This window comes from Bombus fervidus, chromosome 1 (genome assembly GCF_041682495.2).
Source record: "Bombus fervidus isolate BK054 chromosome 1, iyBomFerv1, whole genome shotgun sequence".
Taxonomy (NCBI): domain Eukaryota; kingdom Metazoa; phylum Arthropoda; class Insecta; order Hymenoptera; family Apidae; genus Bombus; species Bombus fervidus.
Window position 1 is genome coordinate 148,435 of NC_091517.1, and position 72,089 is coordinate 220,523.

Genomic DNA, 72,089 nt, shown 5'->3' on the forward strand with positions numbered 1-72,089 from the left:
GAAATACGTTATAACGTAATGCTACATAACGTTATACGTTATAAGGTAAGCGTATATAACGTTATACGTTATGGCGTAATCCTACATAACATTATACGTTATAAGGTAATAGTATTTAACGTTACACGTTATAACGTAGAGCTACATAATGTTATACGTTATAACGTAATAGTATAAAACGTTATACGTTATAAGGTAATAGTATACAACGTTACACGTTATAACGTAGTGCTACATAACGTTATACGTTATAACGTAATAGTATACAACGTTATACGTTATAACGTAATGCTACATAACGTTATACGTTATAACGTAATAGTATACAACGTTATACGTTATAACGTAATGCTACATAACGTTATACGTTATAACGTAATAGTATACAACGTTACACGTTATAACGTAATGCTACATAACGTTATACGTTATAACGTCGTGCTACGTAACGTTATACGTTATAACGTAATAGTATACAACGTTATAACGTAATAGTATACAACGTTATACGTTATAACGTAATGCTACATAACGTTATACGTTATAAGGTAATAGTATTTAACGTTACACGTTATAACGTAGAGCTACATAATGTTATACGTTATAACGTAATAGTATAAAACGTTATACGTTATAAGGTAATAGTATTTAACGTTACACGTTATAACGTAGAGCTACATAATGTTATACGTTATAACGTAATGCTATCTAACGTTATACGTTATAACGTAGTAGTATACAACGTTATACGTTATAACGTAATGCTACATATCGTTATACGTTATAACGTAATAGTATACAACGTTATACGTTATAACGTAATGCTACATAACGTTATACGTTATAACGTAATAGTATACAACGTTATACGTTATAACGTAATGCTACATAACATTATACGTTATAAGGTTATAGTATACAACGTTATATGTTATAGCATAATGCTACATAACGTTATACGTTATAACGTAATATTATATAACGTTATACGATATAACGTAGTGCAACATTACGTTATACGTTATAACGTAATGCTACATAACGATATACGTTATAAGGTAATAGTATATAACGTTATACGTTATAACGTAATAGTATACAACGTTATACGTTATAACGTAATGCTACATAACGTTATACGTTATAACGTAATAGTATACAACGTTATACGTTATAACGTAATGCTATCTAACGTTATACGTTATAACGTAGTAGTATACAACGTTATACGTTATAACGTAATGCTACATATCGTTATACGTTATAACGTAATAGTATACAACGTTATACGTTATAACGTAATGCTACATAACGTTATACGTTATAACGTAATAGTATACAACGTTATACGTTATAACGTAATGCTACATAACATTATACGTTATAAGGTTATAGTATACAACGTTATATGTTATAGCATAATGCTACATAACGATATACGTTATAACGTAATGCTACATTACGTTATACGTTATAAGGTAGTAGTATACAACGTTATACGTTATACCGTAATGCTACATAACGTTATACGTTATAACGTACTAGTATACAACGTTATACGTTATAACGTCGTGCTACATAACGTTATACGTTATAACGTAATAGTATACAACGTTATACGTTATAACGTAATGCTACATAACGTTATACGTTATAACGTAATAGTATACAACGTTATACGTTATAACGTAATGCTACATATCGTTATACGTTATAACGTAATAGTATACAACGTTATACGTTATAACGTAATGCTACATAACGTTATACGTTATAACGTAATAGTATACAACGTTATACGTTATAACGTAATGATACATATAGTTATACGTTATAACGTAATAGTATACAACGTTATACGTTATAACGTAATGCTACATAACGTTATACGTTATAACGTAATAGTATACAACGTTATACGTTATAACGTAATGCTACATAACGTTATACGTTATAAGGTACTAGTATACAACGTTATACGTTATAACGTAATGCTACATAACGTTATACGTTATAACGTAATAGTATACAACGTTATACGTTATAACGTAATGCTACATAACGTTATACGTTATAAGGTAATAGTATACAACGTTATATGTTATAGCATGATGCTACATAACGTTATACGTTATAACGTAATGCTACATAACGTTATACGTTATAAGGTAGTAGTATACAACGTTATACGTTATAACGTAATGCTACATAACGTTATACGTTATAAGGTACTAGTATACAACGTTATACGTTATAACGTCGTGCTACATAACGTTATACGTTATAACGTAATAGTATACAACGTTATACGTTATAACGTAATGCTACATAACGTTATACGTTATAACGTAATAGTATACAACGTTATACGTTATAACGTAATGCTACATAACGTTATACGTTATAACGTAATAGTATACAACGTTATACGTTATAACGTAATGCTACATAACGTTATACGTTATAAGGTAATAGTATATAACGTTATACGTTATAGCGTAATGCTACATAACGTTATACGTTATAAGGTTATAGTATACAACGTTATATGTTATAGCATAATGCTACATTACGTTATACGTTATAAGGTTATAGTATACAACGTTATATGTTATAGCATAATGCTACATAACGATATACGTTATAACGTAATGCTACATTACGTTATACGTTATAAGGTAGTAGTATACAACGTTATACGTTATAACGTAATGCTACATAACGTTATACGTTATAACGTACTAGTATACAACGTTATACGTTATAACGTCGTGCTACATAACGTTATACGTTATAACGTAATAGTATACAACGTTATACGTTATAACGTAATGCTACATAACGTTATACGTTATAACGTAATAGTATACAACGTTATACGTTATAACGTAATGCTACATATCGTTATACATTATAACGTAATAGTATACAACGTTATACGTTATAACGTAATGCTACATAACGTTATACGTTATAACGTAATAGTATACAACGTTATACGTTATAACGTAATGATACATATAGTTAGACGTTATAACGTAATAGTATACAACGTTATACGTTATAACGTAATGCTACATAACGTTATACGTTATAACGTAATATTATATAACGTTATACGATATAACGTAGTGCAACATTACGTTATACGCTATAACGTAGTGCTACATAACGTTATACGTCATAACGTAATAGTATACAACGTTATACGTTATAACGTAATGCTACATAACGATATACGTTATAAGGTAATAGTATATAACGTTATACGATATAACGTAGTGCAACATAACGTTATACGTTATAACGTGGTGCTACATAACGTTATACGTTATAACGTAATAGTATACAACGTTATACGTTATTACGTAATGCTACATAACGTTATACGTTATAACGTAATATTATATAACGTTATACGATATAACGTAGTGCAACATTACGTTATACGTTATAACGTAGTGCTACATAACGTTATACGTCATAACGTAATAGTATACAACGTTATACGTTATAACGTAATGCTACATAACGATATACGTTATAAGGTAATAGTATATAACGTTATACGTTATAACGTAATGCTACATAACGTTATACGTTATAACGTAATGATCCATAACGTTATACGTTATAACGTAATAGTATACGACGTTATATGTTACAGCGTAATGCTACATAACGTTATACGCTATAGCGTAATGCTACATAACGTTATACGTTATAAGGTAATAGTATATAACGGTATACGTTATAACGTAATGCTACATAACGTTATACGTTATAAGGTAATAGTATATAACGTTGTACGTTATAACGTAGTGCTACATAACGTTATACGTTATAACGTAATAGAATACAACGTTATACGTTATAACGTAATGCTACATAACGTTATACGTTATAAGGTAATAGTATATAACGTATAACGTTATAAGGTAACAATATATAACGAAATACGTTATAACGTAATGCTACATAACGTTATACGTTATAAGGTAAGCGTATATAACGTTATACGTTATGGCGTAATGCTACATAACATTATACGTTATAAGGTAATAGTATACAACGTTACACGTTATAACGTAGTGCTACATAACGTTATACGTTATAACGTAATAGTATACAACGTTATACGTTATAACGTAATGCTACATAACGTTATACGTTATAAGGTAATAGTATATAACGTATACCGTTATAAGGTAACAATATATAACGAAATACGTTATAACGTAATGCTACATAACGTTATACGTTATAACGTAATAGTATACAACGTTATACGTTATTACGTAATGCTACATAACGTTATACGTTATAACGTAATATTATATAACGTTATACGATATAACGTAGTGCAACATTACGTTATACGTTATAACGTAGTGCTACATAACGTTATACGTCATAACGTAATAGTATACAACGTTATACGTTATAACGTAATGCTACATAACGATATACGTTATAAGGTAATAGTATATAACGTTATACGTTATAACGTAATGCTACATAACGTTATACGTTATAACGTAATGATCCATAACGTTATACGTTATAACGTAATAGTATACGACGTTATATGTTACAGCGTAATGCTACATAACGTTATACGCTATAGCGTAATGCTACATAACGTTATACGTTATAAGGTAATAGTATATAACGGTATACGTTATAACGTAATGCTACATAACGTTATACGTTATAAGGTAATAGTATATAACGTTGTACGTTATAACGTAGTGCTACATAACGTTATACGTTATAACGTAATAGAATACAACGTTATACGTTATAACGTAATGCTACATAACGTTATACGTTATAAGGTAATAGTATATAACGTATAACGTTATAAGGTAACAATATATAACGAAATACGTTATAACGTAATGCTACATAACGTTATACGTTATAAGGTAAGCGTATATAACGTTATACGTTATGGCGTAATGCTACATAACATTATACGTTATAAGGTAATAGTATACAACGTTACACGTTATAACGTAGTGCTACATAACGTTATACGTTATAACGTAATAGTATACAACGTTATACGTTATAACGTAATGCTACATAACGTTATACGTTATAAGGTAATAGTATATAACGTATACCGTTATAAGGTAACAATATATAACGAAATACGTTATAACGTAATGCTACATAACGTTATACGTTATAAGGTAAGCGTATATAACGTTATACGTTATGGCGTAATGCTACATAACATTATACGTTATAAGGTAATAGTATATAACGTTACACGTTATAACGTAGTGCTACATATCGTTATACGTTATAACGTAATAGTATACAACGTTATACGTTATAACGTAATGCTACATAACGTTATACGTTATAACGTAATAGTATACAACGTTACACGTTATAACGTAATGCTACATAACGTTATACGTTATAACGTCGTGCTACGTAACGTTATACGTTATAACGTAATAGTATACAACGTTATAACGTAATAGTATACAACGTTATACGTTATAACGTAATGCTACATAACGTTATACGTTATAACGTAATATTATATAACGTTATACGATATAACGTAGTGCAACATTACGTTATACGTTATAACGTAATGCTACATAACGATATACGTTATAAGGTAATAGTATATAACGTTATACGTTATAACGTAATAGTATACAACGTTATACGTTATAACGTAATGCTACATAACGTTATACGTTATAACGTAATAGTATACAACGTTATACGTTATAACGTAATGCTATCTAACGTTATACGTTATAACGTAGTAGTATACAACGTTATACGTTATAACGTAATGCTACATATCGTTATACGTTATAACGTAATAGTATACAACGTTATACGTTACAACGTAATGCTACATAACGTTATACGTTATAACGTAATAGTATACAACGTTATACGTTATAACGTAATGCTACATAACATTATACGTTATAAGGTTATAGTATACAACGTTATATGTTATAGCATAATGCTACATAACGATATACGTTATAACGTAATGCTACATTACGTTATACGTTATAAGGTAGTAGTATACAACGTTATACGTTATAACGTAATGCTACATAACGTTATACGTTATAACGTACTAGTATACAACGTTATACGTTATAACGTCGTGCTACATAACGTTATACGTTATAACGTAATAGTATACAACGTTATACGTTATAACGTAATGCTACATAACGTTATACGTTATAACGTAATAGTATACAACGTTATACGTTATAACGTAATGATACATATAGTTAGACGTTATAACGTAATAGTATACAACGTTATACGTTATAACGTAATGCTACATAACGTTATACGTTATAACGTAATAGTATACAACGTTATACGTTATAACGTAATGCTACATAACGTTATACGTTATAAGGTACTAGTATTCAACGTTATACCTTATAACGTAATGCTACATAACGTTATACGTTATAACGTAATAGTATACAACGTTATACGTTATAACGTAATGCTCCATAACGTTATACGTTATAACGTAATAGTATACGACGTTATATATTATAGCGTAATGCTACATAACGTTATACGCTATAGCGTAATGCTACATAACGTTATACGTTATAAGGTAATAGTATATAACGTTATACGTTATAACCTAATGCTACATAACGTTATACGTTATAAGGTAAGAGTATATAACGTTATACGTTATTACGTAATGCTACATAACGTTGTACGTTATAAGGTAATAGTATATAATGTTATACGTTATAACGTAGTGCTACATAACGTGATACGTTATAAGGTAAGAGTATATAACGTTATACGTTATTACGTAATGCTACATAACGTTGTACGTTATAAGGTAATAGTATATAACGTTATACGTTATAACGTAGTGCTACATAACGTTATACGTTATAACGTAATAGTATAGAACGTTATACGTTATAACGTAATGCTACATAACGTTATACGTTATAACGTAATAGTATACAACGTTATACGTTATAACGTAATGCTACATAACGTTATACGTTATAACGTAATAGTATACAACGTTACACGTTATAACGTAATGCTACATAACGTTATACGTTATAACATCGTGCTACGTAACGTTATACGTTATAACGTAATAGTATACAACGTCATACGTTATAACGTAATGCTACATAACGTTATACGTTATAACGTAATAGTATACAACGTTATACGTTATAACGTAATGCTATCTAACGTTATACGTTATAACGTAATGCTCCATAACGTTATACGTTATAACGTAATAGTATACGACGTTATATGTTATAGCGTAATGCTACATAACGTTATACGCTATAGCGTAATGCTACATAACGTTATACGTTATAAGGTAATAGTATATAACGTTATACGTTATAACCTAATGCTACATAACGTTATACGTTATAAGGTAAGAGTATATAACGTTATACGTTATTACGTAATGCTACATAACGTTGTACGTTATAAGGTAATAGTATATAACGTTATACGTTATAACGTAGTGCTACATAACGTTATACGTTATGAGGTAATAGTATATAACGTATCCCGTTATAAGGTAACAATATATAACGAAATACGTTATAACGTAATGCTACATAACGTTATACGTTATAAGGTAAGCGTATATAACGTTATACGTTATGGCGTAATGCTACATAACGTTATACGTTATAACGTAATAGTATACGACGTTATATGCTATAGCGTAATGCTACATAACGTTATACGCTATAGCGTAATGCTACATAACGTTATACGTTATAAGGTAATAGTATATAACGGTATACGTTATAACGTAATGCTACATAACGTTATACGTTATAAGGTAATAGTATATAACGTTGTACGTTATAACGTAGTGCTACATAACGTTATACCTTATAACGTAATAGAATACAACGTTATACGTTATAACGTAATGCTACATAACGTTATACGTTATAACGTATTATTATATAACGTTATACGTTATAACGTAGTGCAACATTACGTTATACGTTATAACGTAGTGCTACATAACGTTATACGTCATAACGTAATAGTATACAACGTTATACGTTATAACGTAATGCTACATAACGATATACGTTATAAGGTAGTAGTATATAACGTTATACGATATAACGTAGTGCAACATAACGTTATACGTTATAACGTGGTGCTACATAACGTTATACGTTATAACGTAATAGTATACAACGTTATACGTTATAACGTAATGCTACATAACGTTATACGTTATAACGTAATATTATATAACGTTATACGATATAACGTAGTGCAACATTACGTTATACGTTATAACGTAGTGCTACATAACGTTATACGTCATAACGTAATAGTATACAACGTTATACGTTATAACGTAATGCTACATAACGATATACGTTATAAGGTAATAGTATATAACGTTATACGTTATAACGTAATGCTACATAACGTTATACGTTATAACGTAATGATCCATAACGTTATACGTTATAACGTAATGGTATACGACGTTATATGTTACAGCGTAATGCTACATAACGTTATACGCTATAGCGTAATGCTACATAACGTTATACGTTATAAGGTAATAGTATATAACGGTATACGTAATAACGTAATGCTACATAACGTTATACGTTATAAGGTAATAGTATATAACGTTGTACGTTATAACGTAGTGCTACATAACGTTATACGTTATAACGTAATAGAATACAACGTTATACGTTATAACGTAATGCTACATTACGTTATACGTTATAAGGTAATAGTATATAACGTATAACGTTATAAGGTAACAATATATAACGAAATACGTTATAACGTAATGCTACATAACGTTATACGTTATAAGGTAAGCGTATATAACGTTATACGTTATGGCGTAATGCTACATAACATTATACGTTATAAGGTAATAGTATACAACGTTACACGGTATAACGTAGTGCTACATAACGTTATACGTTATAACGTAATAGTATACAACGTTATACGTTATAACGTAATGCTACATAACGTTATACGTTATAACGTAATAGTATACAACGTTACACGTTATAACGTAATGCTACATAACGTTATACGTTATAACGTCGTGCTACGTAACGTTATACGTTATAACGTAATAGTATACAACGTCATACGTTATAACGTAATGCTACATAACGTTATACGTTATAACGTAATAGTATACAACGTTATACGTTATAACGTAATGCTATCTAACGTTATACGTTATAACGTAATGCTCCATAACGTTATACGTTATAACGTAATAGTATACGACGTTATATGTTATAGCGTAATGCTACATAACGTTATACGCTATAGCGTAATGCTACATAACGTTATACGTTATAAGGTAAGAGTATATAACGTTATACGTTATTACGTAATGCTACATAACGTTGTACGTTATAAGGTAATAGTATATAACGTTATACGTTATAACGTAGTGCTACATAACGTGATACGTTATAAGGTAAGAGTATATAACGTTATACGTTATTACGTAATGCTACATAACGTTGTACGTTATAAGGTAATAGTATATAACGTTATACGTTATAACGTAGTGCTACATAACGTTATACGTTATAACGTAATAGTATAGAACGTTATACGTTATAACGTAATGCTACTTAACGTTATACGTTATAACGTAATAGTATACAACGTTATACGTTATAACGTAATGCTACATAACGTTATACGTTATAACGTAATAGTATACAACGTTACACGTTATAACGTAATGCTACATAACGTTATACGTTATAACGTCGTGCTACGTAACGTTATACATTAGAACGTAATAGTATACAACGTCATACGTTATAACGTAATGCTACATAACGTTATACGTTATAACGTAATAGTATACAACGTTATACGTTATAACGTAATGCTATCTAACGTTATACGTTATAACGTAATGCTCCATAACGTTATACGTTATAACGTAATAGTATACGACGTTATATGTTATAGCGTAATGCTACATAACGTTATACGCTATAGCGTAATGCTACATAACGTTATACGTTATAAGGTAATAGTATATAACGTTATACGTTATAACCTAATGCTACATAACGTTATACGTTATAAGGTAAGAGTATATAACGTTATACGTTATTACGTAATGCTACATAACGTTGTACGTTATAAGGTAATAGTATATAACGTTATACGTTATAACGTAGTGCTACATAACGTTAGACGTTATAAGGTAATAGTATATAACGTATCCCGTTATAAGGTAACAATATATAACGAAATACGTTATAACGTAATGCTACATAACGTTATACGTTATAAGGTAAGCGTATATAACGTTATACGTTATGGCGTAATGCTACATAACGTTATACGTTATAACGTAATAGTATACGACGTTATATGTTATAGCGTAATGCTACCTAACGTTATACGCTATAGCGTAATGCTACATAACGTTATACGTTATAAGGTAATAGTATATAACGGTATACGTTATAACGTAATGCTACATAACGTTATACGTTATAAGGTAATAGTATATAACGTTGTACGTTATAACGTAGTGCTACATAACGTTATACCTTATAACGTAATAGAATACAACGTTATACGTTATAACGTAATGCTACATAACGTTATACGTTATAACGTAATATTATATAACGTTATACGATATAACGTAGTGCAACATTACGTTATACGTTATAACGTAGTGCTACATAACGTTATACGTCATAACGTAATAGTATACAACGTCATACGTTATAACGTAATGCTACATAACGATATACGTTATAACGTAATAGTATACAACGTTATACGTTATAACGTAATGCTATCTAACGTTATACGTTATAACGTAGTAGTATACAACGTTATACGTTATAACGTAATGCTACATATCGTTATACGTTATAACGTAATAGTATACAACGTTATACGTTATAACGTAATGCTACATAACGTTATACGTTATAACGTAATAGTATACAACGTTATACGTTATAACGTAGTGCTACATAACGTTATACGTTATAACGTAATAGTATACAACGTTATACGTTATAACGTAATGCTATCTAACGTTATACGTTATAACGTAATGCTCCATAACGTTATACGTTATAACGTAATAGTATACGACGTTATATATTATAGCGTAATGCTACATAACGTTATACGCTATAGCGTAATGCTACATAACGTTATACGTTATAAGGTAATAGTATATAACGTTATACGTTATAACCTAATGCTACATAACGTTATACGTTATAAGGTAAGAGTATATAACGTTATACGTTATTACGTAATGCTACATAACGTTGTACGTTATAAGGTAATAGTATATAATGTTATACGTTATAACGTAGTGCTACATAACGTGATACGTTATAAGGTAAGAGTATATAACGTTATACGTTATTACGTAATGCTACATAACGTTGTACGTTATAAGGTAATAGTATATAACGTTATACGTTATAACGTAGTGCTACATAACGTTATACGTTATAACGTAATAGTATAGAACGTTATACGTTATAACGTAATGCTACATAACGTTATACGTTATAACGTAATAGTATACAACGTTATACGTTATAACGTAATGCTACATAACGTTATACGTTATAACGTAATAGTATACAACGTTACACGTTATAACGTAATGCTACATAACGTTATACGTTATAACGTCGTGCTACGTAACGTTATACGTTATAACGTAATAGTATACAACGTCATACGTTATAACGTAATGCTACATAACGTTATACGTTATAACGTAATAGTATACAACGTTATACGTTATAACGTAATGCTATCTAACGTTATACGTTATAACGTAATGCTCCATAACGTTATACGTTATAACGTAATAGTATACGACGTTATATGTTATAGCGTAATGCTACATAACGTTATACGCTATAGCGTAATGCTACATAACGTTATACGTTATAAGGTAATAGTATATAACGTTATACGTTATAACCTAATGCTACATAACGTTATACGTTATAAGGTAAGAGTATATAACGTTATACGTTATTACGTAATGCTACATAACGTTGTACGTTATAAGGTAATAGTATATAACGTTATACGTTATAACGTAGTGCTACATAACGTTATACGTTATGAGGTAATAGTATATAACGTATCCCGTTATAAGGTAACAATATATAACGAAATACGTTATAACGTAATGCTACATAACGTTATACGTTATAAGGTAAGCGTATATAACGTTATACGTTATGGCGTAATGCTACATAACGTTATACGTTATAACGTAATAGTATACGACGTTATATGTTATAGCGTAATGCTACATAACGTTATACGCTATAGCGTAATGCTACATAACGTTATACGTTATAAGGTAATAGTATATAACGGTATACGTTATAACGTAATGCTACATAACGTTATACGTTATAAGGTAATAGTATATAACGTTGTACGTTATAACGTAGTGCTACATAACGTTATACCTTATAACGTAATAGAATACAACGTTATACGTTATAACGTAATGCTACATAACGTTATACGTTATAACGTAATATTATATAACGTTATACGATATAACGTAGTGCAACATTACGTTATACGTTATAACGTAGTGCTACATAACGTTATACGTCATAACGTAATAGTATACAACGTTATACGTTATAACGTAATGCTACATAACGATATACGTTATAAGGTAGTAGTATATAACGTTATACGATATAACGTAGTGCAACATAACGTTATACGTTATAACGTGGTGCTACATAACGTTATACGTTATAACGTAATAGTATACAACGTTATACGTTATAACGTAATGCTACATAACGTTATACGTTATAACGTAATATTATATAACGTTATACGATATAACGTAGTGCAACATTACGTTATACGTTATAACGTAGTGCTACATAACGTTATACGTCATAACGTAATAGTATACAACGTTATACGTTATAACGTAATGCTACATAACGATATACGTTATAAGGTAATAGTATATAACGTTATACGTTATAACGTAATGCTACATAACGTTATACGTTATAACGTAATGATCCATAACGTTATACGTTATAACGTAATAGTATACGACGTTATATGTTACAGCGTAATGCTACATAACGTTATACGCTATAGCGTAATGCTACATAACGTTATACGTTATAAGGTAATAGTATATAACGGTATACGTAATAACGTAATGCTACATAACGTTATACGTTATAAGGTAATAGTATATAACGTTGTACGTTATAACGTAGTGCTACATAACGTTATACGTTATAACGTAATAGAATACAACGTTATACGTTATAACGTAATGCTACATTACGTTATACGTTATAAGGTAATAGTATATAACGTATAACGTTATAAGGTAACAATATATAACGAAATACGTTATAACGTAATGCTACATAACGTTATACGTTATAAGGTAAGCGTATATAACGTTATACGTTATGGCGTAATGCTACATAACATTATACGTTATAAGGTAATAGTATACAACGTTACACGTTATAACGTAGTGCTACATAACGTTATACGTTATAACGTAATAGTATACAACGTTATACGTTATAACGTAATGCTACATAACGTTATACGTTATAACGTAATAGTATACAACGTTACACGTTATAACGTAATGCGACATAACGTTATACGTTATAACGTCGTGCTACGTAACGTTATACGTTATAACGTAATAGTATACAACGTCATACGTTATAACGTAATGCTACATAACGTTATACGTTATAACGTAATAGTATACAACGTTATACGTTATAACGTAATGCTATCTAACGTTATACGTTATAACGTAATGCTCCATAACGTTATACGTTATAACGTAATAGTATACGACGTTATATGTTATAGCGTAATGCTACATAACGTTATACGTTATAACGTAGTGCTACATAACGTGATACGTTATAAGGTAAGAGTATATAACGTTATACGTTATTACGTAATGCTACATAACGTTGTACGTTATAAGGTAATAGTATATAACGTTATACGTTATAACGTAGTGCTACATAACGTTATACGTTATAACGTAATAGTATAGAACGTTATACGTTATAACGTAATGCTACTTAACGTTATACGTTATAACGTAATAGTATACAACGTTATACGTTATAACGTAATGCTACATAACGTTATACGTTATAACGTAATAGTATACAACGTTACACGTTATAACGTAATGCTACATAACGTTATACGTTATAACGTCGTGCTACGTAACGTTATACGTTAGAACGTAATAGTATACAACGTCATACGTTATAACGTAATGCTACATAACGTTATACGTTATAACGTAATAGTATACAACGTTATACGTTATAACGTAATGCTATCTAACGTTATACGTTATAACGTAATGCTCCATAACGTTATACGTTATAACGTAATAGTATACGACGTTATATGTTATAGCGTAATGCTACATAACGTTATACGCTATAGCGTAATGCTACATAACGTTATACGTTATAAGGTAATAGTATATAACGTTATACGTTATAACCTAATGCTACATAACGTTATACGTTATAAGGTAAGAGTATATAACGTTATACGTTATTACGTAATGCTACATAACGTTGTACGTTATAAGGTAATAGTATATAACGTTATACGTTATAACGTAGTGCTACATAACGTTATACGTTATAAGGTAATAGTATATAACGTATCCCGTTATAAGGTAACAATATATAACGAAATACGTTATAACGTAATGCTACATAACGTTATACGTTATAAGGTAAGCGTATATAACGTTATACGTTATGGCGTAATGCTACATAACGTTATACGTTATAACGTAATAGTATACGACGTTATATGTTATAGCGTAATGCTACATAACGTTATACGCTATAGCGTAATGCTACATAACGTTATACGTTATAAGGTAATAGTATATAACGGTATACGTTATAACGTAATGCTACATAACGTTATACGTTATAAGGTAATAGTATATAACGTTGTACGTTATAACGTAGTGCTACATAACGTTATACCTTATAACGTAATAGAATACAACGTTATACGTTATAACGTAATGCTACATAACGTTATACGTTATAACGTAATATTATATAACGTTATACGATATAACGTAGTGCAACATTACGTTATACGTTATAACGTAGTACTACATAACGTTATACGTCATAACGTAATAGTATACAACGTTATACGTTATAACGTAATGCTACATAACGATATACGTTATAAGGTAGTAGTATATAACGTTATACGATATAACGTAGTGCAACATAATGTTATACGTTATAACGTGGTGCTACATAACGTTATACGTTATAACGTAATAGTATACAACGTTATACGTTATAACGTAATGCTACATAACGTTATACGTTATAACGTAATATTATATAACGTTATACGATATAACGTAGTGCAACATTACGTTATACGTTATAACGTAGTGCTACATAACGTTATACGTCATAACGTAATAGTATACAACGTTATACGTTATAACGTAATGCTACATAACGATATACGTTATAAGGTAATAGTATATAACGTTATACGTTATAACGTAATGCTACATAACGTTATACGTTATAACGTAATGATCCATAACGTTATACGTTATAACGTAATAGTATACGACGTTATATGTTACAGCGTAATGCTACATAACGTTATACGCTATAGCGTAATGCTACATAACGTTATACGTTATAAGGTAATAGTATATAACGGTATACGTTATAACGTAATGCTACATAACGTTATACGGTATAAGGTAATAGTATATAACGTTGTACGTTATAACGTAGTGCTACATAACGTTATACGTTATAACGTAATAGAATACAACGTTATACGTTATAACGTAATGCTACATAACGTTATACGTTATAAGGTAATAGTATATAACGTATAACGTTATAAGGTAACAATATATAACGAAATACGTTATAACGTAATGCTACATAACGTTATACGTTATAAGGTAAGCGTATATAACGTTATACGTTATGGCGTAATGCTACATAACATTATACGTTATAAGGTAATAGTATACAACGTTACACGTTATAACGTAGTGCTACATAACGTTATACGTTATAACGTAATAGTATACAACGTTATACGTTATAACGTAATGCTACATAACGTTATACGTTATAAGGTAATAGTATATAACGTATACCGTTATAAGGTAACAATATATAACGAAATACGTTATAACGTAATGCTACATAACGTTATACGTTATAAGGTAAGCGTATATAACGTTATACGTTATGGCGTAATGCTACATAACATTATACGTTATAAGGTAAAAGTATATAACGTTACACGTTATAACGTAGTGCTACATAATGTTATACGTTATAACGTAATAGTATAAAACGTTATACGTTATAAGGTAATAGTATATAACGTATCCCGTTATAAGGTAACAATATATAACGAAATACGTTATAACGTAATGCTACATAACGTTATACGTTATAAGGTAAGCGTATATAACGTTATACGTTATGGCGTAATGCTACATAACGTTATACGTTATAACGTAATAGTATACGACGTTATATGTTATAGCGTAATGCTACATAACGTTATACGCTATAGCGTAATGCTACATAACGTTATACGTTATAAGGTAATAGTATATAACGGTATACGTTATAACGTAATGCTACATAACGTTATACGTTATAAGGTAATAGTATATAACGTTGTACGTTATAACGTAGTGCTACATAACGTTATACCTTATAACGTAATAGAATACAACGTTATACGTTATAACGTAATGCTACATAACGTTATACGTTATAACGTAATATTATATAACGTTATACGATATAACGTAGTGCAACATTACGTTATACGTTATAACGTAGTGCTACATAACGTTATACGTCATAACGTAATAGTATACAACGTTATACGTTATAACGTAATGCTACATAACGATATACGTTAGAAGGTAGTAGTATATAACGTTATACGATATAACGTAGTGCAACATAACGTTATACGTTATAACGTGGTGCTACATAACGTTATACGTTATAACGTAATAGTATACAACGTTATACGTTATAACGTAATGCTACATAACGTTATACGTTATAACGTAATATTATATAACGTTATACGATATAACGTAGTGCAACATTACGTTATACGTTATAACGTAGTGCTACATAACGTTATACGTCATAACGTAATAGTATACAACGTTATACGTTATAACGTAATGCTACATAACGATATACGTTATAAGGTAATAGTATATAACGTTATACGTTATAACGTAATGCTACATAACGTTATACGTTATAACGTAATGATCCATAACGTTATACGTTATAACGTAATAGTATACGACGTTATATGTTACAGCGTAATGCTACATAACGTTATACGCTATAGCGTAATGCTACATAACGTTATACGTTATAAGGTAATAGTATATAACGGTATACGTTATAACGTAATGCTACATAACGTTATACGTTATAAGGTAATAGTATATAACGTTGTACGTTATAACGTAGTGCTACATAACGTTATACGTTATAACGTAATAGAATACAACGTTATACGTTATAACGTAATGCTACATAACGTTATACGTTATAAGGTAATAGTATATAACGTATAACGTTATAAGGTAACAATATATAACGAAATACGTTATAACGTAATGCTACATAACGTTATACGTTATAAGGTAAGCGTATATAACGTTATACGTTATGGCGTAATGCTACATAACATTATACGTTATAAGGTAATAGTATACAACGTTACACGTTATAACGTAGTGCTACATAACGTTATACGTTATAACGTAATAGTATACAACGTTATACGTTATAACGTAATGCTACATAACGTTATACGTTATAAGGTAATAGTATATAACGTATACCGTTATAAGGTAACAATATATAACGAAATACGTTATAACGTAATGCTACATAACGTTATACGTTATAAGGTAAGCGTATATAACGTTATACGTTATGGCGTAATGCTACATAACATTATACGTTATAAGGTAAAAGTATATAACGTTACACGTTATAACGTAGTGCTACATAATGTTATACGTTATAACGTAATAGTATAAAACGTTATACGTTATAAGGTAATAGCATATAACGTTATACGTTATAACGTAGTGCTACATAACGTTATACGTTATAACGTAATAGTATAGAACGTTATACGTTATAACGTAATGCTACATAACGTTATACGTTATAACGTAATAGTATACAACGTTATACGTTATAACGTAATGCTACATAACGTTATACGTTATAACGTAATAGTATACAACGTTACACGTTATAACGTAATGCTACATAACGTTATACGTTATAACGTCGTGCTACGTAACGTTATACGTTATAACGTAATAGTATACAACGTTATAACGTAATAGTATACAACGTTATACGTTATAACGTAATGCTACATAACGTTATACGTTATAACGTAATATTATATAACGTTATACGATATAACGTAGTGCAACATTACGTTATACGTTATAACGTAGTGCTACATAACGTTATACGTCATAACGTAATAGTATACAACGTTATACGTTATAACGTAATGCTACGTAACGATATACGTTATAAGGTAATAGTATATAACGTTATACGTTATAACGTAATAGTATACAACGTTATACGTTATAACGTAATGCTACATAACGTTATACGTTATAACGTAATAGTATACAACGTTATACGTTATAACGTAATGCTATCTAACGTTCTACGTTATAACGTAGTAGTATACAACGTTATACGTTATAACGTAATGCTACATATCGTTATACGTTATAACGTAATAGTATACAACGTTATACGTTATAACGTAATGCTACATAACGTTATACGTTATAAGGTAATAGTATATAACGTTGTACGTTATAACGTAGTGCTACATAACGTTATACGTTATAACGTAATATTATATAACGTTATACGATATAACGTAGTGCAACATTACGTTATACGTTATAACGTAGTGCTACATAACGTTATACGTCATAACGTAATAGTATACAACGTTATACGTTATAACGTAATGCTACATAACGATATACGTTATAAGGTAGTAGTATATAACGTTATACGATATAACGTAGTGCAACATAACGTTATACGTTATAACGTGGTGCTACATAACGTTATACGTTATAACGTAATAGTATACAACGTTATACGTTATAACGTAATGCTACATAACGTTATACGTTACAACGTAATATTATATAACGTTATACGATATAACGTAGTGCAACATTACGTTATACGTTATAAGGTAGTGCTACATAACGTTATACGTCATAACGTAATAGTATACAACGTTATACGTTATAACGTAATGCTACATAACGATATACGTTATAAGGTAATAGTATATAACGTTATACGTTATAACGTAATGCTACATAACGTTATACGTTATAACGTAATGATCCATAACGTTATACGCTATAACGTAATAGTATACGACGTTATATGTTACAGCGTAATGCTACATAACGTTATACGCTATAGCGTAATGCTATATAACGTTATACGTTATAAGGTAATAGTATATAACGGTATACGTTATAACGTAATGCTACATAACGTTATACGTTATAAGGTAATAGTATATAACGTTGTACGTTATAACGTAGTGCTACATAACGTTATACGTTATAACGTAATAGAATACAACGTTATACGTTATAACTTAATGCTACATAACGTTATACGTTATAAGGTAATAGTATATAACGTATAACGTTATAAGGTAACAATATATAACGAAATACGTTATAACGTAATGCTACATAACGTTATACGTTATAAGGTAAGCGTATATAACGTTATACGTTATGGCGTAATGCTACATAACATTATACGTTATAAGGTAATAGTATACAACGTTACACGTTATAACGTAGTGCTACATAACGTTATACGTTATAACGTAATAGTATACAACGTTATACGTTATAACGTAATGCTACATAACGTTATACGTTATAAGGTAATAGTATATAACGTATACCGTTATAAGGTAACAATATATAACGAAATACGTTATAACGTAATGCTACATAACGTTATACGTTATAAGGTAAGCGTATATAACGTTATACGTTATGGCGTAATGCTACATAACATTATACGTTATAAGGTAAAAGTATATAACGTTACACGTTATAACGTAGTGCTACATAATGTTATACGTTATAACGTAATAGTATAAAACGTTATACGTTATAAGGTAATAGTATATAACGTTATACGTTATAACGTAGTGCTACATAACGTTATACGTTATAACGTAATAGTATAGAACGTTATACGTTATAACGTAATGCTACATAACGTTATACGTTATAACGTAATAGTATACAACGTTATACGTTATAACGTAATGCTACATAACGTTATACGTTATAACGTAATAGTATACAACGTTACACGTTATAACGTAATGCTACATAACGTTATACGTTATAACGTCGTGCTACGTAACGTTATACGTTATAACGTAATAGTATACAACGTTATAACGTAATAGTATACAACGTTATACGTTATAACGTAATGCTACATAACGTTATACGTTATAACGTAATATTATATAACGTTATACGATATAACGTCGTGCAACATTACGTTATACGTTATAACGTAGTGCTACATAACGTTATACGTCATAACGTAATAGTATACAACGTTATACGTTATAACGTAATGCTACATAACGATATACGTTATAAGGTAATAGTATATAACGTTATACGTTATAACGTAATAGTATACAACGATATACGTTATAACGCAATGCTACATAACGTTATACGTTATAACGTAATAGTATACAACGTTATACGTTATAACGTAATGCTATCTAACGTTCTACGTTATAACGTAGTAGTATACAACGTTATACGTTATAACGTAATGCTACATATCGTTATACGTTATAACGTAATAGTATACAACGTTATACGTTATAACGTAATGCTACATAACGTTATACGTTATAACGTAATAGTATACAACGTTATACGTTATAACGTAATGCTACATAACATTATACGTTATAAGGTTATAGTATACAACGTTATATGTTATAGCATAATGCTACATAACGATATACGTTATAACGTAATGCTACATAACGTTATACGTTATAAGGTAGTAGTATACAACGTAATACGTTATAACGTAATGCTACATAACGTTATACGTTATAACGTACTTGTATACAACGTTATACGTTATAACGTCGTGCTACATAACGTTATACGTTATAACGTAATAGTATACAACGTTATACGTTATAACGTAATGCTACATAACGTTATACGTTATAACGTAATAGTATACAACGTTATACGTTATAACGTAATGCTACATATCGTTATACGTTATAACGTAATAGTATACAACGTTATACGTTATAACGTAATGCTACATTACGTTATACGTTATAACGTAATAGTATACAACGTTATACGTTATAACGTAATGCTACATATAGTTATACGTTATAACGTAATAGTATACAACGTTATACGTTATAACGTAATGCTACATAACGTTATACGTTATAACGTAATAGTATACAACGTTATACGTTATAACGTAATGCTACATAACGTTATACGTTATAAGGTACTAGTATACAACGTTATACGTTATAACGTCGTGCTACATAACGTTATACGTTATAACGTAATAGTATACAACGTTATACGTTATAACGTAATGCTACATAACGTTATACGTTATAACATAATAGTATACAACGTTATACGTTATAACGTAATGCTACATAACGTTATACGTTATAAGGTACTAGTATACAACGTTATACGTTATAACGTAATGCTACATAACGTTATACGTTATAACGTAATAGTATACAACGTTATACGTTATAACGTAATGCTACATAACGTTATACGTTATAAGGTACTAGTATACAACGTTATACGTTATAACGTAGTGCTACATAACGTGATACGTTATAAGGTAAGAGTATATAACGTTATACGTTATTACGTAATGCTACATAACGTTGTACGTTATAAGGTAATAGTATATAACGTTATACGTTATAACGTAGTGCTACATAACGTTATACGTTATAACGTAATAGTATAGAACGTTATACGTTATAACGTAATGCTACTTAACGTTATACGTTATAACGTAATAGTATACAACGTTATACGTTATAACGTAATGCTACATAACGTTATACGTTATAACGTAATAGTATACAACGTTACACGTTATAACGTAATGCTACATAACGTTATACGTTATAACGTCGTGCTACGTAACGTTATACGTTATAACGTAATAGTATACAACGTCATACGTTATAACGTAATGCTACATAACGTTATACGTTATAACGTAATAGTATACAACGTTATACGTTATAACGTAATGCTATCTAACGTTATACGTTATAACGTAATGCTCCATAACGTTATACGTTATAACGTAATAGTATACGACGTTATATGTTATAGCGTAATGCTACATAACGTTATACGCTATAGCGTAATGCTACATAACGTTATACGTTATAAGGTAATAGTATATAACGTTATACGTTATAACCTAATGCTACATAACGTTATACGTTATAAGGTAAGAGTATATAACGTTATACGTTATTACGTAATGCTACATAACGTTGTACGTTATAAGGTAATAGTATATAACGTTATACGTTATAACGTAGTGCTACATAACGTTATACGTTATAAGGTAATAGTATATAACGTATCCCGTTATAAGGTAACAATATATAACGAAATACGTTATAACGTAATGCTACATAACGTTATACGTTATAAGGTAAGCGTATATAACGTTATACGTTATGGCGTAATGCTACATAACGTTATACGTTATAACGTAATAGTATACGACGTTATATGTTATAGCGTAATGCTACATAACGTTATACGCTATAGCGTAATGCTACATAACGTTATACGTTATAAGGTAATAGTATATAACGGTATACGTTATAGCGTAATGCTACATAACGTTATACGTTATAAGGTAATAGTATATAACGTTGTACGTTATAACGTAGTGCTACATAACGTTATACCTTATAACGTAATAGAATACAACGTTATACGTTATAACGTAATGCTACATAACGTTATACGTTATAACGTAATATTATATAACGTTATACGATATAACGTAGTGCAACATTACGTTATACGTTATAACGTAGTGCTACATAACGTTATACGTCATAACGTAATAGTATACAACGTTATACGTTATAACGTAATGCTACATAACGATATACGTTATAAGGTAGTAGTATATAACGTTATACGATATAACGTAGTGCAACATAACGTTATACGTTATAACGTGGTGCTACATAACGTTATACGTTATAACGTAATAGTATACAACGTTATACGTTATAACGTAATGCTACATAACGTTATACGTTATAACGTAATATTATATAACGTTATACGATATAACGTAGTGCAACATTACGTTATACGTTATAACGTAGTGCTACATAACGTTATACGTCATAACGTAATAGTATACAACGTTATACGTTATAACGTAATGCTACATAACGATATACGTTATAAGGTAATAGTATATAACGTTATACGTTATAACGTAATGCTACATAACGTTATACGTTATAACGTAATGATCCATAACGTTATACGTTATAACGTAATAGTATACGACGTTATATGTTACAGCGTAATGCTACATAACGTTATACGCTATAGCGTAATGCTACATAACGTTATACGTTATAAGGTAATAGTATATAACGGTATACGTTATAACGTAATGCTACATAACGTTATACGTTATAAGGTAATAGTATACGACGTTATATGTTATAGCGTAATGCTACATAACGTTATACGCTATAGCGTAATGCTACATAACGTTATACGTTATAAGGTAATAGTATATAACGTTATACGTTATAACGTAATGCTACATAACGATATACGTTATAAGGTAATAGTATATAACGTTATACGTTATAGCGTAATAGTATACAACGTTATACGTTATAACGTAATGCTACATAACGTTATACGTTATAACGTAATAGTATACAACGTTATACGTTATAACGTAATGCTATCTAACGTTCTACGTTATAACGTAGTAGTATACAACGTTATACGTTATAACGTAATGCTACATATCGTTATACGTTATAACGTAATAGTATACAACGTTATACGTTATAACGTAATGCTACATAACGTTATACGTTATAACGTAATAGTATACAACGTTATACGTTATAACGTAATGCTACATAACATTATACGTTATAAGGTTATAGTATACAACGTTATATGTTATAGCATAATGCTACATAACGATATACGTTATAACGTAATGCTACATAACGTTATACGTTATAAGGTAGTAGTATACAACGTAATACGTTATAACGTAATGCTACATAACGTTATACGTTATAACGTACTTGTATACAACGTTATACGTTATAACGTCGTGCTACATAACGTTATACGTTATAACGTAATAGTATACAACGTTATACGTTATAACGTAATGCTACATAACGTTATACGTTATAACGTAATAGTATACAACGTTATACGTTATAACGTAATGCTACATATCGTTATACGTTATAACGTAATAGTATACAACGTTATACGTTATAACGTAATGCTACATTACGTTATACGTTATAACGTAATAGTATACAACGTTATACGTTATAACGTAATGCTACATATAGTTATACGTTATAACGTAATAGTATACAACGTTATACGTTATAACGTAATGCTACATAACGTTATACGTTATAACGTAATAGTATACAACGTTATACGTTATAACGTAATGCTACATAACGTTATACGTTATAAGGTACTAGTATACAACGTTATACGTTATAACGTAATGCTACATAACGTTATACGTTATAACGTAATAGTATACAACGTTATACGTTATAACGTAATGCTACATAACGTTATACGTTATAAGGTAATAGTATACAACGTTATATGTTATAGCATGATGCTACATAACGTTATACGTTATAACGTAATGCTACATAACGTTATACGTTATAAGGTACTAGTATACAACGTTATACGTTATAACGTCGTGCTACATAACGTTATACGTTATAACGTAATAGTATACAACGTTATACGTTATAACGTAATGCTACATAACGTTATACGTTATAACATAATAGTATACAACGTTATACGTTATAACGTAATGCTACATAACGTTATACGTTATAAGGTACTAGTATACAACGTTATACGTTATAACGTAATGCTACATAACGTTATACGTTATAACGTAATAGTATACAACGTTATACGTTATAACGTAATGCTACATAACGTTATACGTTATAAGGTACTAGTATACAACGTTATACGTTATAACGTAATGCTACATAACGTTATACGTTATAACGTAATAGTATACAACGTTATACGTTATAACGTAATGCTACATAACGTTATACGTTATAAGGTAAGAGTATACAACGTTATATGTTATAGCATGATGCTACATAACGTTATACGTTATAACGTAATGCTACATAACGTTATACGTTATAAGGTAGTAGTATACAACGTTATACGTTATAACGTAATGCTACATAACGTTATACGTTATAGGGTACTAGTATACAACGTTATACGTTATAACGTCGTGCTACATAACGTTATACGTTATAACGTAATAGTATACAACGTTATACGTTATAACGTAATGCTACATAACGTTATACGTTATAACGTAATAGTATACAACGTTATACGTTATAACGTAATGCTACATAACGTTATACGTTATAAGGTACTAGTATACAACGTTATACGTTATAACGTAATGCTACATAACGTTATACTTTATAACGTAATAGTATACAACGTTATACGTTGTAACGTAATGCTACATAACGTTATACGTTATAAGGTAATAGTATACAACGTTATATGTTATAGCATGATGCTACATAACGTTATACGTTCTAACGTAATGCTACATAACGTTATACGTTATAAGGTAGTAGTATACAACGTTATACGTTATAACGTAATGCTACATAACGTTATACGTTATAACGTAATAGTATACAACGTTATACGTTATAACGTAATGCTACATAACGTTATACGTTATAACGTAATGCTCCATAACGTTATACGTTATAACGTAATAGTATACGACGTTATATGTTATAGCGTAATGCTACATAACGTTATACGCTATAGCGTAATGCTACATAACGTTATACGTTATAAGGTAATAGTATATAACGTTATACGTTATAACGTAATGCTACATAACGTTATACGTTATAACGTAATGCTACATAACGGTATACGTTATAACGTAATGCTACATAACGTTATACGTTATAAGGTAATAGTATATAACGTTGTACGTTATAACGTAGTGCTACATAACGTTATACCTTATAACGTAATAGAATACAACGTTATACGTTATAACGTAATGCTACATAACGTTATACGTTATAACGTAATATTATATAACGTTATACGATATAACGTAGTGCAACATTACGTTATACGTTATAACGTAGTGCTACATAACGTTATACGTCATAACGTAATAGTATACAACGTTATACGTTATAACGTAATGCTACATAACGATATACGTTATAAGGTAATAGTATACAACGTTACACGTTATAACGTAATGCTACATAACGTTATACCTTATAACGTAATAGAATACAACGTTATACGTTATAACGTAATGCTACATAACGTTATACGTTATAACGTAATATTATATAGCGTTATACGATATAACGTAGTGCAACATTACGTTATACGTTATAACGTAGTGCTACATAACGTTATACGTCATAACGTAATAGTATACAACGTTATACGTTATAACGTAATGCTACATAACGATATACGTTATAAGGTAGTAGTATATAACGTTATACGATATAACGTAGTGCAACATAACGTTATACGTTATAACGTGGTGCTACATAACGTTATATGTTATAACGTAATAGTATACAACGTTATACGTTATAACGTAATGCTACATAACGTTATACGTTATAACGTGATATTATATAACGTTATACGATATAACGTAGTGCAACATTACGTTATACGTTATAACGTAGTGCTACATAACGTTATACGTCATAACGTAATAGTATACAACGTTATACGTTATAACGTAATGCTACATAACGATATACGTTATAAGGTAATAGTATATAACGTTATACGTTATAACGTAATGCTACATAACGTTATACGTTATAACGTAATGATCCATAACGTTATACGTTATAACGTAATAGAATACGACGTTATATGTTACAGCGTAATGCTACATAACGTTATACGCTATAGCGTAATGCTACATAACGTTATACGTTATAAGGTAATAGTATATAACGGTATACGTAATAACGTAATGCTACATAACGTTATACGTTATAAGGTAATAGTATATAATGTTGTACGTTATAACGTAGTGCTACATAACGTTATACGTTATAACGTAATAGAATACAACGTTATACGTTATAACGTAATGCTACATTACGTTATACGTTATAAGGTAATAGTATATAACGTATAACGTTATAAGGTAACAATATATAACGAAATACGTTATAACGTAATGCTACATAACGTTATACGTTATAAGGTAAGCGTATATAACGTTATACGTTATGGCGTAATGCTACATAACATTATACGTTATAAGGTAATAGTATACAACGTTACACGTTATAACGTAGTGCTACATAACGTTATACGTTATAACGTAATAGTATACAACGTTATACGTTATAACGTAATGCTACATAACGTTATACGTTATAACGTAATAGTATACAACGTTACACGTTATAACGTAATGCTACATAACGTTATACGTTATAACGTCGTGCTACGTAACGTTATACGTTATAACGTAATAGTATACAACGTCATACGTTATAACGTAATGCTACATAACGTTATACGTTATAACGTAATAGTATACAACGTTATACGTTATAACGTAATGCTATCTAACGTTATACGTTATAACGTAATGCTCCATAACGTTATACGTTATAACGTAATAGTATACGACGTTATATGTTATAGCGTAATGCTACATAACGTTATACGCTATAGCGTAATGCTACATAACGTTATACGTTATAAGGTAAGAGTATATAACGTTATACGTTATTACGTAATGCTACATAACGTTGTACGTTATAAGGTAATAGTATATAACGTTATACGTTATAACGTAGTGCTACATAACGTGATACGTTATAAGGTAAGAGTATATAACGTTATACGTTATTACGTAATGCTACATAACGTTGTACGTTATAAGGTAATAGTATATAACGTTATACGTTATAACGTAGTGCTACATAACGTTATACGTTATAACGTAATAGTATAGAACGTTATACGTTATAACGTAATGCTACTTAACGTTATACGTTATAACGTAATAGTATACAACGTTATACGTTATAACGTAATGCTACATAACGTTATACGTTATAACGTAATAGTATACAACGTTACACGTTATAACGTAATGCTACATAACGTTATACGTTATAACGTCGTGCTACGTAACGTTATACGTTATAACGTAATAGTATACAACGTCATACGTTATAACGTAATGCTACATAACGTTATACGTTATAACGTAATAGTATACAACGTTATACGTTATAACGTAATGCTATCTAACGTTATACGTTATAACGTAATGCTCCATAACGTTATACGTTATAACGTAATAGTATACGACGTTATATGTTATAGCGTAATGCTACATAACGTTATACGCTATAGCGTAATGCTACATAACGTTATACGTTATAAGGTAATAGTATATAACGTTATACGTTATAACCTAATGCTACATAACGTTATACGTTATAAGGTAAGAGTATATAACGTTATACGTTATTACGTAATGCTACATAACGTTGTACGTTATAAGGTAATAGTATATAACGTTATACGTTATAACGTAGTGCTACATAACGTTATACGTTATAAGGTAATAGTATATAACGTATCCCGTTATAAGGTAACAATATATAACGAAATACGTTATAACGTAATGCTACATAACGTTATACGTTATAAGGTAAGCGTATATAACGTTATACGTTATGGCGTAATGCTACATAACGTTATACGTTATAACGTAATAGTATACGACGTTATATGTTATAGCGTAATGCTACATAACGTTATACGCTATAGCGTAATGCTACATAACGTTATACGTTATAAGGTAATAGTATATAACGGTATACGTTATAACGTAATGCTACATAACGTTATACGTTATAAGGTAATAGTATATAACGTTGTACGTTATAACGTAGTGCTACATAACGTTATACCTTATAACGTAATAGAATACAACGTTATACGTTATAACGTAATGCTACATAACGTTATACGTTATAACGTAATATTATATAACGTTATACGATATAACGTAGTGCAACATTACGTTATACGTTATAACGTAGTGCTACATAACGTTATACGTCATAACGTAATAGTATACAACGTTATACGTTATAACGTAATGCTACATAACGATATACGTTATAAGGTAGTAGTATATAACGTTATACGATATAACGTAGTGCAACATAACGTTATACGTTATAACGTGGTGCTACATAACGTTATACGTTATAACGTAATAGTATACAACGTTATACGTTATAACGTAATGCTACATAACGTTATACGTTATAACGTAATATTATATAACGTTATACGATATAACGTAGTGCAACATTACGTTATACGTTATAACGTAGTGCTACATAACGTTATACGTCATAACGTAATAGTATACAACGTTATACGTTATAACGTAATGCTACATAACGATATACGTTATAAGGTAATAGTATATAACGTTATACGTTATAACGTAATGCTACATAACGTTATACGTTATAAGGTAAGCGTATATAACGTTATACGTTATGGCGTAATGCTACATAACATTATACGTTATAAGGTAATAGTATACAACGTTACACGTTATAACGTAGTGCTACATAACGTTATACGTTATAACGTAATAGTATACAACGTTATACGTTATAACGTAATGCTACATAACGTTATACGTTATAACGTAATAGTATACAACGTTACACGTTATAACGTAATGCTACATAACGTTATACGTTATAACGTCGTGCTACGTAACGTTATACGTTATAACGTAATAGTATACAACGTCATACGTTATAACGTAATGCTACATAACGTTATACGTTATAACGTAATAGTATACAACGTTATACGTTATAACGTAATGCTATCTAACGTTATACGTTATAACGTAATGCTCCATAACGTTATACGTTATAACGTAATAGTATACGACGTTATATGTTATAGCGTAATGCTACATAACGTTATACGCTATAGCGTAATGCTACATAACGTTATACGTTATAAGGTAAGAGTATATAACGTTATACGTTATTACGTAATGCTACATAACGTTGTACGTTATAAGGTAATAGTATATAACGTTATACGTTATAACGTAGTGCTACATAACGTGATACGTTATAAGGTAAGAGTATATAACGTTATACGTTATTACGTAATGCTACATAACGTTGTACGTTATAAGGTAATAGTATATAACGTTATACGTTATAACGTAGTGCTACATAACGTTATACGTTATAACGTAATAGTATAGAACGTTATACGTTATAACGTAATGCTACTTAACGTTATACGTTATAACGTAATAGTATACAACGTTATACGTTATAACGTAATGCTACATAACGTTATACGTTATAACGTAATAGTATACAACGTTACACGTTATAACGTAATGCTACATAACGTTATACGTTATAACGTCGTGCTACGTAACGTTATACGTTATAACGTAATAGTATACAACGTCATACGTTATAACGTAATGCTACATAACGTTATACGTTATAACGTAATAGTATACAACGTTATACGTTATAACGTAATGCTATCTAACGTTATACGTTATAACGTAATGCTCCATAACGTTATACGTTATAACGTAATAGTATACGACGTTATATGTTATAGCGTAATGCTACATAACGTTATACGCTATAGCGTAATGCTACATAACGTTATACGTTATAAGGTAATAGTATATAACGTTATACGTTATAACCTAATGCTACATAACGTTATACGTTATAAGGTAAGAGTATATAACGTTATACGTTATTACGTAATGCTACATAACGTTGTACGTTATAAGGTAATAGTATATAACGTTATACGTTATAACGTAGTGCTACATAACGTTATACGTTATAAGGTAATAGTATATAACGTATCCCGTTATAAGGTAACAATATATAACGAAATACGTTATAACGTAATGCTACATAACGTTATACGTTATAAGGTAAGCGTATATAACGTTATACGTTATGGCGTAATGCTACATAACGTTATACGTTATAACGTAATAGTATACGACGTTATATGTTATAGCGTAATGCTACATAACGTTATACGCTATAGCGTAATGCTACATAACGTTATACGTTATAAGGTAATAGTATATAACGGTATACGTTATAACGTAATGCTACATAACGTTATACGTTATAAGGTAATAGTATATAACGTTGTACGTTATAACGTAGTGCTACATAACGTTATACCTTATAACGTAATAGAATACAACGTTATACGTTATAACGTAATGCTACATAACGTTATACGTTATAACGTAATATTATATAACGTTATACGATATAACGTAGTGCAACATTATGTTATACGTTATAACGTAGTGCTACATAACGTTATACGTCATAACGTAATAGTATACAACGTTATACGTTATAACGTAATGCTACATAACGATATACGTTATAAGGTAGTAGTATATAACGTTATACGATATAACGTAGTGCAACATAACGTTATACGTTATAACGTGGTGCTACATAACGTTATACGTTATAACGTAATAGTATACAACGTTATACGTTATAACGTAATGCTACATAACGTTATACGTTATAACGTAATATTATATAACGTTATACGATATAACGTAGTGCAACATTACGTTATACGTTATAACGTAGTGCTACATAACGTTATACGTCATAACGTAATAGTATACAACGTTATACGTTATAACGTAATGCTACATAACGATATACGTTATAAGGTAATAGTATATAACGTTATACGTTATAACGTAATGCTACATAACGTTATACGTTATAACGTAATGATCCATAACGTTATACGTTATAACGTAATAGTATACGACGTTATATGTTACAGCGTAATGCTACATAACGTTATACGCTATAGCGTAATGCTACATAACGTTATACGTTATAAGGTAATAGTATATAACGGTATACGTTATAACGTAATGCTACATAACGTTATACGTTATAAGGTAATAGTATATAACGTTGTACGTTATAACGTAGTGCTACATAACGTTATACGTTATAACGTAATAGAATACAACGTTATACGTTATAACGTAATGCTACATAACGTTATACGTTATAAGGTAATAGTATATAACGTATAACGTTATAAGGTAACAATATATAACGAAATACGTTATAACGTAATGCTACATAACGTTATACGTTATAAGGTAAGCGTATATAACGTTATACGTTATGGCGTAATGCTACATAACATTATACGTTATAAGGTAATAGTATACAACGTTACACGTTATAACGTAGTGCTACATAACGTTATACGTTATAACGTAATAGTATACAACGTTATACGTTATAACGTAATGCTACATAACGTTATACGTTATAAGGTAATAGTATATAACGTATACCGTTATAAGGTAACAATATATAACGAAATACGTTATAACGTAATGCTACATAACGTTATACGTTATAAGGTAAGCGTATATAACGTTATACGTTATGGCGTAATGCTACATAACATTATACGTTATAAGGTAAAAGTATATAACGTTACACGTTATAACGTAGTGCTACATAATGTTATACGTTATAACGTAATAGTATAAAACGTTATACGTTATAAGGTAATAGTATATAACGTTATACGTTATAACGTAGTGCTACATAACGTTATACGTTATAACGTAATAGTATAGAACGTTATACGTTATAACGTAATGCTACATAACGTTATACGTTATAACGTAATAGTATACAACGTTATACGTTATAACGTAATGCTACATAACGTTATACGTTATAACGTAATAGTATACAACGTTACACGTTATAACGTAATGCTACATAACGTTATACGTTATAACGTCGTGCTACGTAACGTTATACGTTATAACGTAATAGTATACAACGTTATAACGTAATAGTATACAACGTTATACGTTATAACGTAATGCTACATAACGATATACGTTATAAGGTAATAGTATATAACGTTATACGTTATAACGTAATAGTATACAACGTTATACGTTATAACGTAATGCTACATAACGTTATACGTTATAACGTAATAGTATACAACGTTATACGTTATAACGTAATGCTATCTAACGTTCTACGTTATAACGTAGTAGTATACAACGTTATACGTTATAACGTAATGCTACATATCGTTATACGTTATAACGTAATAGTATACAACGTTATACGTTATAACGTAATGCTACATAACGTTATACGTTATAACGTAATAGTATACAACGTTATACGTTATAACGTAATGCTACATAACATTATACGTTATAAGGTTATAGTATACAACGTTATATGTTATAGCATAATGCTACATAACGATATACGTTATAACGTAATGCTACATAACGTTATACGTTATAAGGTAGTAGTATACAACGTTATACGTTATAACGTAATGCTACATAACGTTATACGTTATAACGTACTTGTATACAACGTTATACGTTATAACGTCGTGCTACATAACGTTATACGTTATAACGTAATAGTATACAACGTTATACGTTATAACGTAATGCTACATAACGTTATACGTTATAACGTAATAGTATACAACGTTATACGTTATAACGTAATGCTACATATCGTTATACGTTATAACGTAATAGTATACAACGTTATACGTTATAACGTAATGCTACATTACGTTATACGTTATAACGTAATAGTATACAACGTTATACGTTATAACGTAATGCTACATATAGTTATACGTTATAACGTAATAGTATACAACGTTATACGTTATAACGTAATGCTACATAACGTTATACGTTATAACGTAATAGTATACAACGTTATACGTTATAACGTAATGCTACATAACGTTATACGTTATAAGGTACTAGTATACAACGTTATACGTTATAACGTAATGCTACATAACGTTATACGTTATAACGTAATAGTATACAACGTTATACGTTATAACGTAATGCTACATAACGTTATACGTTATAACGTAATATTATATAACGTTATACGATATAACGTAGTGCAACATTACGTTATACGTTATAACGTAGTGCTACATAACGTTATACGTCATAACGTAATAGTATACAACGTTATACGTTATAACGTAATGCTACATAACGATATACGTTATAAGGTAATAGTATATAACGTTATACGTTATAACGTAATGCTACATAACGATATACGTTATAACGTAATGATCCATAACGTTATACGTTATAACGTAATAGTATACGACGTTATATGTTACAGCGTAATGCTACATAACGTTATACGCTATAGCGTAATGCTACATAACGTTATACGTTATAAGGTAATAGTATATAACGGTATACGTTATAACGTAATGCTACATAACGTTATACGTTATAAGGTAATAGTATATAACGTTGTACGTTATAACGTAGTGCTACATAACGTTATACGTTATAACGTAATAGAATACAACGTTATACGTTATAACGTAATGCTACATAACGTTATACGTTATAAGGTAATAGTATATAACGTATAACGTTATAAGGTAACAATATATAACGAAATACGTTATAACGTAATGCTACATAACGTTATACGTTATAAGGTAAGCGTATATAACGTTATACGTTATGGCGTAATGCTACATAACATTATACGTTATAAGGTAATAGTATACAACGTTACACGTTATAACGTAGTGCTACATAACGTTATACGTTATAACGTAATAGTATACAACGTTATACGTTATAACGTAATGCTACATAACGTTATACGTTATAAGGTAATAGTATATAACGTATACCGTTATAAGGTAACAATATATAACGAAATACGTTATAACGTAATGCTTCATAACGTTATACGTTATAAGGTAAGCGTATATAACGTTATACGTTATGGCGTAATGCTACATAACATTATACGTTATAAGGTAAAAGTATATAACGTTACACGTTATAACGTAGTGCTACATAATGTTATACGTTATAACGTAATAGTATAAAACGTTATACGTTATAAGGTAATAGTATATAACGTATCCCGTTATAAGGTAACAATATATAACGAAATACGTTATAACGTAATGCTACATAACGTTATACGTTATAAGGTAAGCGTATATAACGTTATACGTTATGGCGTAATGCTACATAACGTTATACGTTATAACGTAATAGTATACGACGTTATATGTTATAGCGTAATGCTACATAACGTTATACGCTATAGCGTAATGCTACATAACGTTATACGTTATAAGGTAATAGTATATAACGGTATACGTTATAACGTAATGCTACATAACGTTATACGTTATGAGGTAATAGTATATAACGTTGTACGTTATAACGTAGTGCTACATAACGTTATACCTTATAACGTAATAGAATACAACGTTATACGTTATAACGTAATGCTACATAACGTTATACGTTATAACGTAATATTATATAACGTTATACGATATAACGTAGTGCAACATTACGTTATACGTTACAACGTAGTGCTACATAACGTTATACGTCATAACGTAATAGTATACAACGTTATACGTTATAACGTAATGCTACATAACGATATACGTTATAAGGTAGTAGTATATAACGTTATACGATATAACGTAGTGCAACATAACGTTATACGTTATAACGTGGTGCTACATAACGTTATACGTTATAACGTAATAGTATACAACGTTATACGTTATAACGTAATGCTACATAACGTTATACGTTATAACGTAATATTATATAACGTTATACGATATAACGTAGTGCAACATTACGTTATACGTTATAACGTAGTGCTACATAACGTTATACGTCATAACGTAATAGTATACAACGTTATACGTTATAACGTAATGCTACATAACGATATACGTTATAAGGTAATAGTATATAACGTTATACGTTATAACGTAATGCTACATAACGTTATACGTTATAACGTAATAGTATACAACGTTATACGTTATAACGTAATGCTACATTACGTTATACGTTATAACGTAATAGTATACAACGTTATACGTTATAACGTAATGCTACATATAGTTATACGTTATAACGTAATAGTATACAACGTTATACGTTATAACGTAATGATCCATAACGTTATACGTTATAACGTAATTTTATACGACGTTATATGTTACAGCGTAATGCTACATAACGTTATACGCTATAGCGTAATGCTACATAACGTTATACGTTATAAGATAATAGTATATAACGTTGTACGTTATAACGTAGTGCTACATAACGTTATACGTTATAACGTAATAGAATACAACGTTATACGTTATAACGTAATGCTACATAACGTTATACGTTATAAGGTAATAGTATATAACGTATAACGTTATAAGGTAACAATATATAACGAAATACGTTATAACGTAATGCTACATAACGTTATACGTTATAAGGTAAGCGTATATAACGTTATACGTTATGGCGTAATGCTACATAACATTATACGTTATAAGGTAATAGTATACAACGTTACACGTTATAACGTAGTGCTACATAACGTTATACGTTATAACGTAATAGTATACAACGTTATACGTTATAACGTAATGCTACATAACGTTATACGTTATAAGGTAATAGTATATAACGTATACCGTTATAAGGTAACAATATATAACGAAATACGTTATAACGTAATGCTACATAACGTTATACGTTATAAGGTAAGCGTATATAACGTTATACGTTATGGCGTAATGCTACATAACATTATACGTTATAAGGTAAAAGTATATAACGTTACACGTTATAACGTAGTGCTACATAATGTTATACGTTATAACGTAATAGTATAAAACGTTATACGTTATAAGGTAATAGTATATAACGTTATAAGTTATAACGTAGTGCTACATAACGTTATACGTTATAACGTAATAGTATAGAACGTTATACGTTATAACGTAATGCTACATAACGTTATACGTTATAACGTAATAGTATACAACGTTATACGTTATAACGTAATGCTACATAACGTTATACGTTATAACGTAATAGTATACAACGTTACACGTTATAACGTAATGCTACATAACGTTATACGTTATAACGTCGTGCTACGTAACGTTATACGTTATAACGTAATAGTATACAACGTTATAACGTAATAGTATACAACGTTATACGTTATAACGTAATGCTACATAACGTTATACGTTATAACGTAATATTATATAACGTTATACGATATAACGTAGTGCAACATTACGTTATACGTTATAACGTAGTGCTACATAACGTTATACGTCATAACGTAATAGTATACAACGTTATACGTTATAACGTAATGCTACATAACGATATACGTTATAAGGTAATAGTATATAACGTTATACGTTATAACGTAATAGTATACAACGTTATACGTTATAACGTAATGCTACATAACGTTATACGTTATAACGTAATAGTATACAACGTTATACGTTATAACGTAATGCTACATAACATTATACGTTATAAGGTTATAGTATACAACGTTATATGTTATAGCATAATGCTACATAACGATATACGTTATAACGTAATGCTACATAACGTTATACGTTATAAGGTAGTAGTATAAAACGTTATACGTTATAAGGTAATAGTATATAACGTTATACGTTATAACGTAATAGTATACAACGTTATACGTTATAACGTAATGCTACATTACGTTATACGTTATAACGTAATAGTATACAACGTTATACGTTATAACGTAATGCTACATAACGTTATACGTTATAACGTAATAGTATACAACGTTATACGTTATAACGTAATGCTACATATCGTTATACGTTATAACGTAATAGTATACAACGTTATAACGTAATAGTATACAACGTTATACGTTATAACGTAATGCTACATAACGATATACGTTATAAGGTAATAGTATATAACGTTATACGTTATAACGTAATAGTATACAACGTTATACGTTATAACGTAATGCTACATAACGTTATACGTTATAACGTAATAGTATACAACGTTATACGTTATAACGTAATGCTATCTAACGTTCTACGTTATAACGTAGTAGTATACAACGTTATACGTTATAACGTAATGCTACATATCGTTATACGTTATAACGTAATAGTATACAACGTTATACGTTATAACGTAATGCTACATAACGTTATACGTTATAACGTAATAGTATACAACGTTATACGTTATAACGTAATGCTACATAACATTATACGTTATAAGGTTATAGTATACAACGTTATATGTTATAGCATAATGCTACATAACGATATACGTTATAACGTAATGCTACATAACGTTATACGTTATAAGGTAGTAGTATACAACGTTATACGTTATAACGTAATGCTACATAACGTTATACGTTATAACGTACTTGTATACAACGTTATACGTTATAACGTCGTGCTACATAACGTTATACGTTATAACGTAATAGTATACAACGTTATACGTTATAACGTAATGCTACATAACGTTATACGTTATAACGTAATAGTATACAACGTTATACGTTATAACGTAATGCTACATATCGTTATACGTTATAACGTAATAGTATACAACGTTATACGTTATAACGTAATGCTACATTACGTTATACGTTATAACGTAATAGTATACAACGTTATACGTTATAACGTAATGCTACATATAGTTATACGTTATAACGTAATAGTATACAACGTTATACGTTATAACGTAATGCTACATAACGTTATACGTTATAACGTAATAGTATACAACGTTATACGTTATAACGTAATGCTACATAACGTTATACGTTATAAGGTACTAGTATACAACGTTATACGTTATAACGTAATGCTACATAACGTTATACGTTATAACGTAATAGTATACAACGTTATACGTTATAACGTAATGCTACATAACGTTATACGTTATAACGTAATATTATATAACGTTATACGATATAACGTAGTGCAACATTACGTTATACGTTATAACGTAGTGCTACATAACGTTATACGTCATAACGTAATAGTATACAACGTTATACGTTATAACGTAATGCTACATAACGATATACGTTATAAGGTAATAGTATATAACGTTATACGTTATAACGTAATGCTACATAACGTTATACGTTATAACGTAATGATCCATAACGTTATACGTTATAACGTAATAGTATACGATGTTATATGTTACAGCGTAATGCTACATAACGTTATACGCTATAGCGTAATGCTACATAACGTTATACGTTATAAGGTAATAGTATATAACGGTATACGTTATAACGTAATGCTACATAACGTTATACGTTATAAGGTAATAGTATATAACGTTGTACGTTATAACGTAGTGCTACATAACGTTATACGTTATAACGTAATAGAATACAACGTTATACGTTATAACGTAATGCTACATAACGTTATACGTTATAAGGTAATAGTATATAACGTATAACGTTATAAGGTAACAATATATAACGAAATACGTTATAACGTAATGCTACATAACGTTATACGTTATAAGGTAAGCGTATATAACGTTATACGTTATGGCGTAATGCTACATAACATTATACGTTATAAGGTAATAGTATACAACGTTACACGTTATAACGTAGTGCTACATAACGTTATACGTTATAACGTAATAGTATACAACGTTATACGTTATAACGTAATGCTACATAACGTTATACGTTATAAGGTAATAGTATATAACGTATACCGTTATAAGGTAACAATATATAACGAAATTCGTTATAACGTAATGCTACATAACGTTATACGTTATAAGGTAAGCGTATATAACGTTATACGTTATGGCGTAATGCTACATAACATTATACGTTATAAGGTAAAAGTATATAACGTTACACGTTATAACGTAGTGCTACATAATGTTATACGTTATAACGTAATAGTATAAAACGTTATACGTTATAAGGTAATAGTATATAACGTATCCCGTTATAAGGTAACAATATATAACGAAATACGTTATAACGTAATGCTACATAACGTTATACGTTATAAGGTAAGCGTATATAACGTTATACGTTATGGCGTAATGCTACATAACGTTATACGTTATAACGTAATAGTATACGACGTTATATGTTATAGCGTAATGCTACATAACGTTATACGCTATAGCGTAATGCTACATAACGTTATACGTTATAAGGTAATAGTATATAACGGTATACGTTATAACGTAATGCTACATAACGTTATACGTTATGAGGTAATAGTATATAACGTTGTACGTTATAACGTAGTGCTACATAACGTTATACCTTATAACGTAATAGAATACAACGTTATACGTTATAACGTAATGCTACATAACGTTATACGTTATAACGTAATATTATATAACGTTATACGATATAACGTAGTGCAACATTACGTTATACGTTATAACGTAGTGCTACATAACGTTATACGTCATAACGTAATAGTATACAACGTTATACGTTATAACGTAATGCTACATAACGATATACGTTATAAGGTAGTAGTATATAACGTTATACGATATAACGTAGTGCAACATAACGTTATACGTTATAACGTGGTGCTACATAACGTTATACGTTATAACGTAATAGTATACAACGTTATACGTTATAACGTAATGCTACATAACGTTATACGTTATAACGTAATATTATATAACGTTATACGATATAACGTAGTGCAACATTACGTTATACGTTATATCGTAGTGCTACATAACGTTATACGTCATAACGTAATAGTATACAACGTTATACGTTATAACGTAATGCTACATAACGATATACGTTATAAGGTAATAGTATATAACGTTATACGTTATAACGTAATGCTACATAACGTTATACGTTATAACGTAATGATCCATAACGTTATACGTTATAACGTAATAGTATACGACGTTATATGTTACAGCGTAATGCTACATAACGTTATACGCTATAGCGTAATGCTACATAACGTTATACGTTATAAGGTAATAGTATATAACGGTATACGTTATAACGTAATGCTACATAACGTTATACGTTATAAGATAATAGTATATAACGTTGTACGTTATAACGTAGTGCTACATAACGTTATACGTTATAACGTAATAGAATACAACGTTATACGTTATAACGTAATGCTACATAACGTTATACGTTATAAGGTAATAGTATATAACGTATAACGTTATAAGGTAACAATATATAACGAAATACGTTATAACGTAATGCTACATAACGTTATACGTTATAAGGTAAGCGTATATAACGTTATACGTTATGGCGTAATGCTACATAACATTATACGTTATAAGGTAATAGTATACAACGTTACACGTTATAACGTAGTGCTACATAACGTTATACGTTATAACGTAATAGTATACAACGTTATACGTTATAACGTAATGCTACATAACGTTATACGTTATAAGGTAATAGTATATAACGTATACCGTTATAAGGTAACAATATATAACGAAATACGTTATAACGTAATGCTACATAACGTTATACGTTATAAGGTAAGCGTATATAACGTTATACGTTATGGCGTAATGCTACATAACATTATACGTTATAAGGTAAAAGTATATAACGTTACACGTTATAACGTAGTGCTACATAATGTTATACGTTATAACGTAATAGTATAAAACGTTATACGTTATAAGGTAATAGTATATAACGTTATACGTTATAACGTAGTGCTACATAACGTTATACGTTATAACGTAATAGTATAGAACGTTATACGTTATAACGTAATGCTACATAACGTTATACGTTATAACGTAATAGTATACAACGTTATACGTTATAACGTAATGCTACATAACGTTATACGTTATAACGTAATAGTATACAACGTTATACGTTATAACGTAATGCTACATAACGATATACGTTATAACGTAATGCTACATAACGTTATACGTTATAAGGTAGTAGTATACAACGTTATACGTTATAACGTAATGCTACATAACGTTATACGTTATAACGTACTTGTATACAACGTTATACGTTATAACGTCGTGCTACATAACGTTATACGTTATAACGTAATAGTATACAACGTTATACGTTATAACGTAATGCTACATAACGTTATACGTTATAAGGTAATAGTATATAACGTATACCGTTATAAGGTAACAATATATAACGAAATACGTTATAACGTAATGCTACATAACGTTATACGTTATAAGGTAAGCGTATATAACGTTATACGTTATGGCGTAATGCTACATAACATTATACGTTATAAGGTAAAAGTATATAACGTTACACGTTATAACGTAGTGCTACATAATGTTATACGTTATAACGTAATAGTATAAAACGTTATACGTTATAAGGTAATAGTATATAACGTTATACGTTATAACGTCGTGCTACGTAACGTTATACGTTATAACGTAATAGTATACAACGTTATAACGTAATAGTATACAACGTTATACGTTATAACGTAATGCTACATAACGTTATACGTTATAACGTAATATTATATAACGTTATACGATATAACGTAGTGCAACATTACGTTATACGTTATAACGTAGTGCTACATAACGTTATACGTCATAACGTAATAGTATACAACGTTATACGTTATAACGTAATGCTACATAACGATATACGTTATAAGGTAATAGTATATAACGTTATACGTTATAACGTAATAGTATACAACGTTATACGTTATAACGTAATGCTACATAACGTTATACGTTATAACGTAATAGTATACAACGTTATACGTTATAACGTAATGCTATCTAACGTTCTACGTTATAACGTAGTAGTATACAACGTTATACGTTATAACGTAATGCTACATATCGTTATACGTTATAACGTAATAGTATACAACGTTATACGTTATAACGTAATGCTACATAACGTTATACGTTATAACGTAATAGTATACAACGTTATACGTTATAACGTAATGCTACATAACATTATACGTTATAAGGTTATAGTATACAACGTTATATGTTATAGCATAATGCTACATAACGATATACGTTATAACGTAATGCTACATAACGTTATACGTTATAAGGTAGTAGTATACAACGTTATACGTTATAACGTAATGCTACATAACGTTATACGTTATAACGTACTTGTATACAACGTTATACGTTATAACGTCGTGCTACATAACGTTATACGTTATAACGTAATAGTATACAACGTTATACGTTATAACGTAATGCTACATAACGTTATACGTTATAACGTAATAGTATACAACGTTATACGTTATAACGTAATGCTACATATCGTTATACGTTATAACGTAATAGTATACAACGTTATACGTTATAACGTAATGCTACATTACGTTATACGTTATAACGTAATAGTATACAACGTTATACGTTATAACGTAATGCTACATATAGTTATACGTTATAACGTAATAGTATACAACGTTATACGTTATAACGTAATGCTACATAACGTTATACGTTATAACGTAATAGTATACAACGTTATACGTTATAACGTAATGCTACATAACGTTATACGTTATAAGGTACTAGTATACAACGTTATACGTTATAACGTAATGCTACATAACGTTATACGTTATAACGTAATAGTATACAACGTTATACGTTATAACGTAATGCTACATAACGTTATACGTTATAAGGTAATAGTATACAACGTTATATGTTATAGCATGATGCTACATAACGTTATACGTTATAACGTAATGCTACATAACGTTATACGTTATAAGGTAGTAGTATACAACGTTATACGTTATAACGTAATGCTACATAACGTTATACGTTATAAGGTACTAGTATACAACGTTATACGTTATAACGTCGTGCTACATAACGTTATACGTTATAACGTAATAGTATACAACGTTATACGTTATAACGTAATGCTACATAACGTTATACGTTATAACGTAATAGTATACAACGTTATACGTTATAACGTAATGCTACATAACGTTATACGTTATAACGTAATGCTCCATAACGTTATACGTTATAACGTAATAGTATACGACGTTATATGTTATAGCGTAATGCTACATAACGTTATACGCTATAGCGTAATGCTACATAACGTTATACGTTATAAGGTAATAGTATATAACGTATACCGTTATAAGGTAACAATATATAACGAAATACGTTATAACGTAATGCTACATAACGTTATACGTTATAAGGTAAGCGTATATAACGTTATACGTTATGGCGTAATGCTACATAACGTTATACGTTATAAGGTAATAGTATACAACGCTACACGTTATAACGTAGTGCTACATAACGTTATACGTTATAACGTAATAGTATACAACGTTATACGTTATAACGTAATGCTACATAACGTTATACGTTATAAGGTAATAGTATATAACGTATACCGTTATAAGGTAACAATATATAACGAAATACGTTATAACGTAATGCTACATAACGTTATACGTTATAAGGTAAGCGTATATAACGTTATACGTTATGGCGTAATGCTACATAACATTATACGTTATAAGGTAAAAGTATATAACGTTACACGTTATAACGTAGTGCTACATAATGTTATACGTTATAACGTAATAGTATAAAACGTTATACGTTATAAGGTAATAGTATATAACGTATCCCGTTATAAGGTAACAATATATAACGAAATACGTTATAACGTAATGCTACATAACGTTATACGTTATAAGGTAAGCGTATATAACGTTATACGTTATGGCGTAATGCTACATAACGTTATACGTTATAACGTAATAGTATACGACGTTATATGTTATAGCGTAATGCTACATAACGTTATGCGCTATAGCGTAATGCTACATAACGTTATACGTTATAAGGTAATAGTATATAACGGTATACGTTATAACGTAATGCTACATAACGTTATACGTTATGAGGTAATAGTATATAACGTTGTACGTTATAACGTAGTGCTACATAACGTTATACCTTATAACGTAATAGAATACAACGTTATACGTTATAACGTAATGCAACATAACGTTATACGTTATAACGTAATATTATATAACGTTATACGATATAACGTAGTGCAACATTACGTTATACGTTAAAACGTAGTGCTACATAACGTTATACGTCATAACGTAATAGTATACAACGTTATACGTTATAACGTAATGCTACATAACGTTATACGTTATAAGGTAATAGTATATAACGTATACCGTTATAAGGTAACAATATATAACGAAATACGTTATAACGTAATGCTACATAACGTTATACGTTATAAGGTAAGCGTATATAACGTTATACGTTATGGCGTAATGCTACATAACATTATACGTTATAAGGTAATAGTATATAACGTTACACGTTATAACGTAGTGCTACATAATGGTATACGTTATAACGTAATAGTATAAAACGTTATACGTTATAAGGTAATAGTATATAACGTTATACGTTATAACGTAGTGCTACATAACGTTATACGTTATAACGTAATAGTATAGAACGTTATACGTTATAACGTAATGCTACATAACGTTATACGTTATAACGTAATAGTATACGACGTTATATGTTACAGCGTAATGCTACATAACGTTATACGCTATAGCGTAATGCTACATAACATTATGCGTTATAACGTAATAGTATAGAACGTTATACGTTATAACGTAATGCTACATAACGTTATACGTTATAACGTAATAGTATACAACGTTATAGGTTATAACGTAATGCTACATAACGTTATACGTTATAACGTAATAGTATACAACGTTACACGTTATAACGTAATGCTACATAACGTTATACGTTATAACGTCGTGCTACGTAACGTTATACGTTATAACGTAATAGTATACAACGTTATAACGTAATAGTATACAACGTTATACGTTATAACGTAATGCTACATAACGTTATACGTTATAACGTAATATTATATAACGTTATACGATATAACGTAGTGCAACATTACGTTATACGTTATAACGTAGTGCTACATAACGTTATACGTCATAACGTAATAGTATACAACGTTATACGTTATAACGTAATGCTACATAACGATATACGTTATAAGGTAATAGTATATAACGTTATACGTTATAACGTAATAGTATACAACGTTATACGTTATAACGTAATGCTACATAACGTTATACGTTATAACGTAATAGTATACAACGTTATACGTTATAACGTAATGCTATCTAACGTTCTACGTTATAACGTAGTAGTATACAACGTTATACGTTATAACGTAATGCTACATATCGTTATACGTTATAACGTAATAGTATACAACGTTATACGTTATAACGTAATGCTACATAACGTTATACGTTATAACGTAATAGTATACAACGTTATACGTTATAACGTAATGCTACATAACATTATACGTTATAAGGTTATAGTATACAACGTTATATGTTATAGCATAATGCTACATAACGATATACGTTATAACGTAATGCTACATAACGTTATACGTTATAAGGTAGTAGTATACAACGTTATACGTTATAACGTAATGCTACATAACGTTATACGTTATAACGTACTTGTATACAACGTTATACGTTATAACGTCGTGCTACATAACGTTATACGTTATAACGTAATAGTATACAACGTTATACGTTATAACGTAATGCTACATAACGTTATACGTTATAACGTAATAGTATACAACGTTATACGTTATAACGTAATGCTACATATCGTTATACGTTATAACGTAATAGTATACAACGTTATACGTTATAACGTAATGCTACATTACGTTATACGTTATAACGTAATAGTATACAACGTTATACGTTATAACGTAATGCTACATATAGTTATACGTTATAACGTAATAGTATACAACGTTATACGTTATAACGTAATGCTACATAACGTTATACGTTATAACGTAATAGTATACAACGTTATACGTTATAACGTAATGCTACATAACGTTATACGTTATAAGGTACTAGTATACAACGTTATACGTTATAACGTAATGCTACATAACGTTATACGTTATAACGTAATAGTATACAACGTTATACGTTATAACGTAATGCTACATAACGTTATACGTTATAAGGTAATAGTATACAACGTTATATGTTATAGCATGATGCTACATAACGTTATACGTTATAACGTAATGCTACATAACGTTATACGTTATAAGGTAGTAGTATACAACGTTATACGTTATAACGTAATGCTACATAACGTTATACGTTATAAGGTACTAGTATACAACGTTATACGTTATAACGTCGTGCTACATAACGTTATACGTTATAACGTAATAGTATACAACGTTATACGTTATAACGTAATGCTACATAACGTTATACGTTATAACGTAATAGTATACAACGTTATACGTTATAACGTAATGCTACATAACGTTATACGTTATAACGTAATGCTCCATAACGTTATACGTTATAACGTAATAGTATACGACGTTATATGTTATAGCGTAATGCTACATAACGTTATACGCTATAGCGTAATGCTACATAACGTTATACGTTATAAGGTAATAGTATATAACGTTATACGTTATAACGTAATGCTACATAACGTTATACGTTATAACGTAATGCTACATAACGGTATACGTTATAACGTAATGCTACATAACGTTATACGTTATAAGGTAATAGTATATAACGTTGTACGTTATAACGTAGTGCTACATAACGTTATACCTTATAACGTAATAGAATACAACGTTATACGTTATAACGTAATGCTACATAACGTTATACGTTATAACGTAATATTATATAACGTTATACGATATAACGTAGTGCAACATTACGTTATACGTTATAACGTAGTGCTACATAACGTTATACGTCATAACGTAATAGTATACAACGTTATACGTTATAACGTAATGCTACATAACGATATACGTTATAAGGTAATAGTATACAACGTTACACGTTATAACGTAATGCTACATAACGTTATACCTTATAACGTAATAGAATACAACGTTATACGTTATAACGTAATGCTACATAACGTTATACGTTATAACGTAATATTATATAACGTTATACGATATAACGTAGTGCAACATTACGTTATACGTTATAACGTAGTGCTACATAACGTTATACGTCATAACGTAATAGTATACAACGTTATACGTTATAACGTAATGCTACATAACGATATACGTTATAAGGTAGTAGTATATAACGTTATACGATATAACGTAGTGCAACATAACGTTATACGTTATAACGTGGTGCTACATAACGTTATACGTTATAACGTAATAGTATACAACGTTATACGTTATAACGTAATGCTACATAACGTTATACGTTATAACGTAATATTATATAACGTTATACGATATAACGTAGTGCAACATTACGTTATACGTTATAACGTAGTGCTACATAACGTTATACGTCATAACGTAATAGTATACAACGTTATACGTTATAACGTAATGCTACATAACGATATACGTTATAAGGTAATAGTATATAACGTTATACGTTATAACGTAATGCTACATAACGTTATACGTTATAACGTAATGATCCATAACGTTATACGTTATAACGTAATAGAATACGACGTTATATGTTACAGCGTAATGCTGCATAACGTTATACGCTATAGCGTAATGCTACATAACGTTATACGTTATAAGGTAATAGTATATAACGGTATACGTAATAACGTAATGCTACATAACGTTATACGTTATAAGGTAATAGTATATAATGTTGTACGTTATAACGTAGTGCTACATAACGTTATACGTTATAACGTAATAGAATACAACGTTATACGTTATAACGTAATGCTACATTACGTTATACGTTATAAGGTAATAGTATATAACGTATAACGTTATTAGGTAACAATATATAACGAAATACGTTATAACGTAATGCTACATAACGTTATACGTTATAAGGTAAGCGTATATAACGTTATACGTTATGGCGTAATGCTACATAACATTATACGTTATAAGGTAATAGTATACAACGTTACACGTTATAACGTAGTGCTACATAACGTTATACGTTATAACGTAATAGTATACAACGTTATACGTTATAACGTAATGCTACATAACGTTATACGTTATAACGTAATAGTATACAACGTTACACGTTATAACGTAATGCTACATAACGTTATACGTTATAACGTCGTGCTACGTAACGTTATACGTTATAACGTAATAGTATACAACGTCATACGTTATAACGTAATGCTACATAACGTTATACGTTATAACGTAATAGTATACAACGTTATACGTTATAACGTAATGCTATCTAACGTTATACGTTATAACGTAATGCTCCATAACGTTATACGTTATAACGTAATAGTATACGACGTTATATGTTATAGCGTAATGCTACATAACGTTATACGCTATAGCGTAATGCTACATAACGTTATACGTTATAAGGTAATAGTATATAACGGTATACGTTATAACGTAATGCTACATAACGTTATACGTTATAAGGTAATAGTATATAACGTTGTACGTTATAACGTAGTGCTACATAACGTTATACGTTATAACGTAATAGAATACAACGTTATACGTTATAACGTAATGCTACATATCGTTATAAGTTATAAGGTTATAGTATATAACGTATAACGTTATAAGGTAACAATATATAACGAAATACGTTATAACGTAATGCTACATAACGTTATACGTTATAAGGTAAGCGTATATAACGTTATACGTTATGGCGTAATGCTACATAACATTATACGTTATAAGGTAATAGTATACAACGTTACACGTTATAACGTAGTGCTTCATAACGTTATACGTCATAACGTAATAGTATACAACGTTATACGTTATAACGTAATGCTACATAACGATATACGTTATAAGGTAGTAGTATATAACGTTATACGATATAACGTAGTGCAACATAACGTTATACGTTATAACGTGGTGCTACATAACGTTATACGTTATAACGTAATAGTATACAACGTTATAGGTTATAACGTAATGCTACATAACGTTATACGTTATAACGTAATATTATATAACGTTATACGATATAACGTAGTGCAACATTACGTTATACGTTATAACGTAGTGCTACATAACGTTATACGTCATAACGTAATAGTATACAACGTTATACGTTATAACGTAATGCTACATAACGATATACGTTATAAGGTAATAGTATATAACGTCATACGTTATAACGTAATGCTACATAACGTTATACGTTATAACGTAATGATCCATAACGTTATACGTTATAACGTAATAGTATACGACGTTATATGTTACAGCGTAATGCTACATAACGTTATACGCTATAGCGTAATGCTACATAACGTTATACGTTATAAGGTAATAGTATATAACGGTATACGTTATAACGTAATGCTACATAACGTTATACGTTATAAGATAATAGTATATAACGTTGTACGTTATAACGTAGTGCTACATAACGTTATACGTTATAAGGTAATAGTATATAACGTATAACGTTATAAGGTAACAATATATAACGAAATACGTTATAACGTAATGCTACATAACGATATACGTTATAAGGTAAGCGTATATAACGTTATACGTTATGGCGTAATGCTACATAACATTATACGTTATAAGGTAATAGTATACAACGTTACACGTTATAACGTAGTGCTACATAACGTTATACGTTATAACGTAATAGTATACAACGTTATACGTTATAACGTAATGCTACATAACGTTATACGTTATAAGGTAATAGTATATAACGTATACCGTTATAAGGTAACAATATATAACGAAATACGTTATAACGTAATGCTACATAACGTTATACGTTATAAGGTAAGCGTATATAACGTTATACGTTATGGCGTAATGCTACATAACATTATACGTTATAAGGTAAAAGTATATAACGTTACACGTTATAACGTAGTGCTACATAATGTTATACGTTATAACGTAATAGTATAAAACGTTATACGTTATAAGGTAATAGTATATAACGTTATACGTTATAACGTAGTGCTACATAACGTTATACGTTATAACGTAATAGTATAGAACGTTATACGTTATAACGTAATGCTACATAACGTTATACGTTATAACGTAATAGTATACAACGTTATACGTTATAACGTAATGCTACATAACGTTATACGTTATAACGTAATAGTATACAACGTTACACGTTATAACGTAATGCTACATAACGTTATACGTTATAACGTCGTGCTACGTAACGTTATACGTTATAACGTAATAGTATACAACGTTATAACGTAATAGTATACAACGTTATACGTTATAACGTAATGCTACATAACGTTATACGTTATAACGTAATATTATATAACGTTATACGATATAACGTAGTGCAACATTACGTTATACGTTATAACGTAGTGCTACATAACGTTATACGTCATAACGTAATAGTATACAACGTTATACGTTATAACGTAATGCTACATAACGATATACGTTATAAGGTAATAGTATATAACGTTATACGTTATAACGTAATAGTATACAACGTTATACGTTATAACGTAATGCTACATAACGTTATACGTTATAACGTAATAGTATACAACGTTATACGTTATAACGTAATGCTATCTAACGTTCTACGTTATAACGTAGTAGTATACAACGTTATACGTTATAACGTAATGCTACATATCGTTATACGTTATAACGTAATAGTATACAACGTTATACGTTATAACGTAATGCTACATAACGTTATACGTTATAACGTAATAGTATACAACGTTATACGTTATAACGTAATGCTACATAACATTATACGTTATAAGGTTATAGTATACAACGTTATATGTTATAGCATAATGCTACATAACGATATACGTTATAACGTAATGCTACATAACGTTATACGTTATAAGGTAGTAGTATACAACGTTATACGTTATAACGTAATGCTACATAACGTTATACGTTATAACGTACTTGTATACAACGTTATACGTTATAACGTCGTGCTACATAACGTTATACGTTATAACGTAATAGTATACAACGTTATACGTTATAACGTAATGCTACATAACGTTATACGTTATAACGTAATAGTATACAACGTTATACGTTATAACGTAATGCTACATATCGTTATACGTTATAACGTAATAGTATACAACGTTATACGTTATAACGTAATGCTACATTACGTTATACGTTATAACGTAATAGTATACAACGTTATACGTTATAACGTAATGCTACATATAGTTATACGTTATAACGTAATAGTATACAACGTTATACGTTATAACGTAATGCTACATAACGTTATACGTTATAACGTAATAGTATACAACGTTATACGTTATAACGTAATGCTACATAACGTTATACGTTATAAGGTACTAGTATACAACGTTATACGTTATAACGTAATGCTACATAACGTTATACGTTATAACGTAATAGTATACAACGTTATACGTTATAACGTAATGCTACATAACGTTATACGTTATAAGGTAATAGTATACAACGTTATATGTTATAGCATGATGCTACATAACGTTATACGTTATAACGTAATGCTACATAACGTTATACGTTATAAGGTAGTAGTATACAACGTTATACGTTATAACGTAATGCTACATAACGTTATACGTTATAAGGTACTAGTATACAACGTTATACGTTATAACGTCGTGCTACATAACGTTATACGTTATAACGTAATAGTATACAACGTTATACGTTATAACGTAATGCTACATAACGTTATACGTTATAACGTAATAGTATACAACGTTATACGTTATAACGTAATGCTACATAACGTTATACGTTATAACGTAATGCTCCATAACGTTATACGTTATAACGTAATAGTATACGACGTTATATGTTATAGCGTAATGCTACATAACGTTATACGCTATAGCGTAATGCTACATAACGTTATACGTTATAAGGTAATAGTATATAACGTTATACGTTATAACGTAATGCTACATAACGTTATACGTTATAACGTAATAGTATACAACGTTATACGTTATAACGTAATGCTACATAACGTTATACGTTATAACGTAATAGTATACAACGTTACACGTTATAACGTAATGCTACATAACGTTATACGTTATAACGTCGTGCTACGTAACGTTATACGTTATAACGTAATAGTATACAACGTTATAACGTAATAGTATACAACGTTATACGTTATAACGTAATGCTACATAACGTTATACGTTATAACGTAATATTATATAACGTTATACGATATAACGTAGTGCAACATTACGTTATACGTTATAACGTAGTGCTACATAACGTTATACGTCATAACGTAATAGTATACAACGTTATACGTTATAACGTAATGCTACATAACGATATACGTTATAAGGTAATAGTATATAACGTTATACGTTATAACGTAATAGTATACAACGTTATACGTTATAACGTAATGCTACATAACGTTATACGTTATAACGTAATAGTATACAACGTTATACGTTATAACGTAATGCTATCTAACGTTCTACGTTATAACGTAGTAGTATACAACGTTATACGTTATAACGTAATGCTACATATCGTTATACGTTATAACGTAATAGTATACAACGTTATACGTTATAACGTAATGCTACATAACGTTATACGTTATAACGTAATAGTATACAACGTTATACGTTATAACGTAATGCTACATAACATTATACGTTATAAGGTTATAGTATACAACGTTATATGTTATAGCATAATGCTACATAACGATATACGTTATAACGTAATGCTACATAACGTTATACGTTATAAGGTAGTAGTATACAACGTTATACGTTATAACGTAATGCTACATAACGTTATACGTTATAACGTACTTGTATACAACGTTATACGTTATAACGTCGTGCTACATAACGTTATACGTTATAACGTAATAGTATACAACGTTATACGTTATAACGTAATGCTACATAACGTTATACGTTATAACGTAATAGTATACAACGTTATACGTTATAACGTAATGCTACATATCGTTATACGTTATAACGTAATAGTATACAACGTTATACGTTATAACGTAATGCTACATTACGTTATACGTTATAACGTAATAGTATACAACGTTATACGTTATAACGTAATGCTACATATAGTTATACGTTATAACGTAATAGTATACAACGTTATACGTTATAACGTAATGCTACATAACGTTATACGTTATAACGTAATAGTATACAACGTTATACGTTATAACGTAATGCTACATAACGTTATACGTTATAAGGTACTAGTATACAACGTTATACGTTATAACGTAATGCTACATAACGTTATACGTTATAACGTAATAGTATACAACGTTATACGTTATAACGTAATGCTACATAACGTTATACGTTATAAGGTAATAGTATACAACGTTATATGTTATAGCATGATGCTACATAACGTTATACGTTATAACGTAATGCTACATAACGTTATACGTTATAAGGTAGTAGTATACAACGTTATACGTTATAACGTAATGCTACATAACGTTATACGTTATAAGGTACTAGTATACAACGTTATACGTTATAACGTCGTGCTACATAACGTTATACGTTATAACGTAATAGTATACAACGTTATACGTTATAACGTAATGCTACATAACGTTATACGTTATAACGTAATAGTATACAACGTTATACGTTATAACGTAATGCTACATAACGTTATACGTTATAACGTAATGCTCCATAACGTTATACGTTATAACGTAATAGTATACGACGTTATATGTTATAGCGTAATGCTACATAACGTTATACGCTATAGCGTAATGCTACATAACGTTATACGTTATAAGGTAATAGTATATAACGTTATACGTTATAACGTAATGCTACATAACGTTATACGTTATAACGTAATGCTACATAACGGTATACGTTATAACGTAATGCTACATAACGTTATACGTTATAAGGTAATAGTATATAACGTTGTACGTTATAACGTAGTGCTACATAACGTTATACCTTATAACGTAATAGAATACAACGTTATACGTTATAACGTAATGCTACATAACGTTATACGTTATAACGTAATATTATATAACGTTATACGATATAACGTAGTGCAACATTACGTTATACGTTATAACGTAGTGCTACATAACGTTATACGTCATAACGTAATAGTATACAACGTTATACGTTATAACGTAATGCTACATAACGATATACGTTATAAGGTAATAGTATACAACGTTACACGTTATAACGTAATGCTACATAACGTTATACCTTATAACGTAATAGAATACAACGTTATACGTTATAACGTAATGCTACATAACGTTATACGTTATAACGTAATATTATATAACGTTATACGATATAACGTAGTGCAACATTACGTTATACGTTATAACGTAGTGCTACATAACGTTATACGTCATAACGTAATAGTATACAACGTTATACGTTATAACGTAATGCTACATAACGATATACGTTATAAGGTAGTAGTATATAACGTTATACGATATAACGTAGTGCAACATAACGTTATACGTTATAACGTGGTGCTACATAACGTTATACGTTATAACGTAATAGTATACAACGTTATACGTTATAACGTAATGCTACATAACGTTATACGTTATAACGTAATATTATATAACGTTATACGATATAACGTAGTGCAACATTACGTTATACGTTATAACGTAGTGCTACATAACGTTATACGTCATAACGTAATAGTATACAACGTTATACGTTATAACGTAATGCTACATAACGATATACGTTATAAGGTAATAGTATATAACGTTATACGTTATAACGTAATGCTACATAACGTTATACGTTATAACGTAATGATCCATAACGTTATACGTTATAACGTAATAGAATACGACGTTATATGTTACAGCGTAATGCTACATAACGTTATACGCTATAGCGTAATGCTACATAACGTTATACGTTATAAGGTAATAGTATATAACGGTATACGTAATAACGTAATGCTACATAACGTTATACGTTATAAGGTAATAGTATATAATGTTGTACGTTATAACGTAGTGCTACATAACGTTATACGTTATAACGTAATAGAATACAACGTTATACGTTATAACGTAATGCTACATTACGTTATACGTTATAAGGTAATAGTATATAACGTATAACGTTATAAGGTAACAATATATAACGAAATACGTTATAACGTAATGCTACATAACGTTATACGTTATAAGGTAAGCGTATATAACGTTATACGTTATGGCGTAATGCTACATAACATTATACGTTATAAGGTAATAGTATACAACGTTACACGTTATAACGTAGTGCTACATAACGTTATACGTTATAACGTAATAGTATACAACGTTATACGTTATAACGTAATGCTACATAACGTTATACGTTATAACGTAATAGTATACAACGTTACACGTTATAACGTAATGCTACATAACGTTATACGTTATAACGTCGTGCTACGTAACGTTATACGTTATAACGTAATAGTATACAACGTCATACGTTATAACGTAATGCTACATAACGTTATACGTTATAACGTAATAGTATACAACGTTATACGTTATAACGTAATGCTATCTAACGTTATACGTTATAACGTAATGCTCCATAACGTTATACGTTATAACGTAATAGTATACGACGTTATATGTTATAGCGTAATGCTACATAACGTTATACGCTATAGCGTAATGCTACATAACGTTATACGTTATAAGGTAATAGTATATAACGGTATACGTTATAACGTAATGCTACATAACGTTATACGTTATAAGGTAATAGTATATAACGTTGTACGTTATAACGTAGTGCTACATAACGTTATACGTTATAACGTAATAGAATACAACGTTATACGTTATAACGTAATGCTACATATCGTTATAAGTTATAAGGTTATAGTATATAACGTATAACGTTATAAGGTAACAATATATAACGAAATACGTTATAACGTAATGCTACATAACGTTATACGTTATAAGGTAAGCGTATATAACGTTATACGTTATGGCGTAATGCTACATAACATTATACGTTATAAGGTAATAGTATACAACGTTACACGTTATAACGTAGTGCTTCATAACGTTATACGTTATAACGTAATAGTATACAACGTTATACGTTATAACGTAATGCTACATAACGTTATACGTTATAAGGTAATAGTATATAACGTATACCGTTATAAGGTAACAATATATAACGAAATACGTTATAACGTAATGCTACATAACGTTATACGTTATAAGGTAAGCGTATATAACGTTATACGTTATGGCGTAATGCTACATAACATTATACGTTATAAGGTAATAGTATATAACGTTACACGTTATAACGTAGTGCTACATAATGGTATACGTTATAACGTAATAGTATAAAACGTTATACGTTATAAGGTAATAGTATATAACGTTATACGTTATAACGTAGTGCTACATAACGTTATACGTTATAACGTAATAGTATAGAACGTTATACGTTATAACGTAATGCTACATAACGTTATACGTTATAACGTAATAGTATACGACGTTATATGTTACAGCGTAATGCTACATAACGTTATACGCTATAGCGTAATGCTACATAACATTATGCGTTATAACGTAATAGTATAGAACGTTATACGTTATAACGTAATGCTACATAACGTTATACGTTATAACGTAATAGTATACAACGTTATAGGTTATAACGTAATGCTACATAACGTTATACGTTATAACGTAATTGTATACAACGTTACACGTTATAACGTAATGCTACATAACGTTATACGTTATAACGTCGTGCTACGTAACGTTATACGTTATAACGTAATAGTATACAACGTTATAACGTAATAGTATACAACGTTATACGTTATAACGTAATGCTACATAACGTTATACGTTATAACGTAATATTATATAACGTTATACGATATAACGTAGTGCAACATTACGTTATACGTTATAACGTAGTGCTACGTAACGTTATACGTCATAACGTAATAGTATACAACGTTATACGTTATAACGTAATGCTACATAACGATATACGTTATAAGGTAATAGTATATAACGTTATACGTTATAACGTAATAGTATACAACGTTATACGTTATAACGTAATGCTACATAACGTTATACGTTATAACGTAATAGTATACAACGTTATACGTTATAACGTAATGCTATCTAACGTTATACGTTATAACGTAGTAGTATACAACGTTATACGTTATAACGTAATGCTACATATCGTTATACGTTATAACGTAATAGTATACAACGTTATACGTTATAACGTAATGCTACATAACGTTATACGTTATAACGTAATAGTATACAACGTTATACGTTATAACGTAATGCTACATAACATTATACGTTATAAGGTTATAGTATACAACGTTATATGTTATAGCATAATGCTACATAACGATATACGTTATAACGTAATGCTACATAACGTTATACGTTATAAGGTAGAAGTATACAACGTTATACGTTATAACGTAATGCTACATAACGTTATACGTTATAACGTACTAGTATACAACGTTATACGTTATAACGTCGTGCTACATAACGTTATACGTTATAACGTAATAGTATACAACGTTATACGTTATAACGTAATGCTACATAACGTTATACGTTATAACGTAATAGTATACAACGTTATACGTTATAACGTAATGCTACATATCGTTATACGTTATAACGTAATAGTATACAACGTTATACGTTATAACGTAATGCTACATAACGTTATACGTTATAACGTACTAGTATACAACGTTATACGTTATAACGTCGTGCTACATAACGTTATACGTTATAACGTAATAGTATACAACGTTATACGTTATAACGTAATGCTACATAACGTTATACGTTATAACGTAATAGTATACAACGTTATACGTTATAACGTAATGCTACATATAGTTATACGTTATAACGTAATAGTATACAACGTTATACGTTATAACGTAATGCTACATAACGTTATACGTTATAACGTAATAGTATACAACGTTATACGTTATAACGTAATGCTACATAACGTTATACGTTATAAGGTACTAGTATACAACGTTATACGTTATAACGTAGTGCTACATAACGTTATACGTCATAACGTAATAGTATACAACGTTATACGTTATAACGTAATGCTACATAACGATATACGTTATAAGGTAATAGTATATAACGTTATACGTTATAACGTAATAGTATACAACGTTATACGTTATAACGTAATGCTACATAACGTTATACGTTATAACGTAATAGTATACAACGTTATACGTTATAACGTAATGCTATCTAACGTTATACGTTATAACGTAGTAGTATACAACGTTATACGTTATAACGTAATGCTACATATCGTTATACGTTATAACGTAATAGTATACAACGTTATACGTTATAACGTAATGCTACATAACGTTATACGTTATAACGTAATAGTATACAACGTTATACGTTATAACGTAATGCTACATAACATTATACGTTATAAGGTTATAGTATACAACGTTATATGTTATAGCATAATGCTACATAACGATATACGTTATAACGTAATGCTACATAACGTTATACGTTATAAGGTAGAAGTATACAACGTTATACGTTATAACGTAATGCTACATAACGTTATACGTTATAACGTACTAGTATACAACGTTATATGTTATAACGTCGTGCTACATAACGTTATACGTTATAACGTAATAGTATACAACGTTATACGTTATAACGTAATGCTACATAACGTTATACGTTATAACGTAATAGTATACAACGTTATACGTTATAACGTAATGCTACATATCGTTATACGTTATAACGTAATAGTATACAACGTTATACGTTATAACGTAATGCTACATAACGTTATACGTTATAACGTAATAGTATACAACGTTATACGTTATAACGTAATGCTACATATAGTTATACGTTATAACGTAATAGTATACAACGTTATACGTTATAACGTAATGCTACATAACGTTATACGTTATAACGTAATAGTATACAACGTTATACGTTATAACGTAATGCCACATAACGTTATACGTTATAAGGTACTAGTATACAACGTTATACGTTATAACGTAATGCTACATAACGTTATACGTTATAACGTAATAGTATACAACGTTATACGTTATAACGTAATGCTACGTAACGTTATACGTTATAAGGTACTAGTATACAACGTTATACGTTATAACGTAATAGTATACAACGTTATACGTTATAACGTAATGCTACATAACGTTATACGTTATAAGGTAATAGTATACAACGTTATATGTTATAGCATGATGCTACATAACGTTATACGTTATAACGTAATGCTACATAACGTTATACGTTATAAGGTAGTAGTATACAACGTTATACGTTATAACGTAATGCTACATAACGTTATACGTTATAAGGTACTAGTATACAACGTTATACGTTATAACGTCGTGCTACATAACGTTATACGTTATAACGTAATAGTATACAACGTTATACGTTATAACGTAATGCTACATAACGTTATACGTTATAACGTAATAGTATACAACGTTATACGTTATAACGTAATGCAACATAACGTTATACGTTATAAGGTACTAGTATACAACGTTATACGTTATAACGTAATGCTACATAACGTTATACGTTATAATGTAATGCTCCATAACGTTATACGTTATAACGTAATAGTATACGACGTTATATGTTATAGCGTAATGCTACATAACGTTATACGCTATAGCGTAATGCTACATAACGTTATACGTTATAAGGTAATAGTATATAACGGTATACGTTATAACGTAATGCTACATAACGTTATACGTTATAAGGTAATAGTATATAACGTTGTACGTTATAACGTAGTGCTACATAACGTTATACCTTATAACGTAATAGAATACAACGTTATACGTTATAACGTAATGCTACATAACGTTATACGTTATAACGTAATATTATATAACGTTATACGATATAACGTAGTGCAACATTACGTTATACGTTATAACGTAATAGTATACAACGTTATACGTTATAACGTAATGCTACATAACGTTATACGTTATAACGTAATATTATATAACGTTATACGATATAACGTAGTGCAACATTACGTTATACGTTATAACGTAGTGCTACATAACGTTATACGTCATAACGTAATAGTATACAACGTTATACGTTATAACGTAATGCTACATAACGATATACGTTATAAGGTAATAGTATATAACGTTATACGTTATAACGTAATGCTACATAACGTTATACGTTATAACGTAATGATCCATAACGTTATACGTTATAACGTAATAGTATACGACGTTATATGTTACAGCGTAATGCTACATAACGTTATACGCTATAGCGTAATGCTACATAACGTTATACGTTATAAGGTAATAGTATATAACGGTATACGTTATAACGTAATGCTACATAACGTTATACGTTATAAGGTAATAGTATATAACGTTGTACGTTATAACGTAGTGCTACATAACGTTATACGTTATAACGTAATAGAATACAACGTTATACGTTATAACGTAATGCTACATAACGTTATACGTTATAACGTAATGCTACATAACGTTATACGTTATAAGGTAATAGTATATAACGTATAACGTTATAAGGTAACAATATATAACGAAATACGTTATAACGTAATGCTACATAACGTTATACGTTATAAGGTAAGCGTATGTAACGTTATACGTTATGGCGTAATGCTACATAACATTATACGTTATAAGGTAATAGTATACAACGTAACACGTTATAACGTAGTGCTACATAACGTTATACGTTATAAGGTAATAGTATATAACGTTATACGTTATAACGTAATGCTACATAACGTAATACGTTATAAGGTAACAGTACATAGCGTTATACGATATAACGTAGTGCTACATAACGTTATACGTTATAACGTGGTGCTACATAACGTTATACGTTATAACGTAGTGCTACATAACGCTATACGTTATAAGGTAAGAGTATATAACGTTATACGTTATTACGTAATGCTACATAACGTTGTACGTTATAAGGTAATAGTATATAACGTTATACGTTATAACGTAGTGCTACATAACGTTATACGTAATAACGTAATAGTACAGAACGTTATACGTTATAACATAATGCTACATAACGTTATAGGTTATAACGTAATAGTATACAACGTTATATGTTATAACGTAATGCTACATATCGTTATACGTTATAACGTAATGCTACATAACGTTATACGTTATAACGTAATAGTACACAACGTTATACGTTATAACCTAATGCTACATAACGTTATACGTTATAAGGTAATAGTATACAACGTATAACGTTATAAGGTAACAATATATAAGGATATACGTTATAACGTAATGCTACATAACGTTATACGTTATAACGTAATAGTATACAACGAAATACGTTATAACGTAATGCTACATAACGTTATACGTTATACGGTAATAGTATATAACGTTATACGTTATAGCGTAATGCTACATAACGTTATACGTTATAAGGTAATAGTATATAACGTATAACGTTATGTAGCATTACGTTATAACGTATAACGTTGTATACTAGTACCGTATATTAACGTATAACGTTATAAGGTAATAGTATATAACTTAGAACGGTGGGAATGCTTTCGACAGTGTTGGAATGCTTTCTACAGCTTTGGAATACTTTCTACAGGGTTGGAATGCTTTCTAGAGGGTTGGAATGCTTTCGACAGGGTTGGAATGCTTTCGACAGGGTGGGAATGCTTTCGACAGAGTTGGAATACCTTTCTACAGAGTTGGAATGCTTTCTACAGGGTTGGAATGCCTTTGTACAGAGTTGGAATTCTTTCTACAGGGTTGGAATGCTTTCGACAGAGTTGGAATACCTTTGTACAGAGTCAGAATGTTATGTACAGGGTTGGAATTCTTTCTACAGAGTTGGAATACTTTTCTACAGAGTAGGAATGCTTTCTACAGTTTTGGAATACCTTTGTACAGAGTTGGAATTCTTTCTACAGGGTTGGAATGCTTTCGACAGAGTTGGAATACCTTTGTACAGAGTCAGAATGTTATGTACAGGGTTGGAATTCTTTCTACAGAGTTGGAATACCCTTGTACAGAGTTGGAATGCTTTCTACAGGGTTGGAATACCTTTGTACAGAGTTGGAATGCATTCTACAGCTTTGGAATACTTTCTACAGGGTTGGAATGCTTTCTAGAGGGTTGGAATGCTTTCGACAGGGTTGGAATGCTTTCGACAGGGAGGGAATGCTTTCTACAGGGTTGGAATGCTTCTACAGGGTTGGAATACCTTTGTACAGGGTCAGAATGTTATGTACAGGGTTGGAATTCTTTCTACAGAGTTGGAATACCTTTGTACAGAGTTGGAATGCTTTCTACAGGTTTGGAATACCTTTGTACAGATTTGGAATGCTTTCTACAGGGTTGGACTGCTTTCGACAGAGTTGGAATACCTTTGTACAGGGTTGGAACAGCTTTGTACAGGGTGGGAATACTTTCGACAGTGTTGGAATACCTTTGTACAGGGTTGGAACAGCTTTGTACAGGGTGGGAATACTTTCTACAGGGTTGGAATGCTTTCTAGAGGGTTGGAATGCTTTCTAGAGGGTTGGAATACCTTTCTACAGAGTTGGAATGCTTTCTACAGGGTTGGAATACCTTTGTACAGAGTTGGAATGCTTTCTACAGGGTTGGAATGCTTTCGACAGAGTTGGAATACCTTTGTACAGAGTCAGAATGTTATTTACAGTGTTGGAATTCTTTCTACAGAGTTGGAATACCTTTGTACAGAGTTGGAATGCTTTCTACAGGGTTGGAATACCTTTGTACAGGGTTGGAACAGCTTTGTACAGGGTGGGAATACTTTCTACAGGGTTGGAATGCTTTCTAGAGGGTTGGAATGCTTTCTAGAGGGTTGGAATGCTTTCTACAGGGTTGGAATGCTTTCTACAGGTTTGAAAAACCTTTGTACAGAGTTGGAATGCTTCTAAAGGGTTGGAATGCTTTCGACAGAGTTGTAATTCGTTTGTACAGAGTTGGAATGCTTTCTACAGGGTTGGAATACCTTTGTACAGAGTTGGCATGCTTTCTACAGGGTTGGAATACCTTTGTACAGAGTCAGAATGTTATGTACAGGGTTGGAATTCTTTCTACAGAGTTGGAATACTTTTCTACAGAGTAGGAATGCTTTCTACAGGGTTGGAATACCTTTGTACAGAGTTGGAATTCTTTCTACAGGGTTGGAATGCTTTCGACAGAGTTGGAATACCTTTGTACGGAGTCAGAATGTTATGTACAGGATTGGAATTCTTTCTACAGAGTTGGAATACCCTTGTACAGAGTTGGAATGCTTTCTACAGGGTTGGAATACCTTTGTACAGAGTTGGAATGCTTTCGACAGGGTTGGAATGCTTTCTACAGGGCTGGAATGCTTTCTACAGGGTTGGAATGCTTTCTACAGCTTTGGAATACTTTCTACATGGTTGGAATGCTTTCGACAGGGTTGGAATGCTTTCGACAGGGGTGGAATGCTTTCGACAGGGTTGGAATGCTTTCGACAGGGTTGGAATGCTTTCGACAGAATTGGAATACCTTTGTACAGAGTTGGAATGCTTTCAACAGTGTTGGAATGCTTTCTACAGGGTTGGAACGCTTTCGACAGAGTTGGAATACCTTTGTACAGAGTTGGAATGCTTTCTACAGCTTTGGAATACTTTCTACAGGGTTGGAATGCTTTCGACAGGGTTGGAATGCTTTCTACAGCTTTGGAATACTTTCTACAGGGTTGGAATGCTTTCGACAGGGTTGGAATGCTTTCGACAGGGTTGGAATGCTTTCGACATGGTTGGAATGCTTTCGACAGGGTTGGAATGCTTTCGACAGGGTTGGACTGCTTTCGACAGAATTGGAATACCTTTGTACAGGGTCAGAATGTTATGTACAGGGTTGGAATTCTTTCTACAGAGTTGGAATACCTATGTACAGAGTTGGAATGCTTTCTACAGGGTTGGAATGCATTCGACAGAGTTGGAATACCTTTGTACAGAGTGCGAATGCTATGTACAGGGTTGGAATTCTTTCTACAGGGTTGGAATACCTTTGTACAGAGTTGGAATGCTTTCTACAGGGTTGGAATGCTTTCTACATGGTTCGAATGCTTTCGACAGAGTTGGAATACCTTTGTACAGAGTTGGAATGCTTTCTACAGGGTTGGAATACTTTCTACAGGGTTGGAATGCTTTCTAGAGGGTTGGAATGCTTTCGACAGGGTTGGAATGCCTTCGACAGAGTTGCAATACCTTTGTACAGAGTCAGAATGTTATGTACAGGGTTGGAATTCTTTCTACAGAGTTGGAATACCTTTGTACAGAGTTGGAATACCTTTGTACAGGGTTGGAACAGCTTTGTACAGCGTTGGAATACTTTCTACAGGGTTGGAATGCTTTCTAGGGGGTTGGAATGCTTTCTAGAGGGTTGGAATGCTTTCTAGAGGGTTGGAATGCTTTCTACAGGGTTGGAATGCTTTCTACAGAGTTGGAATACCTTTGTACAGGGTTGGAACAGCTTTTTACAGGGTTGGAATACTTTCTACAGGGTTGGAATGCTTTCTACAGGGTTGGAATACCTTTGTACAGAGTCAGAATGTTATGTACAGGGTTGGAATTCTTTCTACAGATTTGGAATACCTTTGTACAGAGTTGGAATGCTTTCTACAGGGTTGGAATACCTTTGTACAGAGTTGGAATGCTTTCTACAGGGTTGGAATACCTTTGTACAGAGTTGGAATGCTTTCTACAGGGTTGGAATGCTTTCGACATGGTTGGAATGCTTTCGACAGGGTTGGAATGCTTTCGACAGGGTTGGAATGCTTTCGACAGGGTTGGAATGCTTTCGACAGAATTGGAATACCTTTGTACAGGGTCAGAATGTTATGTACAGGGTAGGAATTCTTTCTACAGAGTTGGAATACCATTGTACAGAGATGGAATGCTTTCTACAGGGTTGGAATGCATTCGACAGAGTTGGAATACCTTTGTACAGAGTCCGAATGTTATGTACAGGGTTGGAATTCTTTCTACAGAGTTGGAATGCTTTCTACAGAGTTGGAATGCTTTCTACAGAGTTGGAATGCTTTCTACAGGGTTGGAATGCTTTCTACATGGTTCGAATGCTTTCGACAGAGTTGGAATACCTTTGTACAGAGTTGGAATGCTTTCTACAGGGTTGGAATACTTTCTACAGGGTTGGAATGCTTTCTAGAGGGTTGGAATGCTTTCGACAGGGTTGGAATGCCTTCGACAGAGTTGCAATACCTTTGTACAGAGTTGGAATGCTTTCTACAGGGTTGGAATACCTTTGTACAGAGTTGGAATGCTTTCTACAGAGTTGGAATGCTTTCTACAGAGTTGGAATGCTTTCGACAGAGTTGGAATACCTTTGTACAGGGTTGGAACAGCTTTGTACAGGGTGGGTATACTTTCTACAGGGTTGGAATGCTTTCTAGAGGGTAGGAATGCTTTCTAGAGGGTTGGAATGCTTTCTACAGGGTTGGAATGCTTTCTACAGGGTTGGAATACCTTTGTACAGAGTTGGAATGCTTTCTACAGGGTTGGAATGCTTTCTACAGGGTTTTAATGCTTTCTACAGGGTTGCAATGCTTTCTACAGGGTGGGAATGCTTTCGACAGAGTTGGAATACCTTTGTACAGAGTCAGAATGTTATGTACAGGGTTGGAATTCTTTCTACAGAGTTGGAATACTTTTCTACAGAGTAGGAATGCTTTCTACAGGGTTGGAATACCTTTGTACAGAGTTGGAATGCTTTCTACAAGGTTGGAATGCTTTCTACAGGGTTTTAATGCTTTCTACAGAGTTGGAATACCTTTGTACAGGGTTGGAACAGCTTTGTACAGGGTTGGAATACTTTCTACAGGGTTGGAATGCTTTCTAGAGGGTTGGAATGCTTTCGACAGAGTTGGAATACCTTTGTACAGAGTCAGAATGTTATGTACAGGGTTGGAAGTCTTTCTACAGAGTTGGAATACCTTTGTACAGAGTTGGAATGCTTTCTAGAGGGTAGGAATGCTTTCTAGAGGGTTGGAATGCTTTCGACAGGGTTGGAATGCTTTCGACAGGGTTGGAATGCTTTCGACAGAATTGGAATACCTTTGTACAGGGTCAGAATGTTATGTACAGGGTTGGAATTCTTTCTACAGAGTTGGAATACCTATGTACAGAGTTGGAATGCTTTCTACAGGGTTGGAATGCATTCGACAGAGTTGGAATACCTTTGTACAGAGTGCGAATGCTATGTACAGGGTTGGAATTCTTTCTACAGGGTTGGAATACCTTTGTACAGAGTTGGAATGCTTTCTACAGGGTTGGAATGCTTTCGACATGGTTGGAATGCTTTGGACAGGGTTGGAACAGCTTTGTACAGGGTGGGTATACTATCTACAGGGTTGGAATGCTTTCTAGAGGGTAGGAATGCTTTCTAGAGGGTTGGAATGCTTTCTACAGGGTTGGAATGCTTTCTACAGGGTTGGAATACCTTTGTACAGAGTTGGAATGCTTTCTACAGGGTTGGAATGCTTTCTACAGTGTTTTAATGCTTTCTACAGGGTTGGAATGCTTTCGACAGATTTGGAATACCTTTGTACTGAGTCAGAATGTTATGTACAGGGTTGGAATTCTTTCTACAGAGTTGGAATACCTTTGTACAGAGTTGGAATACCTTTGTACAGGGTTGGAACAGCTTTGTACAGCGTTGGAATAATTTCTACAGGGTTGGAATGCTTTCTAGAGGGTTGGAATGCTTTCTAGAGGGTTGGAATGCTTTCTAGAGGGTTGGAATGCTTTCTACAGGGTTGGAATGCTTTCTACAGAGTTGGAATACCTTTGTACAGGGTTGGAACAGCTTTGTACAGGGTTGGAATTCTTTCTACAGAGTTGGAATACCTTTGTACAGAGTTGGAATGCTTTCGACAGGGTTGGAATGCCTTCGACAGAGTAGCAATACCTTTGTACAGAGTTGGAATGCTTTCTACAGGGTTGGAATACCTTTGTACAGAGTTGGAATGCTTTCTACAGGGTTGGAATGCTTTCGACATGGTTGGAATGCTTTGGACAGGGTTGGAATGCTTTCGACAGGGTTGGAATGCTTTCGACAGGGTTGGAATGCTTTCGACAGGGTTGGAATGCTTTCGACAGAATTGGAATACCTTTGTACAGGGTCAGAATGTTATGTACAGGGTTGGAATTCTTTCTACAGAGTTGGAATACCTATGTACAGAGTTGGAATGCTTTCTACAGGGTTGGAATGCATTCGACAGAGTTGGAATACCTTTGTACAGAGTGCGAATGCTATGTACAGGGTTGGAATTCTTTCTACAGGGTTGGAATACCTTTGTACAGAGTTGGAATGCTTTCTACAGGGTTGGAATGCTTTCTACATTGTTCGAATGCTTTCGACAGAGTTGGAATACCTTTGTACAGAGTTGGAATGCTTTCTACAGGGTTGGAATGCTTTCAACAGGGTTTTAATGCTTTCTACAGGGTTGGAATGCTTTCTACAGGGTTGGAATGCTTTCGACAGAGTTGGAATACCTTTGTACAGAGTCAGAATGTTATGTACAGGGTTGGAATTCTTTCTACAGAGTTGGAATACCTTTGTACAGAGTTGGAATACCTTTGTACAGGGTTGGAACAGCTTTGTACAGCGTTGGAATACTTTCTACAGGGTTGGAATGCTTTCTATGGGGTTGGAATGCTTTCTAGAGGGTTGGAATGCTTTCTAGAGGGTTGGAATGCTTTCTACAGGGTTGGAATGCTTTCTACAGAGTTGGAATACCTTTGTACAGGGTTGGAATAGCTTTTTACAGGGTTGGAATACTTTCTACAGGGTTGGAATGCTTTCTACAGGGTTGGAATACCTTTGTACAGAGTCAGAATGTTATGTACAGGGTTGGAATTCTTTCTACAGAGTTGGAATGCTTTCTACAGGGTTGGAATACCTTTGTACAGAGTTGGAATGCTTTCTACAGGGTTGGAATACCTTTGTACAGAGTTGGAATGCTTTCTACAGGGTTGGAATGCTTTCGACATGGTTGGAATGCTTTCGACAGGGTTGGAATGCTTTCGACAGGGTTGGAATGCTTTCGACAGGGTTGGAATGCTTTCGACAGAATTGGAATACCTTTGTACAGGGTCAGAATGTTATGTACAGGGTAGGAATTCTTTCTACAGAGTTGGAATACCATTGTACAGAGATGGAATGCTTTCTACAGGGTTGGAATGCATTCGACAGAGTTGGAATACCTTTGTACAGAGTCCGAATGTTATGTACAGGGTTGGAATTCTTTCTACAGAGTTGGAATGCTTTCTACAGAGTTGGAATGCTTTCTACAGGGGTGGAATGCTTTCTACATGGTTCGAATGCTTTCGACAGAGTTGGAATACCTTTGTACAGAGTTGGAATGCTTTCTACAGGGTTGGAATACTTTCTACAGGGTTGGAATGTTTTCTAGAGGGTTGGAATGCTTTCGACAGGGTTGGAATGCCTTCGACAGAGTTGCAATACCTTTGTACAGAGTTGGAATGCTTTCTACAGGGTTGGAATACCTTTGTACGGAGTTGGAATGCTTTCTACAGAGTTGGAATGCTTTCTACAGAGTTGGAATGCTTTCTACAGAGTTGGAATGCTTTGGACAGAGTTGGAATACCTTTGTACAGGGTTGGAACAGCTTTGTACAGGGTGGGTATACTTTCTACAGGGTTGGAATGCTTTCTAGAGGGTAGGAATGCTTTCTAGAGGGTTGGAATGCTTTCTACAGGGTTGGAATGCTTTCTACAGGGTTGGAATACCTTTGTACAGAGTTGGAATGCTTTCTACAGGGTTGGAATGCTTTCTACAGGGTTTTAATGCTTTCTACAGGGTTGGAATGCTTTCTACAGGGTTGGAATGCTTTCGACAGAGTTGGAATACCTGTGTACAGAGTCAGAATGTTATGTACAGGGTTGGAATTCTTTCTACAGAGTTGGAATACTTTTCTACAGAGTAGGAATGCTTTCTACAGGGTTGGAATACCTTTGTACAGAGTTGGAATGCTTTCTACAAGGTTGGAATGCTTTCTACAGGGTTTTAATGCTTTCTGCAGAGTTGGAATACCTTTGTACAGGGTTGGAACAGCTTTGTACAGGGTTGGAATACTTTCTACAGGGTTGGAATGCTTTCTAGAGGGTTGGAATGCTTTCGACAGAGTTGGAATACCTTTGTACAGAGTCAGAATGTTATGTACAGGGTTGGAAGTCTTTCTACAGAGTTGGAATACCTTTGAACAGAGTTGGAATACCTTTGTACAGAGTTGGAATGCTTTCTACAGAGTTGGAATGCTTTCTACAGAGTTGGAATGCTTTCGACAGAGTTGGAATACCTTTGTACAGGGTTGGAACAGCTTTGTACAGGGTGGGTATACTTTCTACAGGGTTGGAATGCTTTCTAGAGGGTAGGAATGCTCTCTAGAGGGTTGGAATGCTTTCTACAGGGTTGGAATGCTTTCTACAGGGTTGGACTACCTTTGTACAGAGTTGGAATGCTTTCTACAGGGTTGGAATGCTTTCTACAGGGTTTTAATGCTTTCTACAGGGTTGGAATGCTTTCTACAGGGTTGGAATGCTTTCGACAGATTTGGAATACCTTTGTACAGAGTCAGAATGTTATGTACAGGGTTGGAATTCTTTCTACAGAGTTGGAATACCTTTGTACAGAGTTGGAATACCTTTGTACAGGGTTGGAACAGCTTTGTACAGCGTTGGAATACTTTCTACAGGGTTGGAATGCTTTCTAGAGGGTTGGAATGCTTTCTAGAGGGTTGGAATGCTTTCTAGAGGGTTGGAATGCTTTCTACAGGGTTGGAATGCTTTCTACAGAGTTGGAATACCTTTGTACAGGGTTGGAACAGCTTTGTACAGGGTTGGAATTCTTTCTACAGAGTTGGAATACCTTTGTACAGAGTTGGAATGCTTTCTACAGGGTTGGAATGCTTTCTACATGGTACGAATGCTTTCGGCAGAGTTGGAATACCTTTGTACAGAGTTGGAATGCTTTCTACAGGGTTGGAATACCTTTGTACAGAGTTGGAATGCTTT